The 72,089-nt window shown below is 35.6% G+C and overlaps 5 protein-coding genes across 9 annotated transcripts; 3 read left to right on the forward strand and 2 right to left on the reverse strand.

The window, feature by feature from the left end:
• The first annotated feature begins 8,165 nt into the window (after positions 1-8,165).
• LOC113297196 (autophagy-related protein 3-like) lies at positions 8,166-12,645 on the forward strand. Its single transcript, XM_026545614.1, has 10 exons — positions 8,166-8,485; positions 8,723-8,793; positions 9,109-9,225; positions 9,306-9,478; positions 9,710-9,795; positions 10,223-10,274; positions 10,692-10,757; positions 11,305-11,432; positions 11,589-11,690; positions 12,156-12,645. The coding sequence occupies exons 1-9, from the start codon at positions 8,325-8,327 to the stop codon at positions 11,683-11,685; spliced, it is 951 nt and encodes a 316-aa protein (XP_026401399.1). The 5' UTR covers positions 8,166-8,324; the 3' UTR covers positions 11,686-11,690; positions 12,156-12,645.
• A 284-nt stretch (positions 12,646-12,929) lies between these two features.
• Positions 12,930-14,179, forward strand: LOC113297197 (CASP-like protein 2A1). The gene is made up of 2 exons (XM_026545615.1): positions 12,930-13,548; positions 13,637-14,179. Exons 1-2 carry the CDS (start codon positions 13,204-13,206, stop codon positions 13,937-13,939), a joined length of 648 nt encoding a protein of 215 aa, XP_026401400.1. The 5' UTR covers positions 12,930-13,203; the 3' UTR covers positions 13,940-14,179.
• A 348-nt stretch (positions 14,180-14,527) lies between these two features.
• On the reverse strand, positions 14,528-19,630 carry LOC113297198 (elongation factor Ts, mitochondrial-like). 4 transcript variants are annotated; one of them, XR_003333380.1, is made up of 10 exons: positions 19,198-19,630; positions 18,937-19,109; positions 18,404-18,493; positions 17,768-17,942; positions 17,258-17,442; positions 16,106-16,231; positions 15,768-15,856; positions 15,547-15,598; positions 15,122-15,226; positions 14,528-14,884 (listed from the first exon to the last, which is right to left on the reverse strand). XR_003333380.1 is itself a non-coding variant. In XM_026545616.1 (9 exons), the coding sequence occupies exons 1-8, from the start codon at positions 19,508-19,510 to the stop codon at positions 15,574-15,576; spliced, it is 1,176 nt and encodes a 391-aa protein (XP_026401401.1). In that variant the 5' UTR covers positions 19,511-19,630; the 3' UTR covers positions 14,528-14,884; positions 15,547-15,573. The 4 variants fall into 4 exon arrangements, 2 of the variants coding, with proteins under 2 accessions (XP_026401401.1, XP_026401402.1); XR_003333381.1 differs by having other exon boundaries at positions 15,101-15,226; XM_026545616.1 differs by lacking the exon at positions 15,122-15,226.
• Positions 19,631-31,668: 12,038 nt separating this feature from the next.
• Positions 31,669-32,715, forward strand: LOC113297200 (PLAT domain-containing protein 3-like). Its single transcript, XM_026545618.1, has 2 exons — positions 31,669-31,821; positions 32,013-32,715. The coding sequence occupies exons 1-2, from the start codon at positions 31,744-31,746 to the stop codon at positions 32,493-32,495; spliced, it is 561 nt and encodes a 186-aa protein (XP_026401403.1). The 5' UTR covers positions 31,669-31,743; the 3' UTR covers positions 32,496-32,715.
• Positions 32,716-33,306: 591 nt separating this feature from the next.
• On the reverse strand, positions 33,307-38,886 carry LOC113297201. Of its 2 annotated transcripts, none has more exons than XM_026545621.1 (9): positions 38,692-38,886; positions 37,399-37,460; positions 36,278-36,410; positions 35,902-36,142; positions 35,597-35,725; positions 35,417-35,466; positions 34,797-34,894; positions 34,397-34,684; positions 33,307-34,058 (listed from the first exon to the last, which is right to left on the reverse strand). In XM_026545621.1, the coding sequence occupies exons 2-9, from the start codon at positions 37,444-37,446 to the stop codon at positions 33,558-33,560; spliced, it is 1,488 nt and encodes a 495-aa protein (XP_026401406.1). In that variant the 5' UTR covers positions 37,447-37,460; positions 38,692-38,886; the 3' UTR covers positions 33,307-33,557. The 2 variants fall into 2 exon arrangements, with proteins under 2 accessions (XP_026401406.1, XP_026401405.1); XM_026545620.1 differs by having other exon boundaries at positions 35,902-36,145; positions 38,692-38,883.
• Positions 38,887-72,089: the final 33,203 nt, after the last annotated feature.

The following is a 72,089-nucleotide window of genomic DNA, read 5'->3' on the forward strand; positions in this document are numbered from 1 at the left end:
TAAACTTTTTTAGGTTGTAACAGTTCTTACAGCTATAGATTGAGTTCCACTATATCATTCTACAATCCTTATATATACGTTCATAACTGATTGTGAAACTCAGTTGCTAGCAATAGCATGGTAGTCGTTTGAAAGATTCATCCTCGCAATTAATCACTATTGAATCACTTTCTTTTTATTTTTGCAGTTATATGTTTCTCTAAAGTGATTTGGTGGGATCCTGATACTGCCATGGATGTTGTAGCAAGGTAATCATTGATTGAGTATATAAAAACCCCATAGACAATTGTCTTACACTCTAAAAAGTGATCCGAAAAAAAATATATATATAAGGCTCCTCTTCATTTATCGACATTAATAATTATGTGATAGGTCTGGAATTGCAGACTAATCATGTAGTCGATGAAAACAAAAACCTATCATCATTATATAGCAAGTCAAAAAGACTATTGATGAGGTTCTCGACACTTGGATGGCAGTATGTGTTAAATGTTGTCCCTGTCTCCGTCGCCTAAACAAGCATGGAACTCAGGATCCAAGGAAAGTATCACATACTTGCTGAAAAGGAACATGTTCTTAGAGTATCTAATCATGTGGTCGAGTTAACTGGGTGCTTCTCTCAACTATTGTGCTATAAATAAGAATCCTTTGACGATATTCATACAAGTATTGTGGGTAACATCTTACACTTTAGTCAACATTTGCACACTTCACTTTTATATTTCCATTCTCTTATCTATTCATGTGATTTCAGTATGCGAGTGTTGTGGAAAACGTTGCAACAAGTACGATGACTATCTTAGCAGAGTTTTGCAATCAGGTTGAATGTCACACGTAAGTAACTGCTTATGTGTGATTATTGGAATGTATCTAGGATTTTTGCAGCTAAAGAACTTATGCAAGCTAATTATTTGGATTTCTACTTTGTATCTATCCTTAGTGGTTCTTCGGAGGCGAGAAATTGGAGTAGGTTTTATGGGTATACCTCTTGTAAACCCTCACGAGGCTATAAGTCATCCACTAGGGACACCTAGGCTTGTTATATCCGTTTTCTCAACGACATGGAGTTTTTGTATTTAGGATTAGTTTTATTTAGTTTTGTCGAGGACTAGCAAAAGCTAAGTGTGGGGGAATTTGATAAGTGCATAATTCATATGATTTTAGTGTCCATTCCATATTTTTTTTAGCTATTATTCTTGCATATTTTTGTATTATTACTCTTGTTTTCTCTTATTTGCCTCTATTAGGTGAATCATTCAGAAAGAAGCTACAAAGTACTAAAAATAGATAGGAAGAGAAGTATTCCAAGTATCCAAGTACCCAAGTCCAAGAGAAGTGGAAGAAGTGCGACGAAAAGGAGCAAAACGATCAAAATCAAGAGACGGGCCAAAGACCAAGCTCATCTCATTCAAATTAAGGATTTATGATCACCATCTTGAAAATAATTGAAAGAGGAAAAGAATTCAAAAAGAATGAGGTCATTCCGAGTTCGGATGAAGAAGTTGTGGGCAAAACAAGCTCTTGATCGAATACCGAAGATTTTGAGGTATGCGTACGGGTACGCATACTTAGTTCCGTGAATTTCTGCTGGATTTTGAGGTATGCGTACGGGTGCGCATACTTAGTTCCCTGACTTTGTAGGTATGTGTACGGGTATGCATACCATGAAGGCCAAAACTCACGGTTGAGGTCTTTATTTTATAGTTTCGGGTCGGGTTCTTGAACCGGACTAGATACTTGAAGGCCAAGCAATGTAAAACTATATACAGAGGTATTAGGTCATGAATCAAAGATCATCAAGAGGTCACGAAATTGTAAGGTTTGGGGGGGAGAAACTACACACAGAGCAAAAGCTAGGGTTTCAGAGCGGTTCTTCAATTGCAACGATATCTCTAAACTTTTCTTATATGTATATCATGGATGCTTCTACATCCATGAGTAGCTAAACACATATTGATTGAGGATGGATTCTAAGTTGTAAACTTGATTTGGTTTAATATATGAATCTATTTTGATTTCTTCATACGATTATCGTTTGTGTTTACTATTAAAAATACTTATGATTAATTGATAGATTATTTAGGTGGCCAACTATTAAAAACCTAAAGCATTCAATTGAATTACATCTTGTAAGTGTACCTCAAAATGGTTCAGACGAATAGAATCTGGTAACTAAGCGTACCTGTTATCCAGTGATTTAAGGAATTTTGGGAATAACTAAGCGTACTTGTTATTTTACGGTTGGTGATAATCTATGATTAATGACGAATACATGAATATATTTACTCATTGATAGTTTATTAAAGAAGAAGGATTCCTCGATCATCTCTCTTCCTATAAATTACAATTTAATATTTTCAATTGCTTTTATTTACTTTACTCAAATCTAAAACAAACCCCCCTTTGTGACACTTTGACAACTAAAACTCACTGCTCTTCTTGGGAACGATCCTTGCTTCCATTATATTACCAGTTAATTGTGTGGAAATAAGATTATTTATTTGATTGCACTTACGATAGCCATCATCTAATGCTGAACTACACAATTTATCCTAATCCGAGACATTACTATAAGTAGACTATAAATCAAGACTTATAGTTTTGATCATTAACATTGAAAAACAAGTTTGAGATAGAAACGTTTGCGAGTTCGACCGAGCAGTGCTCTAACATATATAAATATATATGAACAGATTGAAACAAAATCGGATTGATTCGTAATTGTACAAAGTACTTATACAAGAATCAATTCTTGAACATTAAGCCATGTTTGCAAAAATTGCATTCCTTAATTCATAAATGTTTAGTTCATGAGTATGATAATCATACTTAACCGTTTTTAGAACTTAAACCATTGTGTTCGCAAACCAGGTAGGCAAACAACAACTCTAGACCTTGGCCTTGTCCAGCCTTTCGCAAACTAGGTATGCAAACAATTGTCCCGGACCTAACTCAGATAGAACCATTCGCGTACTAGGTACGCGAACAAGGTTCCCGGACCTAATTCATAACAATACAGTTCGCATACTAGTTATGCATACTATGTTGTATCCAGACATGGTTAATTTTTATAAACTCCCATTTCAATCATTAAAACATCCTTAGAAGACGACAATAGCTGTCTCACACAAACTATTAGCTTCAAGTAATTTTCAAGTGATCGAATGATCAATACGAAACTTTCCAAGTCGACATCAAATGCTTGTCTCACACAAATCATATAAGATGTTTCAAGGTAATTTTCACATGATCATCTTTTGACTCAATATTTAGTTTCCAACAAATAAATTGTTTCCAACTAAACTCTTCAAGAATAATGATGAACATAGTTAAAGCAGAAGATTCCAACACATATTTCGAGAAATAGATAACCGAGATAAACTCAGCTCGAAATATCAAATGTGTATAATGTAAGAGTCTTTATAGCTATACGACTTAGTCTCATTAGAAGATAAAATAAAATAAACTTTTGAGTGATACATAAGTTGTAGTCTCCACATACCTTTTGTTGATGAAGTTCGTCCAAGCTCTCCTCAGTAGATCTTCGTCTTCAATCGATGAACGCCGTGAAGTCTAAAGCTCAACTACACATTCTATCCTAACCCGAGACATAGCTATAAGTAGACTAGAAATCAAGATTATAGTTTTTATCAACTAAACTTGACAAAGAAGCTTGAGATAGAAATGCTTGCGAGTTCGACCGAGCAGTGATCTAACAACGACTAAATACATGTAAAACAAACTTCGGATGCTATGTTTTCAATGAATACGACTGTAAGAAATTAAAAGAAATGGAAAAAGTCAAAGTCAATATAGTTATTAGCCTAAGTATGAAGGATGATATCTTCGTTTTTTTTAATACCCCTTTATCTATTCAATGAGTAACTAGAGATTGTCTCAACACTTCTAATATCTCTTTGCTTATGTTTCAGATTAAAACTGATGAGTTTATCTTTACTTGGGTGTAGTGTTAGCTTTTAAGTATAGGTGAAAAATAGCAAATTTCCAATGTTATTTTCATAAAAGAGACGTATTTGGGTTTTCTAAGATGTCTCGGAATATGAAAAATACACTTTAATTTTATATTGTTTTATATTTAACATGTGTGCCTATATATAACATTGAATTACATGAAACATTCAGTAAAAGTCATATTAATTGCTCAAGTTTTAATCTTTGATGAACTAATAAGATATAAAGACAAAATATGTTAAATGTTACTAGCAAAAACCAACATGGTACGATTGTTAAGAGCATGCTATCCTATATATTAGGTTTTGCATTTTCTTTAACATTGATTTGCATTAGTAAACACACTTATTTGACCAATCAGCAATAGAAAGTGTAGTATGCATCGTATATTCAATACTTATTTGACCGATCACCAAACCAAAGTCATATATTTGTGTTGCTTAGTAACCAAAGTAAAATAGAATCATGTGTACTTGTCTCTTCAACAATTTATCATAATACCAGTTAGCAACAATTATAAGGGGGTTAATGCTATTAACTTGAAGGAAACAATTTGATGCACATATCCAAAATTATTTTCACCATCTTTAACTCACTTTTGTTTACCTCACTGGCTCATCATTTTGGAAAGATTCAAAGGGATGACAACATGCTTCACTTTTAGCTTTTCTCGAGAGTTCATCTTTATCAGAGAAGGTGGACATATCTTCTAGACTATCCAAGACATCTATTTCGGATTCTAAATAATTCATCTATTTCAGCTTTCTTGGAACTAAATGTCACATTGTTTAAGTTTGTGGACTCAAAACGTTTGGGAAAAAGTTTTGTGCTAGAGCATTTTTGCACTAGCAGATTTGGGGTCGTAGGGTACAGTAGATGTGACATCATCTAACCCACATATTAACATTGCAAATTTCATTAAATTTTGTATCTCTTATGAACCTCTCAAATCGATAAATGGTTGGATGGAAAGAGACAAAGATCTGTTAATTAGATAAAACACTGCTATGTTAATTAAATATATGGTTTGATAAAAATCAAATGTAATTAGACGAGTACTTCAAAAGTTCAGCAAAACTAAGTCCCTAACTCTGAAGACGAGTACTCGTATATGAAGATGAAGATGAATATACTTTATGTGACGATGAAACAACCCCAAATCAACTGATTTTATGATTGTAGTTTCATTTATCGTCCTTCTCTACCTAATTACATTATAGTAATACCCATAACCATCCCATCCCATAACAAGAACAATGATCAATCATCAACAATCCCTCTGATGATCACAAGCCAATTTTGCAAAACAGAATTCTTCCCATCCGCCAAGTTACAAGGGTTTTAGGTTCATGGGTTATCATGAAAGATTACTTTTTTTCTTTGATTTCAATTAGATATCGGTAAAAAATCATCTTCACATATACTTATTAAGCTCTATTCTTTGATGCATATAACAACCATGAATGAAACAAATTAAAACGGAACTTGAAAAAAAACAACAACTACACATCGTTAAGTTAACTATGGTTAATCTGTTGGTTAGATGACGTCACATCTATGGTATCCAACGGTCTAAAATGCTCTAGCACTGCTAAAGCAAAATATCTTCCAAACATTTAACACATCAAAATTTTGAGATAACTTTGGATCCCAAGTCCAATAATCTAGTAGATTGGGAAAGTCGATACCTATTTTGACTTTTTATGTGATAAATTTTTTTAAAAAGAAATAAAAGAAAGTGAAAACGATAAGTGACTACTCGTTCTCGTTGAGAAGTCATTACTGGATCCAATTTTGGAGATCATGAAAAAGAAACTAAACTACGATTTTTGGACTAACTTTAGACGTGGGAGTCTATAAGACTTGGTATAATCTTAGAGCACGTTTGGATACCAGAAGTAAAGTTGCTCTTACTTTGAAGTCAATCCCAAATACAGTAGCAAAGATTTTCTTCACAAGAGTTAAAAATTTTTTGCTTTCAAAAAGTCATTTTGAAATTACGTCAAGCGCGTTTAGATAGGAGAAGAGAAAGTACTCCTGCTTCATCATAAGTAGAAGTCAAAAGCAAAACTATTTCGTTTCACAAAAAATTAATTTTTTTGCTTTTAGAAGTTGCTTTAAAAATTTTTGTACCCAAACTTATTTCTTGCTTGAGTGCGTATCCAAACGCGCTATAAACAAGAGCTTGTTTGGAAACACATCCATAAATAGCTTCCCAACTTCTAAAAGTCAAAAAGCAAGAAGTTAGTTTGGATATAAAATTTGAGAGCGACTTCGAAAAGCAAAAATGTCAACTCTTTATAAAGCAGAATATTTTTGCTACTTATTTCCGCTTCTGGAGAGCCTGGTATCTAAAAACGCTATAACTTTTGGTTTTATCTAAGCACTTGACTAAAAAGTTCTCGTCACATCTCATTAGTTATTTTACTTTTTCTGATATGATAAAACAATGGTCTCTAAAATTAGAACGCGTGATTGGGGGATACTTAAACTAATCGGGGATAGAGAAAAAGGACAAAAACTGGATTTAAATATCAAATCAGGGTCACCCCTTATCTAAGTATTTTACCTAATACCTAATCTACCCCTCACTAATCATGCTTAGTGCTTAATTATAATTAGTAAATTCATAAGATTATTTGATAAATGATCAGTGTGTATTTTTATTTGTATTTGGGTGAGGGAGGTGAGAGTAGAAGGAGGGAGAAAAATTGAGAGGGACTTTTTTTGGTAAAAATGGAGAATGATTGTACAAGCACTCCCAATACTCAGGTAAAGGTGGGAGCCAATGTGTTGAAAATTTGATTTATTTCTTTGAATCCACCATTGTTGCAGCTGAAATAGCTCGGTGCCGGCATGAGCGTAGTATGAATACAATGCCGGCAGCAGCATTCCCGACATTGTATTCATACTACGTCCATGCCGGCCAACAATATCCCCCATTTTGAAAGGCAAACCGGCATTGTATTCAACCGAAAAAACCATGCCGGTATTTGTTGAAAATCAAAACCTATTTTGTTTTGAATTTTTTTCTGGTTTTGAAAAGTTCACTGCCGGCACAGTTAGTTAATTCTCGAGCATGCCGGAATTACTAACGACATAGTATGTTGCTTAAATATCTTTGCCGGCACATGATGTAAAGTATCCAGAAAATTGATTTTTTTTTCACTTGACTACCGGCATTGATAAATTTCTATCGAGCATGTCGGCATTTAGTTACGACATTGAATGTTAGTTACTACGCATGCCGACACCATTTTTCGGCATGGTCTTCATCAATTCCGGCATGGTCTTCATTACTCCCGGCGATGTAAAAAAAATTATTTCCGACATGGTCTTCACCACTACCGGCATGGTCTTCATCACTTCCGGCATGGTCTTCATCACTACCGGCATGGTCTTCATCACTTCCGGCATGTCTTCATCACTTCCGGCATGTCTTCATCACTTCCGAATGTAAAAAAAAAATCATTTTCAAAGTGAGGAGCCGACAGAGAAGGAGAAGATAATTTGAAAAGGAGTGGGGAAAATTTAGAATTTGAAAGGGAGTGGGGAATATTTAGGTTTCAAAGCCCTAATCCTAAAAGAGATTAATAAGAGGTGAAGATGGAAATGGGGAATATGATTTTGTTTTTTGATTTTTATTTTGAGGGAAGGACATTTTAGTATTTTTGCCCCCAAAAACACCCCTTAGCAGACACTATTAGTTGGGGAAAGTAATTTATATCCCTCAATTAATATAAGTATCCTCCAATCGCGCGTTCTAAAATTACACCTAACCTAGGATTTATGCTAATGCAGGAATTCGATCCCCAACTTTCCTATGGGAGGAAACTTGAGAACTGGGAAGCATTGACACTAATACGACACACGGACACGACACGACATGGACATAAGGACTTTCAAAACTCAAAATCAACTTTCCTATCGACGTGCGACGGACACGGACACGACACCAATAGGGTGCCGTGTCCGTGTGTCGTATACGGGTGTGTAAATGCCGGACACGGACACGTGCGTCAGACACGGACACGGACACGGCACCAATACGGGTGTGTAGATGCTTCACACCTTGAAACCATAAATCATTTCGAACTTTCCAGCCATCGAAACCGCCGATAGTAGGTACTACCAAATTGCAAAACTTGGGGTGAAATATCTTGTTTCCTCTTTCTTTATTTTTATTTAGCGCTTATTTTATTTATTTTTATTGCCGATCGAGATAGGGAATCATAAAATTCTGAATTTCTTCTTTCTTCTTTCTTCAACTCTCTAATCGTATCCTCCAATACAACCCAATTTCCAGCGCTTAAAATTTCTAGGGTTTTCAATAATTAAATCTTTGCTTCGTGATGGTTTTATCACAGAAGCTCCATGAAGCCTTTAAAGGTGCAGTAGAGAGGGTTACAGGACCTCGTACTGTTTCAGCATTCAAAGAAAAGGGAGTTCTTAGCGTTAGTGAATTTATACTTGCTGGTGATAATCTTGTATCAAAGTGTCCTACTTGGTCATGGTAATAACTTACTCCTTTTTTGTTCCCCTTTGAATTCAATCTTCAAAAAGATTCAATATTTTTTTATTATCTGAATTTAATTGTTTTAAAGAAGTGGAATTTATCGAATTACTGTACCACGGAGATTAGATTAGGGTTTCAATTGAATATTTGCATAGGTTGTGTACATGGTGTTAAGTTTTTCAAAATTAGGGGTTTTCTTAGTTCTGAAATTTGCTGTTGGTTATCATGCATCAGGGAATCTGGTGAGCCAAGTAAGCGTAAACCGTACTTACCACCTGGAAAACAATACCTGATCACTAGAAACGGTAAGATATCTTCTTTCTGTGTGTGAATTTTATATCCTTCAACTATTGCACGATGCATATTGTAATTCATGAATAATTCAAACTGTTAAAATTACTCAACTGATCAAACTGCCGAAATCATACCATTGATACCTAGTGGATGCATGAACTGTTAAGATACAATAAGATACAGTTTTATTTTCAGTAAGCATGGAGTGAAGCATGGCTTTTTAATGATGTCAACTGGCTTTCACTATGCTATTTCTGATCTAGTTGTAATTTTCTTATGTCTGATGGGGTTTGCATGTGATGACATACCATGGAATTTGTTTTCAGTGCCTTGCTTAAGAAGGGCTGCGTCTATAGAGGAAGAATACGAAGCAGCAGGAGGTGAAGTTCTACTTGAAGATGAAGATAATGATGGCTGGCTGGCAACCCATGGAAATCCAAAAGGTATGCTACTCCTTAAATAACTGCATGAAACCTATGAACCAAACATGACCTCTTAAAGGGCAGTTTTTTCTCTTTAACAGAAACAAAGAGCAGTGATGAGGAAAACTTGCCCTCAATGGAGAATCTGGAAATAAGCAAGAAAAACAAGACTATTCAGTCGATCTCCTCATACTTCGGTGCTGGGGAGGAAGAAGAAGATATACCAGATATGGAAGAATATGAAGACCCTGATAACCTTATCGAGACAGATGCAGTAAGATTTTAATTTACACTCAACTCTTAATGAAACACCACGTAGTCATATTATTGGTTGTCTGCATTTGCTGTTTGCGTGCCTTCAACTCTAGATTTGTTTATTCTATTCTTTTCTTCTCTTCCCCTTCTCACCCTTATTATAATTAGTTTGAATTGATCTCTGATGTACTTTAAGTGGTATGTTAAAAGATGCTAATTATATTGGTGTGCATGTGTTATGGTAATGCAGGCAACTCTTCAATCCAATTATCTTGTAGCTCAAGAACCGGATGATGACAATATTTTAAGGACTCGAACCTATGATGTTAGTATCACGTAAGTCATTTTCTTGTTAAGTATGCTTACTGTGTTAGAGCTAAGGATTAAATGCCGACTCTATTGAGAGACGGATATTTTAGAGTTTTGTGTAGCTCGGTGACTTGGTAGTTGATGCTTTCACGTGCTAAGTCTTCTATAAGATCTGTGGAAAAAGAGGATCTACTGTATTGAGATACCTGTTGCTTCTCTTTTGTATCAGAAGTGCAGTTGTGCATTTCATCTGCTTATTATCCTTGGACCCTTAAGTGGCCAGGTTCAGTTTGTTTATTTTTTGATAGTTTAATTTATGTGTGCCTCTTGTTTAATGTGCTTGCACTTGAATACCCCGCGGTTTTCTCTGATACTGTACGTTTAGAAGTCCATGTAAGTGAGTTCCCTATTCCGTTTTTATTTTTCTTGGTCTGACTCAATCTTTTGTTTTCAGGTATGACCAATATTTTCAAACTCCTCGGGTGTGGCTCACTGGGTATGATGAGGTTAGCACGATGAAAGTTTCTCCTTGTTATTTTTGTTTCAATATTTGCATAAACAACGAGTAGAAGCATCATGTATACTTTAAGTTACCTGTTGTAAATAGTGTATCATCTAGGCCATTTCTTGTCTGTTGTGTTATCTTCCCTTCTGAGTTATAACTTATTGTTAAACTACAATCGATTCTCATTTCCGAGGTGAGTTGAAAGAATTAGGTATAATTGTACTGGTAATCTGTAATCACTTCATTGGTCTTTATGATACCCGAAGACTTATGTCTGTATACTAAATGGCAACTGGTCTTATATGAATTAGAAAGGAGGCAATTTTGTTTCCTTGGACGACCATCTTTAATCACTAGAGTAGCTTTATTAGTTACATTAACACCAATAACTGAGAAAATCTTCTGTAAATTGTTGCAGTCAAGGATGCTTTTACAGCCAGAGCTCGTACTTGAAGATGTTAGTCAAGATCATGCTCGCAAAACGGTAAGTTGTGCATAGAAAACGTATAAATTAGTTATCGTGTTCAGAATTGTTCCATATTATCACTTATGGTAAAGAATTTATTGATCAAGGATCCAGCTTATCAGTTCCTAGTCACCAATGCCGACTTACAAATTCGGGTTGTTGCTTGTCATGTCTTACCAACAATTTCTCATGTTCTTCTTCTCAGTGTTTTTTCTTAGTTTCTTATATGTATCTTTTATTTGATCGTCCTTCATTAGAGAGTTCTTAGTAATTTGACTCCGCAAATGTTTCTTTGTATTATCTGAAATTTGCTGTTGTTTTATGATCAATTAGAAAGGTTTTCATGCGTTGCATGTCTTTGGAAGTGTAGGATGAATGAAACATAGCAAGCCTGAACCCTTCTTTCCGTTAAAGCTGTACTTATAAGCATTATCGACTTTCTTTTACATATTTTTGCTTATAAAAATTGTACATATTTGTGTTCACATTTTATTTACAAGATAACTGGTTGTTTATATGTTTTCTTGAATATCTATTAGACAGCGACATGTTTTTCATTTTATAGGTAACTATTGAGGACCATCCTCATCTGTCCGGGAAGCATGCATCCGTACATCCTTGCCGCCATTCGGCTGTGATGAAAAAAATCATTGACGTGCTAATGTCTCGAGGAGTTGAGCCTGAAGTTGACAAGTAATCTTCTCTTTTTTGTTTTTTTCCTGTAAATCTTATTTGTAAAACAATTCAACTGTATTAGCTGGCCACTCAATGATTGAGCAGATGTATATGATAGTTTACTCAGTTTTTTTTTTTTTTATCATGTCCACTAATATATTTCCGCCTCTACAGGTACCTCTTTCTGTTCCTAAAATTTGTGGCTTCTGTGATTCCAACTATTGAATATGACTACACGATGGACTTTGATCTTGGGAGCAGCAGTCATTGATTGAGGTAATTTGCTGACAACAAAGATTTCTTTTTACTAGTAGCGGATTCCAGTTTGGATTTTCAGACGGCATCAATCATGTTCACCAGCACCAAGTCTAACAAGGACTTTTTCTTCTAGGTTTAGAGTTATTAGGTAATTGATTGCTCTGGATTCACTAGATGAATGAATGTCAAGTAGTGGTAGTTTGGTGGACGACCACATGAATTTGCTAAACCGATAGTTGGTGTGTGCATAACATGTCAACAAATAAGGCTAGCTATGGCGCATATACCCTCATCATGTTTTATGCGGAAAAACAAAGAATGTTATTATAGTTTTTAATGTCACTTGTTTTTTTTTCTTTTTTGCTATTTTTAACTATGCACTAAAGTTCCGTTAATCTTGAAAGTACATGAATTATCCCTTCTCCGGCAGTTCTTTTCTAGCATGGATTTGGTAAAATGTAATTTTATTTTGACTTGACGCAGATGAAGTGTGGAAATGTACAGCAATGGCTTTTGATGTGCCTTCTTAGTCTGTTCTCTTGCACTCTGTACATATGATTCTCTCACGTGTCAATTACAACACCACAATGAAGTCTTCTCCCAGCAGTGATATCTATTCGAAGCAGTACTCAATTTGATCAATCATAGGGTTGTGCAGGTATGGTGATGTCTGGATGCAAACTGAAGACTGCCTTTAACTATTCTTGTATCAGTGGAGTTAGCAAGTTTCTTTCTCCGTTTTACTTGTTTTATGTTCGATGTTTACAATATTCTGCACCAAGGAAAGTTTATTGTGAGTGTTCTCGTGATGGATCTTTGATACTACATTATGTTAATTATTCCCCTCTCAATAGTGACATCATTTTACAGTGCATATCATTTCAGAGGTTTGACATATCTTGGAATGACGTCTGCATTGTTATGAGAACTATCTTGTCAATACACTCCTCCATTTACCTTTTCATTGTTTCAATTTGGTTTTGTTTGTATATTTTGTTGGTTGTCTGGATCAATTCAAGTGCTGTAAAAAAGGCCACATTCAATCCTGGCCAAAGCTGTGAAATACTGTGTAGCAATTTGCTTTTGTAATACTGTGGCACAATCAAGAAATAGGGAGGAACCAAAATCCAGTTCACCAAGTAACTATTGTGAAACATGAAGAAATCAGTAAAAGTAGTAGAACTGGTCGATTAATATTTTTAGTTATTTAGATTGGTTTGAACTTTGAACAGCTATAAATGTCATCTTTGATCTCTGGGGGCTACGAAGTCTAGGTAATGAATTTGTATTGGCATTAAATACAAGTTCATCCCAAACACTTAGGGATGCGTGGTTGCAACAGCTGCCCTAGTTTAATGCTGCCCTATCTTTTGTCAGTGCATTCATTCATTAACTAACCCCTCCTCGCAACCTCCTCCATAAATAAATATATTTAAGAGAGCAAGAGAAGACGAATGAACTGAGAAGAACCGTTCAAATCTATTCATCCATCTTTCCTGTTTTTACCCAAAATAACAATTTGATTCCAACGATGTCTGGGCTAAACAACCATGAAGGATCTAAACCCACCACTTCCGCCAGTAACGGAGGAGCAGGCATACGGATGACCGGAGAGTCATTGCTCCGTGTTGTCCCTATGGTCCTTTCGGTTGTAGCTTTAGTAGTCATGCTGAAAAACGCCGTGGCTAATGATTATGGTTCTGTATCCTACTCTGATCTAAGCGGTTTCCAGTACCTTATCTACGCCAACGGAGCCTGCGCTGCTTATTCCCTTCTTTCAGCTCTGTATATAACTTCCGTATTCCGCTCATCAGCTGCTACCACCGCCCCTTCCATGTCCAGGCGAGGAGCATGGACAGTTTTCATCTTCGATCAGGTAATGATCCCCTCATTTTTAACATGTTAACGTACACAGAGATCAAACTCAACCTTAACATGTAAGTATATGCTTGTTGGTGTTGTAGGTTGTGACATATATGATACTAGCAGCAGGATCTGTATCAGCAGAGGTAGTTTACTTGGCTAACAAAGGTGATGTTGCTGTTACATGGAGTGAAGCCTGTGGGTCGTATGGTGGATTCTGTAAAAAGGCAACAGTGTCTACCGGAATTACCTTTTCAGTGGTCGGTTTTTATGTGATTCTTTCACTCATTTCTTCCTACAGACTTTTCAGTAAGTACGACGCTCCCAGCATTTCCTCCACCGCCGCTTCGTCGTACCCTGGAAACAAGCGGGATCAAGAAATGGCAGCTGCTTTTCCAGCTTAATAAGATTGTATGCGTACTTAACATAAAAGAATCGTTGTGATAAAGTTAGGGCATACTTTGCGGCTCTTTTTATTTCTCCTTTCACATCACATCTACCTTACCTTATTACTAGTCAAAAAATGCTATCCTCATCATGTGCTGTAGAGCTCTAGTTGCTCTACTTAATGGAATGTAAAACTCTAAGCTTTTGTTTTCCGTCTTTTATTGAATAAATGCTTTACCAGCTAATTAACCACCTTATTGATGGTAGCCAACTACTTTCTTTGGTTATCTTTCTTTTCCAACCATAAGTAATATGGTTGAATAACTTAATTGTTTCCCTTCCCATTCTTGTTTTTTCCGCAAACAAAGATAGGTCCTCAGTTCTCACTAGTGTGAAATACCTTGGGGACATGGGAATTAAAATTACAGTCTTAATTCTGTAATTTTACTGCAAATACATGCTGAAAAAGTTAACCTTAGATTTTAATCACTAAACAGCACCTATGAAGCTTAGGTTATTGTTTATATACTAACCGTTAAGGAGAGATTACAGACAATGTATTTTCGGGTTACGAAATATTTACGTAAAAAGAAGTTTGGATCTCATAACAAAACGATAACCAGAGATTAAAGATACAAAATCAAATTTCAAATGGTGCACTTGCAAAACTTCAGTTTTCTTTGAAGAACGTTAAATGAAGACAATACATGTCGGACATTATATAAACTTGTAAATGTAAGCTGCCTCAACAGGTGCACTCAACTTTGATTGACTTCTCTCCATTTAACTAAACATCCATCTTCTCCTTACATTATTTATTTCTAAGAAAACCCTTGGGCAACTACGTGAAAAGAATCTCCAAAATTTACTTTCAGCTGTTTAATTAGCTTCTCATCATATGGTTCCTTAAATTTAGCTGCCTGAACCACAACTCTGATACCTTCCGTGTAACAATACACAACCTGTAAATGATCACCAGAGAATTTGTTAGGGCCTTTCCATGAAAACAAACAAAAAAAAAAAAAAAGTAGAAGACGAGTAAGGCCTTGCTATGGCATAGTGATCACGATATGTGTTCTTGAATGCAATCCTGGGATTGGGAAGTGCAACAAACATTCAAATTTACTAAATCAAATATGAAAACCAAAGCTAGCCTCTGCACGAACATTCAAATTTACCTTACTGAAATGCAAACCCACCTCTTATGGATTATTTGGTCTTTCCACAAGTATTACCATAGCCTAAAGGGTGTGTTCTGTTTGTAACAAGTCTATTCTCTTTTCCTGCAGGTCAATACAGTTCACCTGCCGGGTAATTAGACAAAATTTTCAAGACAAAATGCTTTGAATGACGTCTAAAAAAGACCAACAAGTACTGCTAACACGAGAGGTTGTTAAGGGGCATTGTCACATCACTCATCAGTCAAGGCAAACAGGGAACGATGGTGATGGGGTTAGATAATGGTTGTTGAGAATGTATCTCAACATTTATATGAGCAAGTACAAAATCCTTTGAATTATCAAATCGTGAGCAAGAACGATATCCCAATACAACACCACTACCCGCAAAATGACATCAGATTATTCCTTTGCATCGAAATGGGAGGAGCATTCAGACTTATTACCTCCATCAAAGCCGCCTGATTCATGACTTAAGACTCCCCCGATGTTTCTAACCTGCACATAACCCCCCGTGAGGTACGAGACATGAACTACATTTCACCCCTTCAACCAAAATGAAGGAATAGATTTCTGTGAGACACATTTTTTTCGTCGATAAAACAGGGGACCCAGTAAAACAAAAATATCAGGTTTTATAAGACAGAAATGAATTTGGAATGCTCACCTCTGAATTCCTTCTCCAACCTCCATTCTGAAAAATTTACCTATCTTCACCTGTGATCCCACTTCCTTTGACAGACCATCCATCACATTCTGCAGCAGTAGCGAGGAAATAACAGTTAATTCCTCATTGAAAACTATCATAGAGTTGACGTGTGTGCATATGTGCGTCTACATATAAGTTTGATACTGAGACAATAAACAGCACATCATTTCCCAACTTATCAATTGGATCAAGATACGGCCCAACTAGGACGATCTCATAGGACTAGCCCAAAATATCGGTTGACCAGCAATGAGAGAAGCAAACAAGATCACAATGGTATGCAACAAATCATTTACCTTGATTGTCTTACTATCATCAACAACAAATTTTTGCTCCATAAAAGCTACTTCTTCCATATATTTCCGCAAACGACCTTCCACCATTTTTTCTTTGCCCATCTTCGTTCTCCCTGAAGTTTCCGCCTGATAAGAGGGGAAGAAGACAAAGCAAAGCAAATGGGTAGAGAATAAATAGGAAGTAGACAAAATACAAGTGCAAGGTGTTATGAATTTTGTTCAGGTTGCAGAGTTGCAAATGATCAACTGATTTGCACACATCCTCACATTGTTTAAGACAGAACAACATCAAACAGTACCAACAAAAGGATGTAAACTTGAATTCTCAAACAGTACCAACAAAAGGATGTAAACTTGAATTCAAATACGGTAGGCTATTATTTACAGCAAACATCACATAAAAGAGTTCCAGATTAGCGTTTGGAAGAGCATCCACGACGATAAAAGTCTGCTTTGCTAAGGAAAAATGACCAACTTCTGGTCTGCTTTTGGAATTTGCGCATAGAAAAAACGGTATCGGTGTCCATGGACCTGTCTCTCTGTATGTGAAAGAAGTTAAAACTAAGCCTCGCCATCAGACCCGTTCTAAATCTCCACTTGGCCTCCTGCACATCTAGGTGCAGTTTAAAACTCTGCCAGCCCCAGATGATACCAAAAAGAGCGCCTTGTGTACAACAGTTATTATAGAGACTGCTTAATGCCAGACAACGTCACAGATTAGAACCATGCATCCATACCCTGGCTTCATTTTGACTCAGCAATGTGGATGTTCTAAGGACCTCACTATCATCTTCTAAGACATAATGATACCTTATAGTGTCTGTAACTCCTTACACTTCAGGTGGAAAATTATGTAGATAAGTACCCAAACAAGACAAATGAGGAATACTAAGACCAGGACCAACTACTGGATGAGTCCTTGCAGAATATTTCCACCCATGATGCTAAGAGGAATACTACATATTGTTGCCAAAACCTCTACATCTCCCCCATTTTAATATAAATTAGATGGACAGCAATAACAAGTGAAGCCCCCAGTTGATGTACAGTTAGGAGTAATAAAGTCTAATATAATCCAGGTTCAAAAGGTAAACAAAAATAAATTGATTTGAGAAATATTTTTAGTTGATTAGTAATGTCAAAATAAAATACCTGAGATTTAATGATTTCAAGTTCAGCCTTCAAGGCTTCAGAAGGAACAAGCTCCTTTGATAGGAACACTGGTTTTGCAGCCACTATGTGCATTGCCAATTGTGAACCCACTCGTTCAAGAGCATCCAGTGAGACACTATCATTCTCAGCTTCCAGAGTTAGAATTCCAGATATACGGCCTAAACCTGCAACCAGGAAACAGTAAAAGGTGAGCTGGAGAAGTACACTGAAATTGTTATGTCTTCCAACCAAGTTTTCAATAAGGTCCATTTTTAGGTGAGGGATGGAGACCATTTAAAAACTGCCTCATGGTAGAAAAATGGTCGTATCAAAAAATTATAGCAAGAGAAAATGGTTATTGATTTCTTCAATATGTTCTCTTTTTTGGCTCTTTCAACCTTCATTATGGTAATGTCCGTTCCAAATATTGCTTCAAACTTTAAAAATAACTTCTTCTTATGAACACCAACTTATATACCTACATATAACAAACATTTGGAAATGCAATACCTGGTTGAGGACTTGAGTGCATATAGGTAGAGACAACGCCATGTGTAGATTTAGTAACTGCAAAACCCCTTCTGAGTTTTATATTCTCCCCCATTATTGCAGCCACTTCGGTAATTGCACTTCTTACTGTTGTCTCTCCACTTAGTTTTGGATGATCAAGATTAATCCTTAATTGCTGTGACATTTTTTAAATAAAAATCAACCCAGGGAATAAATTACTCTCGATTGATCGATCAAAAAAAAAAAAAAACTAAAAAAAATTACTCCCTATTAATGACCTACACCAAGTATGACGATTTGCACCTAATACACAATGGGAATAGTTTTTTTTTTTTTTCTGAAAGCTACAATGAGAATAAAAATAACATAAGATTCTGAATGCAGTAATTAATAAAGGTTTGCTGAAGTAAGAAGGAACATAAACAGTTAGGTTGTGAGACATTAAGAGGGCTGGAAACTGAGTAATAGCAGAAGTTGTTAGCTGCATGAAAAACTACTTCATCAAGATGATCCGGAAACTAGTGAATACACACATATTAACAAGAATAATTTTATTCAGAGAGAATTTTGACTTCATAATGAAAATATATTGCAATTTTGAAATGACCAAAGTACAGTGTGTATCAGATATCTCACCTCCAAGTATTCAGGGTCAAAAGGAACGCCACTAGAAGCTTGGTCAGCATACTTCTCAACAGACAATGCTATTCTTGCTAAGGATAAGGCCTGTACAATCAATAATCAAGGAAACATCAGCAGCAAGAGAAAACATGAAATTGATAAAAAAATATCCAGTTAGCCAATAAAATAAGAAGATGTGTTCAAGTAAAATAGATTAATGAAGTTGGCAACCTACCATAACAAATGTCTGGAACTAAGAATTATTAATGTTGGAAATAGAATTTGTACATGCAGACTTCAGTTCTAGAACTACCTACACAGACTTGTTTTTTCCATCTGAAGTTGAAGCTTACAACACTGCCACAAGCAGTTGAGCACAGATTTGTTGTGTTTTTTGTTCGTTTTTGTTGTTGTAATAGTTCTCATATTTTCTTCTTAATACTAACTCATTTTGCACCAGACCAAAACTCATGCACACCAATCAGACACTAGATAAGTAATTGCATAACTAAACTTGAAATGTTAGAAGGATATTTAAAAAAATATACCAAGTATTGAAATATTTCATTCCTTGCAACAAAATCCGTCTCGCAATTCAGTTCAATAATAGCAGCTTTATCCCCATTCTGTGCTAGCGCAAGCAAACCCTCAGCAGCAGTTCGAGACGACTTCTTTGATGCTTGAATAACTCCTCGTTTCCTAAGGTCCTTCTGAGCAGCCTCTGCATTGCAAAAACAGTAAAAATAAAATAAAACATGATCAATACATACAGAAGTATAAATAATCAATTAAAGGGTTCTCAGGTTTACCAATATCCCAATCGCAAGCGACGAGAGAAGTCTTGACATCCTTTATTGGAGCACTTGTTCTTTCCCTCAACTGCTTAATAAGTTTCAATTGTTCCGATGCTTCAACACTAAATCTTCGCAGCAATATTTTTCTCCCAAAACCACATTGATCATTTCCATGGTTCAAATAATTAAATGAGGGTTCTCTAACTTCAGAAAGTTGACGGCTCCTACCTGCCCAAGAAGAATAATTATGCCCAGACTGCGTAGGAGCAGGACGCAAACGGTTAATTAGAAATCCGATAGAGCCTTTTGCACCTCGAGCTAAAGCCATCAACAAGGTTTAATTTAACTTGACTTGAAGAAGAAGAAGAAGAAGAACTTAGGGTTCGAGTGCAGTAGTGGAAGTGAAAATGTAGAGGTTTTTCTTTGTTTAGACTATGAAAAATCGAAGATCTTGAGACCCTGGTTTAGAAAAGAAAACATTTTGTACTCAATAAAATCTGGGCTCATTTCAAAGTCCGTATTAACTATCAAGCCCATTGTACAATCGGGTTATGTATACATTCGAAACCCGACAATCTAGTTCAAAACAAGGTTTGAGAAACGGTCGTTTTCTCACAAATAACAGCCGTTTTACAAACCTTGTTAGTTGTTATGTAGCATGTCCGTAAGGTTGCCGATATCCGTGTCTAATTATCACCGATAAATAGGAAATAACAACGTTATTTTAGATCCGTTATAACTATTTTCACGCATGTAAGTGTACCTACAAAATCTTTGCTCCAAACCCCAATTGCCTATGAAGAATGTAGGAACGATACTAAACAATCTCCTTAATTGGCATACTACTCATTTGGCTATGGGAGGAAGTACCTTGATGCGAATCCAATTAGTGTAAACGAATTTTCACTCAAGCGTACTAAAATTCATAAGTGACAAAGCTCTACTCGGATAGTTGCAATTAAGAAGATTGATATAGAGATAGATGGTTTGCGATGTCGACTAAGGTGAACGGTGCTTCACATAATATATGTTTGATCGTCAACGCCAAGATAAATCCTAATGAATTGAGATATTTTTCTGAATCCTAACTCCCGTATCAACACAACTGGTATATACAAGGGTCCCAGCAGTCGATAATCCTAATTCTAGATCAACTCAGTTGGTATATACAAGGGTTCTAGCGATCGATTTATTTATTTAACAATAATATATATATATATATATATATATATATATATATATATATATATATATATTAATCTGATTGGTCTGACTGGTCTGGCCTAGTCTTCTCAATCACTCGACTTCATCCCAGCGGAAATCAAGGCAATACTAGTGCCCCACCAACTCACTTAGAGAAACAAAATGTTTGCAAAAATAAAAAGAGAACGTGATATGACGATTCCGAGATACCGTGCAACTATCATGTTATTTCCAACACCTGAGCTTTGTCCTTTTATGAATAGACTCTTTAGTTTGGGTCCCTCAACTCCTACAACCAAAATGTTTCCACCCACTTATATTGGTTAGCGTTACCCTAAATTTCCACAAGTTTCTAGGCTTTGGAGTTTCATAATGCAACTAAAAAGTTTCTCCCATAACCCCAAACCTAAATCTAACATTGTCCTCAATGTTCTAAAGATGAAATTAAATGCATGAACAAGGAGAAACTGTTACCACTTGAAGGAAACGAAAAAGGTAAGATATTACTGTGTCGCATGAGCACGAGTTACCTCCCAAGAAGTGCTAAGTTTAAAGTCTCCAGCCATACATTAAATACCACAAAATAGATTGTCACCTTCCTGAATCATATGTCAATAGTTGAAATAGCTACGGATCCTTATAACCAAACAGAGTTGACACAAATATAAGACAAGCATACTAAATCAGAAAAATGAACAGACGGAGCACAACCTTATCCAGGGTTCCTTCAAGGAAACTAGATTTATCTGGGTCGTCCCTTTGGGCTCCATATGAGTGTCTAGAAAAACAGGTTCAGCCGAATGACAGGTCTCTAAAAACTGGATTTCCTCATGGACAGTATCTGGAGGATCGGGTGACAGAGTTTTAAGAAACTCAATTAATACCTTAGAGACACAAATCTCGAGTCCCAAGTTAAGGGTTTCAATTAGGGATACTTGACGATTACCAAAATCATCATTACCCCCAAACTTAGGGTGAATAATATCTTCAAATGGATATAGGATGGATTCTAGGGTTCATAAGGTCAGCACAATGGCCTAGCTTCTTTTGGGGTCTAATCATCTAAATGAACATCATCATATAATGGATTATCAAAGAAAATATCTAGCAAAAGCTCATCAACTAAGGTGTTCGTCATGGTTACTTCCTTATCACGAACTAAAATGATAATCATGTTCAACTCTTCTAAATCATCCATCTCAGATGATTGTCTAATAACATTAAAGACATTTATCTCGGCAGTCATATTACCAAAAGATATATATGTTCATAAGTACGACTCTATAGTTGACGACAACATTAGACGTGGCTAAAAATGAGCGACCTAAAATCACTGGTATTTAAGCACTTTGGTTCTAAACAGGTTGAATATCTACAACAACAAAATTCACTGGATAAATGAATCTATCAACCTCAATAAGAACGTCCTCTACGATATCACGAGGGACTGTGACAGACCTATCGGCTAATTGCAGTGTCATTTTGGTCGGTTTCAACTTACTAAGACCTAGATGGGCGTACACATGATACGGGAGTAAGTTAACACTAGCTCATAAGTCAAGCAATGCCTTCTCAACTACGTGATTACCAATTACAAAAGATATGATGGGGCATCCAGGGTCTTTATACTTAGGGAGCATTTGGTTCAGAAGGATTGAACTTATTTGACCATCTAAAAAGGCTTTCTTATGGACATTAAGCTTCCACTTTCGTGTACATAGATCTTTAATGAACTTTTCATAAGCAGGCATTTGCCTAATTGTTTATAGTATCATAATGTTAATGTTCGCCTGCTTAAAAATTTTTATTATCTCGTTGAAAGTTGATTCCTTTGTTGGAGCTAACAACTGTGGATATGGGGTTCTAGGCACAAAGGTAGTCCTATCAGGAACTGTTTGGGAGTCCTTTGTTTATGGGCTCCTCTTGGGAAGTAAAAGGAACTACAATACGTCCACTATCATGCATAAATACCTTATTGGCTACCGTTTTACCACTCCTAAGGGTCTTTATCAAATTTACATGAATTGATGATTTCTCACCGGCTAAAGATATTTGAAGAACTCTTTTACGATTGGGTTGTGTCTGACTAGGAAATTTACTTTTTTCTCTCAAGGACTCATTTATCTGAATAAACTAGGCGAGAGATTCTTCTAAACTTATGATCTTATTATTTGAAGGGGTTATGTGCAGTTCTTTGAATAAACTAGGCGAGAGACTCTTCTAAACTTATTAATCGGAAATAGCCTGAGAGTTAGCATGGACCATGTTTTTATTTTCTTTTAAACCTTGTGCAACCGATCCCTGAAGATGTGCAGTTCTTTGAATAAACTAGGCGAGAGACTCTTCTAAACTTATGATCTTATTATTTGAAAGGATTCTGAAATTGTGCTGGTCCTGAAGGATTTTTAGGATAGCCAAAACCTGGGGGAAACTGGGAGTTACTAGACTGACCTTGATTCTTGCCCTTAGACAAAGAAAGGTTTGGATGGTTTCTTCAACCAGGGTTATAGGTTTCTGAATATGGGTCAAACTTTTGATGTTTATCAAACCTAGTGTTATTATAAAGAGCATGGCTTGCTCTTCAGCCGCATGTCCTTCCCATAAAGGCTATATTCTACCACTACTTTGAATCAATTTTAAAGCTTCTAACCTTTTTTCTATAACTGTTATTTTGGCATATGATTCATAAGATCCTTCTACCCTATTGATAGTTCCTCTACTTAGAAGAATTGTTTTCTGAGGTTCCCTACTATTTTCCCATTGCTAGGTATTTTCGGTGATTTCGTTCAAAAGTGTGGTCGTCTGATTAACAGTTTATTCTCAAACTCACTTGTGCATAAAGTCTCAACCATGGTCGTTGTTGAATAATCTAAACCCTCATAAAGAATCTGAACTAGCTTACCTTTCCTAAACCATGATGAGAATATTGTGATAGAAAATCATTGAACCTTTCCAAATACCTATATAAATATTCTCTCTCTTGTTGAGAAAATATGCAAATCTGCGTCCTAGTAGATGATGTTTTACGCCTGGGGATTTTTTTTTTTTTTTGTAAAAACACAGATGTAAGTGGTTCATATGTTTCAATTGACTCGAAAGTCAAACTATATAACCAAGATCTGGCTTTGTCTTTCAGGGAAAAAGAAAATAACCTAAGTTTGAAAGCATTATCATCTAGGTCTTTAATCTTAATAGTGCTACAGATTTCCTCAAATTCCCTAAGGTGAAAATAAAGGTTTCCAAATTTTATTCCCTAAAAAGACTGGGAACATCTATATAGTCACAGGTTTCAGGTCATAGTTTCCTTCAGTGTCAGCTAACTTGATACATGAGGGTCGAGATGTCCTAGTAGGATTCAGCAAAGCTTTTAAAGTTGCCATTTCTGGCACTATTAAAGGACTAGAAGTACTTTCCTCATTAAGTGTCAAGTTTTCAAAGATGAAATTTTCGAAAAAAAAGCTATCAAAAGAAGAGTCTTCGAGTTCCCCGTTCTCACAAGAAAAACTACTAAGGTTTTCATTAATTAAATAATATAAAATGTCTTTCTTCCAAGCGCGCTCTCTAATGACTTCAGGCATACACTAGAAAAACTAAAAAAGAAAAATCCTAAACGGAAGGGAAGTTCTGAGCAAGCACAAAAAAGGTTGACGCCACCAAAACAAGCCTATTGAATCTAGCAAACAAAAAACATGATGGCTCCACTTATATTGTTTCTAAACCATCTTCTAATATTCCGAAGGAAACTAGTTATAATTTTAGCGAACCTCTTGGGGCGATCTGAATTAAAGAAAGACAAAGAGAAGTAGGAGAAACTCAAGGGAGCTTGAATACCCATACCTCTATGTCAATGTTTCCTCGGGTTACAAGGCGGCTCGTTCAACTTACATTAATCATCCCATACCTCGAGTTAAGCTAACAAAGCAACCAATAGTTAAAATCCCTTTGAAAAATTTCCTATAAGCTCGTTATCCTATCAGTCTCTCTCGTTCTAATCAGTATTTTAAGGCTTAGGTTCGCGTTGGGAACGTTTTCCTAAGGCGGGCAAGAAGAAAATGGTGATTAAATTCGAGTCCTTATCTTATTTTGGCCAGTCCTTGCCCTTTACTAGAAATTAAAATTGTTTTCAAACCTCAACATATAGGCATTACAAAGGCGTCCAGTAAACCCGTTGACAGGGGATTAGCAGGTGGTTAAAATCTTACCTCCCGTTCCAGACGGAGGATGAACCGCTGAAGTCGACTCGGGCCAACGACTCATATTTCTGTGTACGAACCCGAGGGGCCTAGACAGTATCGTAATTGTCGTCCTTCTTTGTGCAGTTTAATATTTAATTACCCTTCTGTAGGGTAATAAATAAATAAAATAATGTCCATATTCCAATGTCCAAAAAGAAAAAAAAAAGAAAATTACAAAAACAGAAGATTTCATAACATAGTTTCTCAAAAGAAAATCTGAAAATAAAAAAGATAAAAATAAAATCTAATTAAAACTAAAAATACTTTGTATTTTCTCCGTTCTTTTAGCTTTCACTTTGTCTCCAAGTCTTCGGTCATCAAAAAAATTTGGTTCAATTTATATTCGATCCAAAATCCAAACCTGTGGCAAAACGTTATACCCCAAGAAACGTAAAATAGAATAAAACAAAAAATAATAATAAAAACCTAAAAATAAAAACCTAAAAATAAATCTACGACTCTAAATCTAAAGACAAGTCCGCGTCGACAGCGCCAAAAATTGATCGGATTTTTACAGTGATAAGAAAAAGGGTTTCGTTCACTCGGACTTGTGTAGATTCGATTTTAAAGCTAAATTCTAATTTATCTAGAAAATTAAAAAAATATATAATAACAAAGTTGAGAGATATTGGGACTCAGGATTCCACCAATTTTCATATTCATATGGTTCTAATTTTCAATTTTAAACAATCTTTACTTATTCAATAAGAATTTTGACTCTATTTCGTTGCCTAAGGTAGATTTTTAAAATAATATCTTAAGCATGACATCTTAAAATAACTAACTCTAAGCATAAACCATCAAATGAAATAACAATTAATTAAGAAAAATCGTAAATCAATTTAATTTAACCTAAAAAGTCATATAAAGAATTAATTAAATTTACCATAAGGATCAAATTTGCCTTTCTTTGTCGTCGCAGTGATGGGATTTAGCTCCACATGGTGAAAATACGCTCAAAATGATCTTTCATTGCTCAAAAAGTGTTTACAAAGAAGAAAATATAACAAAAACAATAAATCAGTGAGACTAAAACGTCATAAGCATTGCAGATCAACTGTTTCAGAGTTATAAGACTGCAGCAAGAATGACGTTTTGTGGTGCAACCAAATATGCAACAATTTCTGCAACTGTCTTATCCAGTCCAATGTTCTTCGTCTGCTTCTCTTCCTGGAGGCAAGCTCTACAACTTCTTGTTTTTCGTTCTGTGCTCATTCCCAAATCTCCGTCTCCTTTATGACTTCCCTGAAGTATTTATATACATAACAAAACTAAGATATTTCGACAATAACTCCAAAATAATCTCCACTACTACTCTGCCAAAGTTACGGAATATTTCTTCAACTCTTTACGCGTCACTGCAGCTGTCAAATATTCTGCAAATTGATAAGATCAAACATATGGGTAATATATTCCCTGTTTTATCTACATAACTTCCATGTATAACCCCATAAATTAAAACATAAACCCGAGAATTATATCTTCCCTGATTTATCGAGAACCCATTGAAAATCCCTATTTTCTCGAATCTAAAACAATTATCTTCCCTGTTTAATCGAAACAAGCCATTCCCCATCCAAACGGTATAAAGTTTACGAGAAAATCTCACACAAATCCAAGCCAAAAAATACGCACTTGAAAATGCACTTTCGCGCCAAAAATATCTTTGAACTGATGAAGAAGATAGGATGCCTGTATCCAAATATTGGGTGCCTTTATCCAAAATGAGAGTGCATTTAGTAATTCCTCCAGGTGCCTTTAACACTTTTTCTAGCCAATTTTTCCTAAATTATTTATTTCCCAAAAACACATACATAAACGTAAACTACCATAATAAGTACATCGAGCACTATCAATACAGAAAGTTGAGAACAATTCAGACACAAAAATGTTTCTATCACCAGGTACGACTATCTTTACCTTGATAGTTCTCTTCGTCTCAAACTTTGTGATTCCTCAAGATATTTGAAAACTGTTCTTAAGTGATAAGTTGAAGATTGTTCTTGAGAGGTGGTAAAAGATTCAGGCTTCTCATCTAAGTAAGTGCAAGTGTTTCAGATTGTGAGGTTTGTTATCTTTGTCTATTGCAAATATATTTCCAAGCCTTGATCTTTGTCTAAATGAAAATCAAATAGGCTTATTTTTTAGAGGCAGATTGGTATCGAAGGTTTTCACTGAGGTTGAAGCAACTCTTAGGCTGTAAAGGCCGTCAGCGAAGCGAATCAATTGTGTAGAACCTGACGAGTTTCAAGAGACGTAAGGAGCACGACTATAACGGAACTAGCGGTCAACCCGTGCCGTAACGGAACGAGAATGGACAATGTAAAGAAGTTAATCATTTGCTCCAGATGTGAGGATATGGTCCTAGGGGAGATTGTGTTCTTCCTTCAAATAGACAAATTAAGTTTTCTTCGACATAATATAAAACTAACTTGTGATTTGGTGATTTACTGTAATTTAACCATAATACCTAAGGCATACAAATAATGGAACAACAAATAACAACTCTATGCCTAAACCCAACCTGCAATATGATGATTTGTATCCTATAGAAAACTTCCGGATACACCACATTTGTTGTCTCATGTCTGTTGTTGTTCCTCGGAAGCAAGTGATTCACTTGGGCAGTTCAACATAATGTTGTTTGTGACTGAACACGGGACTCCTCGAATCAATCCCGATATACCAGATTGACCATGAGATTTGTTTACGATCATTGCATAATCCATCCTAATTATCAGTGACGTTGTAATAAGATGTGCCAATAAATATATTCATTCAGCATTCGGTGTCGCGGTAGGCTGGTATGCTTACACCGTCGTGCAATTATCCAATTTGGGTAACATTCCGTATTGTTTGCGTTAAACGTATTTGGTGCTACCAACAACGGGATTTAGTCCATAAACAATGGGATCTTTCGATTGTAGGGTGTGGACTACCAGCACTACGCCTATGAAATAGAGATTAGAAATTAACCGGCGTTTTACGGCGGATATGAACATGATGATTCATATATAGTGTAACTTATGGTACCTGGAACTTCGCTTTGTGTTAGGCAAGGGCTTCACGACTGTATCTTCTCTGTTGACCGACTCGTCCTTTCTGCAAATGATTAGAGAGGTTAGGTCAATTCATATTTTTATCAACACCGACATCAGAAATTTAACAAAGTGAATCTTCATAAAACGAATTTATGGTCCAACTCTAGGTGAAAATTTCCTTGTTAGATGACCCAAAAAGAAAGCAATTCAAAATAGAGATTTTAATTACTTCCACTGTTTATCCATGGTAATAACATTGTAATTGAATCTGTGATTTCTTAATGAAGAAAGGCAGTGTAGTTGGTTTGTATCCAATTGGTTACTGACGTAGCATTGTTGTATTGATATTGTTTTTGGGCAGTCTCTCCTCGAAGTAAAGCTTTTCTCAATTATTAAAGATTTTTGTCTATCCCTCTTTAGCCGACCAAACACACGTGCACGGCTTCAAAGCACATACCCCGTTTTAAATTGTGAGTCGCTCGACTAATGTGGTAAAAGAAATCTGGACCGCTCTTTGAATTCCAAAGTGAAATCTCAACCACTCTTTGTATAGTAAAACTTAGGCACGACCTATTTTATATTATAGATCACTTGGAGGGTGGATTCGGTCTCAACTATGTTCCAGTCTGATAATAGCCTAGTGTCTGTGGCGGCTTAATACAATTTGGTGTTCAAATCTGGACGAGGTCCCTGGATTTTTCTGCAGTTGCGGTTCTTCGTTAACAAACCTTCTGGTGTCTTGTGTTTTTCCTTTTCCGCATTATATTACTTATCTTTATAATTGGTTTTACACAAGTAGTACGTATTCAATCTTATTAGATACGTCCATACAATCATAATCAATTACGAGACTTGTTTCTTGTAGAATTCGTATCTTGAAAAAGATAACAAGTTTATTACTTGGCAAAATTCCCATTGGATTATTTGGATACGACTAAATTGATCTTGGACATTGATTTTTGGGATCGTCCAAGTACTTCTCTTAACAATCAGGTTCACGGACTCCTTTGTATATACATATTGATTGAGATGAGATAGAGATATAAACTTTATATACAAATTGTCAACAATGATTAAGTTGGTATGCTTGCAATTGTATTAGGTTTTTTCCATACAGGTTGTCGAACGAAAAAGTTGGTGTTGTATTTGGTTCCCTTTCCTTTTCACAACTGTACAATGATTTCGTATCGAAGATAATGTTAGGTGAGAATACAATGAGCAGCCTTTAAGTCCTTTGACTGCACCACTACCTTGGTTATTAAATCTTAAATGACTTCATATTACAGTAGTTAGATTTACAAGTTTTGAAAAATTATTTTGTACTAATACTGTTGTTAACATGCTTGTTGGATATAATGAAACTATATAGGATATTTCAAGTGTTCTGTATGTGCAGCTTAGTTCGACCTTTAACAACATCAACAAATGAAAGAATGAACATATATTGAGTTAACCATGCCCAGACTGCGTAGGAGCAGTATGCAAATGGTTAATTCGAAATCCGATCGAGCCTTTTGCACCTCGAGCTAATGCCATCAACAAGATTCGAATCAAACTTAACCCGAAGAAGAAGAAATCAAGGTCTAAGTATAGTGGTGAAAGTGAAAGTGTAGAGATTTGCTTCTTTTTTTAGACTAGTATGAAGATCTTGAAAATTGAAACCCTCGTTTAGAAAAGAAAACACTTTCACCCTCAATTGAATGTGAGCTTATTTCGAAGTCTTTATTAACTATCAAACCCATTATACAATCGGGTTATGTATGGATTCGAAACCGGATAATCAATACCCATCTAGGCCCTATTTAGCAGTTCGAGGTTTGAGAAAGTTTGGGACGACAAACGTATGAGTATTATTCATTTTGGTGGAATGTAAATCCAGTCCACTATTCGGTGATAATTCAGAACGACATACGTTTTATGTGTGATTCATTTTAGAGATACAAGTTCGTCACATAAAACTTGACATATAATTTCACCTTAAGTACTATGATTTTATGATTTAAATGAACTATTTATACGATGATATAATCAGCAAATAACAGGTACGTAGGTGGTATAAGGCTTATATTGGGGTATGTAAGATTTTGAAAGTAAAAAATATAACAGAAAATGGTCATTTGGTGATGACATGGCAACATATTATATGAGTTGTATAGCCGTAATTCGTAAATACGCGTATAATTCGTGACATGAAGATATTGAAACCTTGGTTTAGAAAAGAAAACACTTTTGCACTCAATTTAATCTGGGCTCATTTCAAAGTCCGATTAATATTACTAGGAATTACTGATTAATCCATTTCTAGGAGACCCGTTTAGTGCCTAGTCCACCCATAAAAGTAATTTAATCGCTAGTCCAAATTCATGATTTTGGACTAAAAATATTATTCGGTGGTCCAATGTCATAATCCTACCGCACGTGTATATTTTCGAAACGACCAAATTAGCCCGCACTCAAAGTACTTTGTCTTTTCATATCATTTTTTTCTCAGTCGATCTCTGCGCCGACGAAAATTTGTTGAAGTAGATCTTTTGTGATTCATTCCCGAAATCAAACTTGTTTCTTCCATTTTTAAGCGAAGTTATTCTTGATCTTGGTTATAGGGTTTCTCCTTAATTTCTTCTTCTTATGCTTATTTTTTAGGTTTTTTCTTTATGGAATTGATCAATTTTAAATGCATGTATGTTGATGATACATTTCTTACTTATTTTCCCTGTTAGATCTGATTCTATCGATTTTGTGAAAACCCTAGATTATGTCTTTTATCAAATTTCGTAGCTTCATATCCATCCAATCCAGGTATGTTCCGTAATAGGCGATGATGGTAAAGAAGCGAAATAAGTGAAGAAGAATATCAAGAAGATTCACGAAAAAATCCACGAAGAAGAAGAACGAGAAGATTGTACACTTTTACCTTCAGTACATATCGATATGTATTGCTGGATCAGTATGTACCATGAGTATGTACCATGAGATTGTACACTTTTAATTTCATAGCTTCGTATCCATCCAATCCAGGTATGTTCCATAATACGCGGTGGTAAAGAAGTGAAACAAGTGAAGAAGAATATCAAGAAGATTCACGAAAAAAATCCAAGAAGAAGAAGAAGAACGAGGAGATTATACACTTTTTACCTTCAGTGCATATCGATATGTATTTGCTGGACCAATATGTACCATGGGATTATACATTTTTTCCTTCGGTACATATTTTTCTTCAGTACATATCGATATGTATTGCTGGATCAATATGTACCATGAGATTATACACTTTTACCTTCAGTACATATTTTCCTTCAGTACATATCGATATGTATTGTTGGATCAATATGTACCATGAGATTATACACTTTTACCTTCAGTACATATTTTCCTCCAGTACATATCAATATCTATTGTGGGATTACACTTTTACATTCAGTACGTATTTTCCTCAAGTGCATATCAATATGTATTGAAGGTAAAGGTGTATATATGATCATACATAACTATATGTACTGCCTTTGGTGAAGCAGAGATCTTCGTCTTTCTTTCTTCTTTCTTTCTTCTTTCTCTGGATCTTGGTGATTAGCAGAGATCTTCTTTTAAAATCGAATTAGGGTTTGCTGATGAAGATTGATTGGAGATTTTGGTTTTTGCTTAAGAAAATTGATTGATTTTTAGAGATGATTAAGCATGATTTTTAGGTTGATTTTGCTGTTGGTGTTGTTGATTGAGAGGAACGAGGAAGGAGTTTCGTCTGCAGATGAATACAATGAGAAGAAAAAATAAAGAAGAAGAACGAGATATGCATCCACATGTGAGTGGTGAGGATAGACAAGTAATTTTGACTATTCAAAAGCTTTTTGGACCTCCGATTAATTACTTTTTGCCGCTGGACTACCGGTTAAACGTAGTCGGGTATTCTGGATGAAATAGCAAATTCCTCTTAATATTAAGCCCATTATAAATTCGGATTATTTATGAATCCGAAACCCGAATCAATACCCATCTGGGCCATCTTTCCATTAATAAAGCTCCCCAATCAATTGTCAACTTTCCAACACTCAGAAAACGAAAGACAGAGAGAGATAGAGAAAACGATGAAGCGCTCCATTTATTCAGTCATCCTTCTGGTATCCTTGTTCTTTGTATCAGACACTAATGGAGCTTCCAACTCTGTAAGTAGTACTCCTCTAATTACAATCATCCATTTTCCTCTCATCATTTCCATAGTCAACATCAAATCTGTATCATTATTTTTTTTTTCTTTCTGAGATGATCGGATTTGTTTATTCATCTTAAAAATTTTTGACATTTCAATTGCTTTGATTTGATTATTGAGTTAACAATATGATTTGGTTATTTACAGGATGATGAATGTGTATACACAGTGTATGTTAAAACAGGGTCAATCATAAAAGCTGGAACAGATTCAAAGATCAGTGTTATAATAGGAGATGCCAAAGGCAGATCTGTGAATATTCCAAATCTCGAAGCATGGGGAGGTACAATGGGACCAAATTATGATTACTTCGAATGGGGTAATCTTGATATTTTTACTGGAAGAGGCCCATGTATTGATAGACCAGTATGTAGCATGAATGTAACATCTGATGGTTCAGGTTTACATCATGGATGGTATTGTGATTATATTGAAGTTACTTCAACTGGTCCTCACAAGAGATGTAGTCAGAGTATCTTTCATGTTGAGCAATGGCTTGCTAATGATGCTCCTCCTTACAGACTCTCTGCTTATCTCAATGGGTGTGCCAAGAAACCACAGGGGTTTCTTAGAAATGGACCCTTTGTTGTTAGAAACAACAAAAATGTCATTCAAGAAGTTGTCGTCTGAAGAAGGTTATGCATGTTTGAATGCAGCGTGTGGAATGAGATGCTTGAGTTCTTTGATGTGTTGTCGAATTTGATTTGGTTGTGATTCTCAATAAATAAAAATTTGTGCAATCGTTCACTTCATTTCCTTTTATTCTGTTTACAATTTACAGCAGCCTTGTAAGTTTTTCAGAATTAAATTGAGGTATGGGAAATGATATAGCTAGGTACACTTGCTTCAACAAGTTAGCGAGCTATACCATACCGGTTTAGTTTGTTTATCTTGCGCATTTTAGAAGTAAAATCTGTCATCTAGTCAATGGTGAAGCAAGCTAAAGATAGGGCCGTATCAGTAGCAGGGATGTGCAAGTCTGATCCAAGACCAAGAAAGTTGAGAGTCTTGAGACTAGAAAGTTAAATCTAACATCTGATCAGGTTGATATTTAAATTTCAAAATGATTTTTTTCCATTAAATTAATATTCTAAATTATATTATACAATTTGCAAAAATGAGATTTTCTTTTTTTAAGTGGCATCGTGTCTCGCACTACGTGATGCACCAGCAGCAAGCTTATCCTTCTACTGATCTGAGATTCTTGCCAACCAATATGTTCACATAATTGCTCATAGTCTTATCTGTAACAAAACATTATTGCTCATTATGTTGGGGCCGAGCTGAGGAAACAAACAGCCATTCTTTTACTATTACTACTTGGCTTAAACTTAAACTCAGTTATTGGTATCATCACCCGATGACGACTTAGTTTACTGCAAATCAAGATGGTAAAAGAAACAAAATAAACTATAATGAAGAAAAGAGGGCTCTGTCTATGTAGTATAAAGAATTTTTATTCTATTTTTTTTCCTAATAGAACGATAGATTTTTTTTTTCTGAGCATATACAAATAAGTTACCACAGCGTAGGTACAAGAATTCTACAACACTGGAATAGTGTTAATATAAAAGTCTACAAATCCGTAGATCTGATCTTGATGCTGAGGATATTGTAGAACAAAAGCTAATAACAGTATGATAGGTAAAACATGAAAGAGAGATGAAACAAAAAATGATTTAAATCTTGAGTTCAGTCGTCCTTCAAGGAAGGTAGGAGTCTCTTCTTTTGCCCAACTTCAACCAACAAAGTAAGGAGTGCCTCGCATACTTGGGAGGCATCGGCTTCACCTGGATCATTGTTCATTGACGAATAAACCATCCAAGCATGATCCAATTTCCGCTTTGGACGAACCACAACCGAGCCAGGAACCTCTGCATCACGACAAGTTACAAGTCCATCGCTCTTTTCCCCATACCTAACTTGAAGAACCTGGGCACATGCAGCCATTGCAGCAGCAAGTGGCATAACAACCGGGAGTTTTGTGGATTGGCTGCTGCTGCTACCTCCCATTGAAAGAGTTGGGACCAGAGGAAGCTCCGCATGCGCAACGTGAGACATTGCTAGTATCCCAGGGGCAATTCCAGCCTCTGTGTGGAAAGAAACGACCGGGAGTTCCCTTGGTAAGTGGTTCTTCATTAGGAAGTCCTTCCGCTTTTCATATGTCAAGTCTTCTAAAGCTTGCATGTCACCCTACATCACATTAAAGGGCAAAACAGGGTGGATCAGTTCCTAACTATAATAAGTTTGCAGGCAGAAATCTTTTTTTTTCCAGCTCCTTTTCTATTCCTTGATTTTCTTTAAACAAAATCCTACCTATAGAATGTGCACTAGCATCTGTAAAAAGATTTCAACCCTTGGTGGCCTCTGGTGGGAGAAAATTGGGAACAACCAAACAAGGAGCGATACAATAGCAAGGTTCCCTTAGAACGAGAAGATTATATGTTTTCCTTAGAACGTGAAGAATATATGTTTTCCCAGAGAGAGAGAAAGAAATGGAACGGTTCAACTTTTTAAAATGAAGTGGATACCTTAATGACTTTACAGATCAGGATCTCCATAATTTTTACGAATTGCACATAATCACCAAGTTGCCCTTCTCGCAGTATATCAGAAGCTATTGGGCTACCTCCATATGGGCTTTGCGCTAATGCTAAGCCTGCAACCTTATCTTTAAGATCAGGCCAGTATATAGACAATGCTGCCGCTGCATCAACTCCACCTTTGCTGTGCCCGAGAAGCATAACACGCTTCCCAGACCCCCAATATATTTCTTCAATATAATCTTTTATCTCGCGTGCATTTTTCTCAACTGAAGCCTGATAATTTCACGTTGGAGTAAGTAGAAACACAAACAGCATGAAGCAAAATAATTAATAAATAGATATATTGACATATAATAAACAGATTGAATAACGGGGGAACTAGTACCTCACTGTGTATCTTAGCAATATGGCAAGCCAGACCCAACTTTGAGAAAAACGTTTTGGTATTCACAAAATAAAGTGGCCCATGGTTGCTGAAAAGACCTGCCATACGGAAAATATGAAGGAAAAAAAATTTATACAAGTACAACTAAAAGAAGTAAACGACGGCGGACCAGGGTGCGAACAAATGACATCCTTTTCATGCCTATATGCACATAAGAAATATCAAGTGTGTTCAAACATCCACCATTTTGGCCCACCACCCCCTAGTGAATTATGATGTATATGACAATTAACGGATGGAAACTTCTATATGGATGGTTAGCTTAAAAAACGATCCATCCAATATCTTAAACCGTTAACTCATCCCTATTCTTCTAGAGCCAGTTTCCTAATATGCATCCAACCGGGCTCTAAAGACCTAGACAAAAGCACTTCGCACACCTACTGAGAACTCACATGCATAGGAGCAGTGTCATATGACCGTTAAACAGACCGCTGCCTATCACACAGGAAGTCTCAGGTGGGAGAGAAGAGTCTATTTGGTGTGCGACAAATAAGGGAATAAACGTAGTAGCTTCATTCTACTATCCTGCCTGACTTGATGGCAGTCATAATGTATACCTGGAACCAATAAATAAACCATCGAGTTTGGCAATGTGTGTACGCCATGTCTGATAGACAGAGAAACAACTACAAGTCAAGAGGTTAGAAGAATGAAGAGCATAACCACTTAACGCAGATCAAATGCCATAAACTGTACCTTCCACTATCCAGAAGAATGATATCAATGTGCACACATACCTTATGTTGCCAAGCAATTCATCAAATCTCTTTGTTCCGTCTTCAACCGGTGGTAATCCTGATGCGCGCTGAAGCCAACCAATATCATCTGCTGATCCACGAACCGTCTTCCGTGCCCGGGAAATAAGACTGAAAGAAACATAAGTTTAAACATTATTCAAATGCCGAGACAAGGCAACTAGGTATTTTCAATACTTGCCATCATAATGTACAGGTCAATAACATGTTAGGCTACCAACAAAATTGATCATTCAACAAAAATTTCACTCAGGCATTATGGAAACCGCAAGTCAGAGTCTACATACCCTTGGAACATGGATAATCCGTTAAAACCAGTCTGAGTTGATACCGTATTTTGTGTAGTTTCCTCGGATGTATGTGTAGGTGACCCTCTTATTGGCACATCATGTACAGATGGAGCAGCAGTAGTCGTTAAAGAATTTGTTGAACATCTCCCATACGAAGATTCACCATCGGTAGACGATGATCTGCTGGTACCAAATGAAAGTGTTGCTAGTTCCTGGGCATTCACTCTACTCATTGGTTCTTCTGCAATGAAAGCATGCAGTATAAACAAAACAAAATAAATGCAGCGAAAACACGATAAAAATCTTGCATGATGAAAAGGTTTTCCAAACCGATAATAGTCTGAGCAACGAAATGTAAAGAAAAGAAACTAACGAGCAGATTCAGTGAAGCATCTAGTCAAATATGAAGTTGTTTGGGAGAGATATGAAGCAGCTTCGTTGAGGGCTGGGACAGAAGTAAATAACTGAGGGATAAGCCCTTCATTTCTGAAACCATCATTTGGTGCCTGCCACAATAACAAATCATGGAAAAACCTGGAACTGGTTAGATAGATAAGAGATATAGACATAACATCTGAAAATAATCATGATACCATTATTTTTCCTTCTATAATAGAAGTGTAAGGCGTGTTCCATTAATAAGTACAACAGATGCAAGTTTGCCAAGTCGAAAAGCACAATGGAAGAGTATATTTTCTTTTCTTCAAGGTACTAGTAGAAGAGTTAAAACAACAAACTTCTGTTGAGAGACGACTTCAAAAAATCAAATTTACATGAACTTTCCCAACAATATTTTGTATGTGACGGGTTAAAGGTTTAACTCCTAGGTCAGCAGTAGTGCACTACCTGCATTTTGATGTTTTCTAATTTACTTTGCAGCTTTCGGCACTGTCCTTTTCCAGTAATGTTCAGCTTATGGGTGCTGATTCTCATTTACAAATAGCTAAATCGATCTACCAATGCTTTCCGCAACTTTCAAAAATAAGTGGAATGGCCCAAAAGGGCGTCGTACTCAAGGAAGATTAATCTAGGTACAACTGTACAAGAGACATCTCAAGTTACTTCAACTACTGTGCTCATCAAAAACACCTAAAATATGATTTATATTTGAATGTCAAGCTAACTGATGAAAAGAACATTATACTCTTGTTTCATGCCTGCAACAGAATGGTTTGCAATGGACTGATTAAATATAGGATCCATAATATGGCGAATGAGACACAATATTGTTAAAATTATTCAATAGAAATACTTGACACCAACTAAGGTAATCAAGCTGATGATTTATGTCTCATACTGTCATACATACTAACCTATAAAGCTCGAAAGGATTCCTAACATTATGACATCAGGTCTTATGGTTCTATCCAACCTACAAAGCTGCCAATTCTTACCACAAAAATGACCATTTGTGCAGCATTATACTTTAAGATGAAAGTATCAAAATGTTAATAAATTTCAAGGAAACAATCCCTATACTTTAATGGTCCTTACCACCAAAGATGTACGTGATTCTCCAGAGTTCGGGTCCCCAGTTTCCATCGCCCAACTGAATTCTAAAAAACATGAAAAAGGAGGCAGTAGTTAGATGATGAATCGGCTCAAAATTCTGAAGTACAAACACATTTTTAAATATGTAACAAGCAGGAAATGCCAAACAAGTGCAACTTAATTGTTGTCCTAATAATAGAAGTACATAACCCAAGCATAGGAATAACAATAACTCATTTAGACATATAGCCTGATTTTAAATATGTAACAAGCAGGAAATACCAAACAAGTGCAACTTAATTGTCGTCCTAATAATAGAAGCATATAATTCTGAAGTACAAACACATTTTTAAATATGTAACAAGCAGGAAATACCAAACAAGTGCAACTTAATTGTCGTCCTAATAATAGAAGTATATAACCCAAGCATAGGAATAACAATAACTCATTTAGACATTAGCCTGATTTTCAGTTAACTTCTATACCAAACATCGCACCCAACAAATTTCAACTATAAATTTTACTTCTGGTTCGTCCAACCAGGCCACTTGATTTCCTTTACTCTACCATCACCCAAAATCCACAAGCTCTGCAGAACAAACAGCTGCCAGTGCACTCTTTTCACTTCTATACATGGGAACACTTCGAAACTGGCTCTTCGTACTAGTCAATTGATTGCTTGATATTCATTACCATTAAATTTGATTATGCAACATTAAAGATATATTGGTCCAAGACCCACATTCTTTCTTATATAAATTTCATAGAGACAGTAAAGTAAATTGTTTTCCGAGTAGGTCCTCTATATCAGCTTCAAAACAGTGTAGTCGCTCTTACAAATGCCAAGGCAACACTATCTAGTATTTTAGCTTTATTTTCTAAGCTCAGAAATAATCATCTGCATTTTTTTAAGCACTGCCCAATTAACAGAAGTCACAAGTCATCAATAATCAAGGTATTACAAGAAATCACTACATCAAGTATAATCCAAAAATCCATACAGAAATTCAAAACCCTCAATCATCGTGTTTTACAAGATTTGTTATTTTAGAGGTAACAGTGTCAATTCAAATATATTACGAAGTACACTAATAAATATCTTCTTGATATTAGATTCATACAGTTATCACCGAAAGGAATTGCCCCTTTCTTAAATCATCAATATTAATAAAAAGGACAAAATATCGTAAATTTCCACCAATTCGTTCACATGATTTGAAATAATCGCTAGTAACAAAAATTCAAAATTACGCAAATTTAAACGATATCAGTTCCAGATAAGTCGAGAAAACTTACTTTAATTCCAATTGCCCTTGGTTACAAAAGAGTATTAGAAAACCCTAATTAAGACACTCTCTGTTTCTTTTTTCAAGGTGAAATCAAGCTTGAACAATGAAATTAGAATAAAACCAATTAGGTCTTTTGGAGGGGATTTATTTTTTTCAGTTTGGGGAAAATATAAATACTTCGCTTTTCTACTTAACGGCCAAGGGATAACGACTAAATATGACCGGGAAACTGGTTAGGCCTTTTGCTTTTCTCTACTGAAGTCGAGTCCGTGAAACCAACAGACAATTTCTCACCACGATGTTCTCGATTTTGTTGACCCACATTTACACCGATTCATTTCGCCGCGTGGTCGACATGCAATGATATATTTCCGCTATCTTGCTCAGCTACAGTTTTTTTTTTTTTTTTTTTGGAAAAGAGGCTAAACCTCAATACATATGTTGATAGAGCGGATTTAGGAGATCGGAGACCTTACAACAATTCTTCAAGATCACAAAGTAGTCATACAATTTATAGTATCTCCACCGATGCTTACCTAATAATTCTATTCCTTCAGGACTAAGAACAAATTCAGAAGACTTTCTCTCTCGCAAAGAAGGGGAACCAACAACTCGGACTCAACTAGTTTTGAAAACAAATCTAGTATGTACCAATGCACAAAGCAAAGACTGGATCAAATCCAACCCACTGTTCTTCAGGACATGTAAATAACATGAACTGGAGTTTTTTAAATTTAGATTGCCCAATGGGTAACAAAGACCCAATTAGCAGTACAAGTGGTAGTCTGAATGGGTCTTTAAGTGTCTGGATCGGAACAAATCGGGCTGACTCTGTAGCAGGTAGAAGAACTCCAAGGTGATCTTGGTCTTTTTTTCTTTCCTGTCTTTGTTTTCATCGTAGAACAAACAACAAGCCTAGAAATAAGATTACAAATTACAGGGACTAAAAACGGAAATGTAAAAATTATCATAATCCTAGATCTAACATCCATAAACATGGATCTAAACTTTGCTAGTTCGTTCAAACAAACTAAGAACTTTAGATCACAAGCAGATAAAACAAGATTACAATCTAAAATCCGACTAACACCCCAAAGAGAAAATAACCCCAAGTTATACTGGTTAGGAGTAGGAGATGCCGAAAGTACCACCGATGTATTTATTGTTCCATTTTGCTCGTAGATTTGCCCAGAAGGAGGAGACAACATATTCTGATTTCTTTGTTGTGATAGAAAAAACATATTCTAATTGATGCTCCCTCCAGCAAGCACAAGTCCGAGCAGAAAAACATGAAAACAACTTAAAATCAGTAGTGAAACTAAAACCGTAAAGGTTACTAAATCTAAATTAATTAATTACAATAACGAGATCAATAGAACCTAGAGTGATTGATGATGATCGATCTGAGCAGAAAAAAGTTCAAGCGCCTGGTGTTTTCGTTGAGTGAAAATTTTTCTAGATGAAAGAGAAAAAAATACATTGCTACGGTACTTAGTAAGATAGGTGAAAGATACTACGCGTTTATTTGGTTACTAGATGACGGTGCAAGTGCAACGGCTGTGTCCGACGGAAGACTGGATTTTTTGCAATAATTTTTCGGTTTTTTTCAAATTTATCGGTCATTTAAAGTTATCATACTCAATTATGAGTAAATTACGATTAGTATTTAGTGTAATCGAAAGATTTTGATTGCAATTCGAAGAAATTTAAGGTAGACTTGAATGAATTTGAAAATCAAGAAAATAAATAGTTGTTAAGTTGTTTGTGATATTTTCAGGATTTTATGCAACTATATCAAACTCTTTTTTTCATTCTTAAGACCAAGTTTTATGGGCTAGATTTGGCTGTTAGATTAACCAAAAAGCGTTGCACCAATGTATTAAAGACCTCAGTATACATATTTGGAACTACTCTTACGTAAGGAGGTGTGTTAGAGCACTGCTCGGTCGAACTCGCAGGCGTTGCTATCTCAAGCTTTGTCAAGTTTAGTTACCAAAAGTGTAAGTCTTGATTTCTAGTCTACTTATAGTTAAGTCTCGGACTAGAATAGAAAGTGTAGTTGAGCTCTAGACTCCACGACGTTCATCATACAAAGACGAAGAACTACTCAAGGAACTGGTGGAACTTCATCGACTAAAAGGTATGTGGAGACTTGAACTTATCTATCACTCAAAAGTCTATCTACTTTATCTCCTATCTTGAGACAAAAGTCGTATTGCTATATAGACTTTGATTATACACATTTGCTATTTCGAGCCGAGTTTATCTAGCTTATCTATTTCTGAAAATATGTGTTGGTAAGCTTTCGGTTTGGCTAAGTTCATCTTTATTAGTGGCGAAAGTCATATTAGTTTCAATCACTTGAAAATCGCTTTGACGAAAAATAATTTGTGAACAACAACTATATAACGTTCTCTAAGAATGTTTCAACGATTGAAATGAGAGTTTAGAATATGTAACCATCTTTGGATATAAGCATATAGTGCGTTCACACATTAGTGTATAAGTCCAAAACCGGGAACCAAATGTATGCATACTTGTGTGTATCCTAAATGGTTGATGGAGACTGGGTAAGTATGCGTACCCGAACGCATACTGGCGGAAGTTCATGACCGTGAATTTCTGCTGAGGTTGGAAATCAAAAACAACTCAATCCGGTTACCAAAGTATGCGTACCCGTACGCATACTGGCGGAAAGTTCACGTCCCCGAATTTCTGCTGAGTTTGAAAACCAAAACAAACTCAAATCTGGTTACTTAAGTACGCATACCCGTACTCATACTTAAGTGTGTTACTTTATAAAATTGGTTTGTTCATGAACCAAAATATTTATATATTAAAGAATTCAATTTGCAAATCGTGGCTATAATGTTCATGAATCGATTCAAGTGAATCAAAACCAATTTTGCTTCGATTGTGTTTTGTATACTTCTATAAGATCTACGCAATTGAACAACTCTCTAGCTAGTTCTTTTGAGTCATTTGAACTAGTTATAGTGAAGATGAATATGGTTGGTATGAAAGTGCTCATATGGATAACCATTTGGTTAACTAATGTTGAACCAACTAGGTGTACACGTTTAGGTACGGTTACACAAACCTAAATGAACGTGCATTTCATTTGTGTATAACAAGCTAAGTTCGATCTAACGGTTGAAAGATATTAGATTAAATCTAATCAGGTTTTCATCTAACGGTGAATATTGAATGTTTTGTTACCAAGGTAGCATTGATTGCAAACCCTGATTTGAAGACTATATAAAGGAGAACTCTAACAACTGGGAAACCTAATTCCCACACCTCTTGTGTGATACTAGTTGTATAAGCTAGAGTCAATTCTCCTTTAACCTTAGGTTTATTCTCGAGACCCTGTAGGTTAACGACTTGAATACTTCATTGGGATTGTGAAGCCAGACCCAACTATCTTCTTTGTAGTTGTGTGATCTGATCTTGCTGTTTCTATCGTATTGAGTACAATTGTAAGATTGGCTCGAGATTAATTTCTCCGATAGGCAAGATAGAAAAGTAGTCACAAACATCTTCATCTCATCGTTTGTGATTCCACAATATCTAGTTCCGCCATCATATGATTTAGATTATTGTGAGGTGATTGATAATTCTAGGATGTTCTTCGGGAATATAAGTCCGGGTTATCGATTGGTTCCTGTTCACCTTGATTTATCAAAAGACGGAACAACACTCGTAGGTATTTCTGTGGGAGACAGATTTATCTATTACTGAAGACTTTTCTGTGTGATACAGATTTGTTTATTAAAGTCTTCGACTTTGGGTCGTAGCAACTCTTAGTTGTGGGTGAGATCAGCTAAGGGAATCAAGTGCGTAGTATCCTGCTGGGATCAGAGACGTAAGGAGCGCAAGTGTACCTTGGATCAGTGTGAGATTGATTGGGGTTCAACTGCAGTCCAGACCGAAAGTTAGTTTGTAGTAGGCTAGTGTCTATAGCGGCTTAATACAGTATGTGTTCAATCTGGACTAGGTCCCGAGGTTTTTCTGCATTTGCGGTTTCCTCGTTAACAAAACTTCTGGTGTCTGTGTTATTTCTTTTCCGCATTATATTTTGTTATATAATTGAAATATCACAGGTTGTGTGTTGAATCAATCAATTGGGAAATCCGACCTTTGGTTGTTGATTGGAATTGATTGATCCTTGAATATTGGTCTTTGGTACCGTTCAAGTTAATTTATCTTGTATTTAATTAGACTCAAAAAAATTTATTTGCTTGAGTAAGTATTGAATCGAGAAATTGAGATATAACTCTTTGATATACTTTTATTAATATTGAGTCTGACTATCTAGTTGATTCTCTTAAAAGTATATTGGAGTTAGTCCATACAGATTGCTAAGCGAATTATTGGGTGAGGTTGTTAGACCCCCACTTTTTCAATTGGTATCAGAGCAGGCAAACACGTTTAAGACCTTATAAGTATGTGTTTGTAGCGATATGACTCTATGGATGGCAGTAATATCTCTGATAAACGCGTCACCAGAAATAAAAGTTATGTTTCAACAATGTCTATTAAAGAGAAAGATTTGTCAATCTCAAATATAGATGAACCTAGTGTTCTGACGAAACAGACTGACACTGACATGTGTTATCCTGATTACCCTTCAAAAGAGTCTGTCTCCAATGAAAGGGAAACAACTTAAGAGACTGAACTGATTATAAAACTTGTTAGAATCCAAACTGATAGATTTAATCGGTTGAAAAACAATGTCATGTTCTTCTCGGTATAATAAGAGACTGTGATTCCAAAAAAGCTGAAGATCAGTCTTCACATACCCTACTTGAGGCAAGTCTCAAAAAGGATGCTTTGGAAATTGAACATCTCCTGAATAAACTCTCGATTCAAGCATGTTCCAAAAAGTCCTCTATATCATCAACTTCCATTGCAACTGAGAAAGTTCCAATTCCATAAGTAAAATCGGAATTCCCTTCTATTGGAAAAGATGTGCCTATAGCCTCTTCTAATAAAGGATGTTTCACATCACATGGAAGGAAGAAATCTCCAAACGATGATGTTAAGACGGTACCTTCTAATCACTCTTATGATCAGAATGTATGTCTCTTTTGTGATTCAAAAGGGCATGTTAAGCAAAAGACAAACTCTAGGTTGAATAACAATTCCATTGTTCGACTTGAACACACCTTAGACTTAATCCTCAAAGGTGTAAATGACATTCATATGTCTAAACCAATTGGTTTCAGTACTCACCCTGTATATTCTACCAGGAAAGTCAGTTCTAAGAGTTCCTCAAATGATCAGAAGCATAACAAGCGTCTCAACAAAAATCGTCTACGAAGAGATCATGAATTTTCTTCTGTCAAAAAGGGAGATAACTTTGCTTTTGACGTGAACAAAATGTCAGGAGAAGGGATCAAAAATGATGATATGAGAAATAACCTAAAAGTGTTAATTGAAGGTTATAAAGAAATCATCAACAGGCTGTCAACCGCCTCTAGTTAGAATTCTTCTGGTAAGAACTCCAACTATGTCTTATATTTTGATGACAGTAAGTTTTATGATAATTTTTCACGTCAAAAGAGATTCTTTCATAGACTTAAAAGGAAAAAGAAACTCAACCATGAACTTCGTTCATTTAATGAGCTGAGAGTTGATTCTTGTGCTAATTAATCACAAGGGTTGAGAACTTACTCATAAAAATCATGTTGGGTAAGTTGTGTTAATAATCAGGTATAATTCTGTCAAAATTGTCTTCTGTTTAGTTGAGCTATTTTCTTATCGTTTATAGATAAACTATTGTCTGTAAACAACTTTGCTTAAGTATTGGTTGTGTCTGATGTTGTTCATCTTTTGTTTTTGTTGCAACTTTGTTGCCTTCTACTTGTGTGCTCTAAATTTTTTCTCTATGGAGATATAAAATTTATTGAGCCAAAATTCTTGTGATAATTTTCACATAGTAGAAATTCTGTCTTGTCGTAAAAAAAAAAACAACGACCGGTTGCGTACCTATGTTGTTGGGTCAAGTTGTGTTCGTATGAGTATCAGTGTTACTGTCATGAATCAATTCTTAGAAACCCTAAGAGTTACCTTCCCTAAGAAACCATTTAAATACCAAAACCCTTGAGTCACGTACGCATACTCTGGGATATTGTGTGGTTTGTCAAGGATGTCTTCTTCTAACCCTAGCGGTTTTGCAAAAGGTTTTCTTGACAAAGGTATTGGTTTCGAGTCCAAGGGAAGGAAGAAAAGAACCCTAGTAGAAGATGATCATCCTAATGCCTCATGTTACTATTCTTATACACATCACGATGTTGAGAACGAGGATATGGTTTCTGCTGAAGCGGTTCATGATTTTCTTAAATATTTTGAGGTAGCAAAACTGAAGCTCGTTGATACTTTGAAGAGTCTTAATGTGTTAAGAACTGAGTTGAAAAAGGTTACTTCTGACCTTGATCTCATTAAGACACATGTTAAAGAGCTTCTCAATGAGGATATCTTCTCTGAAGATGCACTGGATGCTGTTAATCACAAGATCAAAGTCCTTAAGGCTCGTGAGGATTCCGAAACGTCTATGTGGTTTTAATTCGTGTTCGGTTTTGGTGGTTTAAGAGTTTTTCCTTGTTCTTTAGAGCTGTGTTTATATTATGCCTTGGAAATCTTCTTATGAGAATTTTATTCTTGTGTTTTTAGGAAGAATAACTAGAGGTTGGAATATCCATTATTGTGATTACACATAGCTATGTCCAACGTTTTTCATCTTCAATGTTTTTAGATTTATTTGCTTAAATTCTAAAGTTTGTGGAAGATGATTTTTGCAGTATTAATCTTTATGGTTTTATATATTGCAAATTGTTGTGGGATATGTGTGTTTGCGTCCGCGAACTATGATCGTCCCGTACGTGGTCTAAAGTTAAGTCTTTCGTATGTCGATATGCAAGTATTGATAAAAGTTTGAATGAACTTTTTGACTTACAAAAGTTAAAGCCTTTATGTCATTTTTTGATGGAATAAAGGATAAAACTTTTATTTACAAGGATTATGTCTATTGTATGTCATTGTGCAAATAGTAATGGAAAATAGAATGAATCCTTGTCTATTCCGCAGTATCGATCTTCCCTGATCCATTATTTTTTATGTATATACTGTGTGGCTCTGTAAGTTTCTTATGTTGAGCATTTCCATTAAATTAATTATGGGTTCTCTTGTGGCTAATTTAATTGAGTTTTTGGATACAAATTCATATTCTTATGTGATTTGTGTTGTCCAAAGGAATCCTTCTTTTCTTCTTGAAAGTAAGGTCACTCTTGTTGTTCTTTCGAGAATGACATTTTATGGGGGGGAGTTCTTAATTTAACTTGTGCTTAATTGCCAAATATTTGTGGGGGAGTGCGAATGTGGAATATTGTAGGGGTTATCTTGTATCTTTATAAACTCCTTGATGAATGCATTTAGTTTCGGCTATATGATTGCATCTAAAAAGTTGATATGTGTTTTCTTTTGCTCATGAAATGTCTGTACGGAAATTTCAATAGGATCTCACTAGTTTTCGTACCTTTGCCAATTTTATTGACAAAAAGGGGGAGAATTAATGTGTAGTTCACACTACAAATACATATGGTTTTCGGATCATTATGTAAGGGGGAGTAGTTTCCTTGTGAGATGAAGTATTGACTAAGGGGAGTGATACATAGTATTGTTGTCGAAGTTGTGATACAATTGAATTTTGATGATGTGTAATAATACTATGACACTGTGTAACAATGATCGAGAGCCTTTGTTTTCTCATTGTTATGGCTGCGGATTTTCAACAATGATGATGTTGAACTTACAACCTTTGGAATCATTGGAGTACTTGGAAATGACGAAGATTTCGAGTAATGTTGAAGAACCAAGGAGATCATGTATGTGAAAGAGAAGCTGCAAAGTTTATTTATTTTGTATTCCATATGTATTGATAGTTTTGTCACTATAATTGACAAAGGGGGAGATTGTTAGAGCACTGCTCGGTCGAACTCGCAAGCGTTGCTATCTCAAGCTTGTTTGTCAAGTTTAGTTGCCAAAACTATAAGTTTTGATTTCTAGTCTACATATGGCTAAGTCTTGGACTAGGATATATAGTGTAGTTGAGCTCTAGACTCCACGACGTTCATCATACAAAGACGAAGAACTACTCAAGGAACTGGTGAAACTTCATCGACTAAAAGGTATGTGGAGACTTGAACTTATCTATCGCTCAAAAGTCTATCTACTCTATCTCCTATCTTGAGACAAAAGTCGCATTGCTATATATACTTCGATTATACATATTTGTTATTTCGAGACGAGTTTATCTCGCTTATCTATTTATCGAAATATGTGTTGGTAAGCTTTCGCTTTGGCCAAATTCATCTTTACTAGTGATGAAAGTCATATTAGTTTCAATCACTTGAAAATCGCTTTGACGAAAGATAGTTTGTGAACAACAACTATATAACGTTCTCTAAGAATGTTTCAATGATTGAAATGAGAGTTTAGAATATGTGACCATCTTTGGATATAAGCATATAGTGTGTTCAATCATTAGTGTATAAGTCCAAAACCGGGAACCAAGTGTATGCATACTTGTGCTGGTACTAAATGGTTGATGGAGACTGGGTAAGTATGCGTACCCGTACGCATACTGGCGGAAGTTCACGACCATGAATTTCTGCTGAGGTTGGAAATCAAAACCAACTCAATCCGGTTACCAAAGTATGCGTAACCGTATGCATACTGGCGGGAAGTTCACGTCCGTGAATTTCTGCCGAGTTTGAAAACCAAAACAAACTCAAATCCGGTTACTTAATTACGCATACCCGTACGCATATTTAAGTGTGTTACTTTCTAAAATTGGTTTGTTTGAACTAAAACATTTATATCTTAAGGAATGCAATTTGCAAACCGTGGCTATAATGTTCATGAATCGATTTGAGTGAATCAAAACCAATTTTGCTTCGATTGTGTCTTTTATACTTATATAAGATCTAAGCAATTGAACAACTCTCTAATTAGTTCTTTTGAGTCATTTGAACTGAAAAAGTGGGGGTCTAACAACACCACCCAATATTTAGCTTAGCAATACGTATGGACAACTCGAATATACTTTTAAGAGAATCAACAAGGCTCAATCAATTAAAAGTATATCAACGAGTTTATATCTCTCTCTTGATTTGATTTACTCAAGCAGGAACTGCGAGTTCTAATCAAATACAAGGAATAACTCGGATGGTACCAAAGACCAATATCTGAGGATCAATCAATGACAATCAACAACCAAAGGTTGGATTACTCTAATTGATGATCTAATGCACAACCTGTATTATTTAAATTATAAAGATAAAACAATATAATGCGGAAATTGAAATAACACACACACCAGAAATTTTGTTAACGAGGAAACCGCAAAAGAAGAAAAACCCCGGGACCTAGCCCAGATTGAACACACATTGTATAAAGCCGCTACAGACACTAGCCTACTCCAAGCTAACTTCGGACTGGACTGTAGTTGAACCCAAATCAGTCTCCCACTGATCCAAAGTACAGTTGTACTCCTCACGCCTCTGATCCCAGCAGGATACTGCGCATTTTATTCCCTTAGCTGATCTCACCCACAACTAAGAGTTGCTACGACCCAAAGTCGAAGACTTGATGATAAACAATGTCTCACACAGACAAGTCTATCGAAGGATTAATCTGTCTCCCACAGATAAACGCTAAAAGGTTTTGTTCCGTCTTTTGATAATAATCAAGGTGAACAGGAACCAATTGATAATCCGGTCTTATATTCCCGAAGAACAGCCAAGAGTTATCAATCACCTCACAACCATCTTAATCGTATGGTAGCGAAACAAGATGTTGAGGAATCACAAACAATGAGACGAAGATGTTTGTGATTACTTTTTATATCTTGCCTATCGGAGATATCAATCTCAAGCCAATAAATATGATTGTACTCGTACGATAGAAGATGCAAGATTAGATCACACAACTACGATAAAGTAGTATCGGTCTAGCTTCACAATCTCAATGAAGTCTTTAAGTCGTAAACCTGGTTTTAGAAGAAGAAAACCAAAGGTTAAAGGAGAAACGACTCTAGCACGCAAACTAGTATCACACGTAAGGTGTGGGGATTAGTTTCGCATTGATGCTAGATGTCCCGTTATATAGTCTTTCAAATCAGGGTCTGCCATTAAGTTACCTTGGTAACAAAGCAATCAATATCCACCGTTAGATGAAAACCTGATTTAGGTTCAAGCTAATATTTTTCAACCGTTAGATCGAAAACTTAGCTTGTTACACACAATTGAAATGCACGCTTCTAGGTTTGTTAACCGTACCCAAATGTATGCACTTGTTGGTTCAACAATAGTTAACCAAAAGGTTAGCCATATGAGAATTTCATATCAACCATGTTCTTCTTCACCATAACTAGTTCACATGAATCAAATGAACTAGTTAGAGAGTTGTTCAATTGCAAGGAAATCTTATGTAACTACACAAGACACAATTAAAGCAAAGATGATTTGATTTACTTGAATCGGTGCATGAAATTTTATAGCCACGGTTTGCAAACTGCATTCCTTAGTCTTTTTAAGTTTAAGTTCAGAAATCATCTTCAGATATATAACCTTCTTAAGTTCGCAAACTTGGTTCGCAGACTTAAGTTACCGGGCAGAATTTACAAACTCCAGCAGAAATTCTCGGGATGAGAACTTCGCCGGTTCGCGGACTGGGTTCGCGCACTAGTTTGTCAACTCCAGCAGAAATTCTCGGGTTTGAGAACTTCGGCAATTCGCGGACTTGGCTCATGCCATTCTTCCGGTTCTCTTGATCAACAAAGTTCGCAAACTTTGGTTCAAGAAATAGGACTTATACATAAATATATTTCCACAACAATGCTTATGTCCACCATTGGTTATATAATCACTGAAACATTCTTAGAGGACGTTATATAGTTGTTACACCATTTCTCGTCAAAGCAATTTTCAAAGTGATTGAAACATATCATGACATTCGTCACTAGGTAAAGATAAACTTGGACGAAGCGAAAAGTTTACCAACACATATTTCGAGATATAGATAGGCGAGGTACACTCGGCTCGAAATACCAACTGTGTATAATTAAAGTCTATATATAGCATACGACTTTTTGTCTCAAGAAGTAGGAGATAGAATAAATAGACTTTTGAGTGATAGATAAGTTCAAGTCTTCACATACCTTTTTGTCGAGAAGTTCCACCGGTTCCTTGAGTAGTTCTTCTTCTTTTATGATGAATCTCCATGAAGTCCTTGAGCTCAACTACACTTTCCATCCTAGTATGAGACTTAGCTATAGTAGACTAGAAATCAAGACTTATAGTTTTGATCACTAACATTGACAAACATGCTTGAGATAGCAACGCATGCGAGTTCGACCGAGCAATGCTCTAACAATCTCCCCCTTTGTCAATTTTAGTGAAAAAACTATCAATACATATGAAGTACAAAAAAGATAATGAAACTTTAGTAGCTCCTATTTCACATGTCTAATCTTCAACGTTCCTCGAAATCTTCGTCATTTCCAAGTACTCCAATGATCCCAAACGTTGTAAGTTTAGCATCACCGTTTTTGAAGATCCGTAGCTATAAAAACAAGAAAACAATAGTTCCCAATCATTGTTATACAGTGTCATAGTATCATTACACATCGTCAAAGTCCAATTGTATCACAACTTCAACAACAATACTATGGTGATATGTATCACTCCCCCTTAGTCAATACTCCATCTCACATGGAAACCACTCCCCCTTACACAATGATCCGAAAACCATATGTATTTGTAGTGTGAACTACATATTAACTCTCCCCCTTTTTGTCAATAAAATTGGCAAAGGTACAATAACGGGATCATAATGAAATTTCCGTAAGAGACATTTCATGACTAAAAGAAAAAATACATACCAACTAATTTAGATGTAATCATAAAGCAGAAGCTAAATGCATTCATTAAGGAGTTTAAAGATACAAGATAACCCCTCTAAAATTCCACAGCCGCACACCCCTCATGATATCACCATTAAGCACAAGTTCAAAAGAACTCTTCCCCATTTGATGTCATTCTCGAAAGAACAACAACGAGCGACCTTAATTTCACAAGAAAAGAAGGATTTTTATTGGACACCAGAACCATAAGAATGATTTTTATATAAAAAAACTCAATCAAATTAATCACAAGTAAACCAATGATTAATTTAATCGGAATACGCAACCAAATTAAACACAAAAAGTGATCAATTTACTTGATTGTGCTCAACATAAGTAAACTTACGAATCTAGGACTAAGTTTAACCATAAGGAATGATTAGCTTAACCGTTCATATACTCAACACAAGAAAAAACTCATGGAGTAATAACTAAATAACCAAACAAGATGATTAATTTATCTCACAGTGCTCGACATATAGTACCTTACGGAGCAACAACAAAGCCAATAAAAAATAATCAACTTGGTTGTTTAGTGCTCAACATAAGACACATTACGGAGCCTCACAGTATTACATAAAATATGGATCAGTAAGGATCAATATTGTGGAATACACAAGGATTCATTCTATCTTCCATCACTATTCGCATAACGACATTCAATAGACATAATCCTTGCAAACAAAAGATTTTAACCTATCTTCCATCAAAGATTGACAATATAGGCTTAACTTTTGTATTTGTCAAAAGTCCATTCATTCTTTAACCAATACATGAATATCGATCACAAACGAATTTACTTTTGACAAGGTATGGGACAAACATAGTTCACCGACATAAACACCAATATCCCATAACAAGTTGCAATATAACAAATCATGAAGATTAAATACTGCAAAAACATCATCCTCCAAATATTTTTAGAATTTTAAACCAAAAACCTAAAAAAGAACAAGACAATGAAAAATAATAGCTATGTGTAGTCACAATCATTGCTATTCAAGCACTAGTTATTCTTCCAACTAAACCAAAAAGAAGACATACTAGGCAAACAGAAATAACACAAGAAACTTGATTTAAAACACCTTAAACCCTGTCAGCAATGAGAGATTGAACATGGACGAGCTCATCAGTTGCCTTCTTTAGTTTGCTTTTCAGAAAATCAAAATTCCTTGTTGCAATTCCGAGTTGTTCACGTACTACTTCAAGGTCTCGAAGCAGATTTCCTACCAGTTGTGATAACATCTGAACTGGTAGTTTGTTTTCATGATCAACAACATGAAATCATGTTATAGAAACAAGATTCAACTCAAGAAAATTTCCCTTTTCAACTTCATCAACCTTGTTGTTTCCATCCATTGTGCCCACACAAAAAGAATCAAGTAGAATCTTTTGACTTTATGGAACACTGTATTTAAATGGTGTTCCAAGAAACCCTAGGCACAATGACGTCTATATGGGCCTGGTACGTGTACATGGTCAGCACGTATGTGAGACCCGGGAAAAGGAGAGGAACACGAAATCTAGGGAAGAAGACAAAACTTAACAAGGAACTCAATACAACCCTGACAGCTTTCTCAAGATAAGCAAATCTTGAGAACAAAGAGCATCCGTCTTTTACTTAAAAGAGGGATGCAACTTTAAGCAGTCATAGTGTATTAAGATGAGCATCTTGCTCATCAATATTCACTTCTTCTTTTCCTTTTTCAAAGGTATTTAGAGATACATTACTCGTCATAGCTGAAGAAGTTTTATCAAGAGAAGAGTTAGGAATACCTGAATCAACTGCTTTCCATGTCTTCTTGATTCTTCGTTTGAGTCTGTTTACGCCGACTTTCAGATCTGAGACTCGATTGTTGATATGCAAGAAGTCTGAATCAGAAGTCTTGGATTTACAGCTTCCTTCAGGGAGAGATGAGGAACATAACCTTTCCTTTTTTCTCCTATGCCTTTTTTTCTTCGCAGGGTCAGTCATCATGTCGCCACTCTTTCTTCTTCCATTGTAGGCATTTTTTTTGAACACACAATTGAGAAAAGACTTATCACAGTACATTTCTTGAGTGTTGAAGGTGCATTTTCTAACAATATGCGAAATCGGTTTAATGACTTCCTTAGACATCCAAGTAAGAATGTTATGAAGCTTTTCATTCCTCAACCGAAAACGACATCTTAGCTCAGAATGTCCTTTATTCCCGCAGTAATAGCAGTTAAAGGAATTACTTTTAAGCATCCTTTTGTGAGCAGATTTAGAAGAAGTAGAATCCTGTTTTTTAGGACCGTTGCAGGCTGCCAAAGGTTTTTCACATGGAGAATTATTAGTAGCTTTAACAAATTTGATCTTACTAGCTTTTGGAGCGTTTATTCCTTTATATCCCAGACCACATGTATCACGGTGTTCTTTACATGCTCCAAGCATAGAAGATAATTTTGTTGAGATAGAATTGAATCTACTCAGACTCTCTTCCAGTGATTTTACTTTATTAAGAGCAGCTGCAAGCTCAGTCTTCAAGGATTTTTCTTTGGCGAGAAGACTGTGCTCTTTGTCACTAAAACGTTTTTGTTGAGATTCATGTCTTGCTTCAGTTTCTGCAAGTCTTTCTTTTAACACGAAGAGATTTCGAAAAAGAGTGTTACACTCAGATTTTTTTGTGCGTATATCTTCTTCATGATCTTTAACGGTAGATTGTAAACTTTTATATCCACTATCATAACCTTTAAAGAGTTTTCTCATCTTTCTGTTTTCTTGACAAAGAGGACCCATATATTTTCCCAAGCAAGATGTTGACTTCTTTTCCTTCAAATCACGGTCAAACAACTTGATATATTGAGAGATTTCCTCATAAATACTTTTTCCCTCTTCTGAATCACTATCATCTGAAAGAACATCCAACTGTTCATCAAGAGATTTTTTCCAGTCGAAGGTGGATTCAGTTACTGGACATGTTTTAGATCTTTTCTCAAAAATCCTTTGAGATTCACGTGAGTGGATCTGAACAGATGTTGCGTTATCAGAGATGCTCTTGTCCATAGAGTCAGATCACTACAAACACAGACTTGTAAGGTCTTGAACGTGTTTGCCTGCTTTGATACCAATTGAAAAAGCGGGGGTCTAACAACACCACCCAATATTTCGCTTAGAAATCTGTATGGATAAACTCGAACATACTTTTAAGAGAATCAACAAGACTCAATCAATTAAAAGTATATCAACGAGTTTATATCTCTCTCTTGATTTGATTTACTCAAGCATGAACTGCGATTTCTAATCAAATACAAGAAATAACTCGGATGGTACCAAAGACTAATATCCGAGGATCAATCAATGGCAATCAACAATCAAAGGTTGGATTATTCTAATTGATGATCTAATGCACAACCTGTATTATTTCAATTATAAAAATAAAACATTATAATGCGAAAATTGAAATAACACAAATACCATAAATTTTGTTAACGAGGAAACCGCAAATGCAGAAAAACCCCGGGACCTAGTCCAGACTGAACACACACTGTATTAAGCCGCTACAGACACTAGCCTACTCCAAGCTAACTTCGGACTGGACTGTAGTTGAACCCCAATCAGTCTCCCACTGATCCAAGGTACAGTTGTACTCCCTACTCCTCTGATCCCAGCAGGATACTACGCACTTAATTCCCTTAGTTGATCTCACCAACAACTAAGAGTTGCTACAACCCAAAGTCTAAGACTTGATGATAAACAAATCTGTCTCACACAGACAAGTCTATCGAATGATTAATCTGTCTCCCAAAGATAAACCCTAAAAGGTTTTGTTCCGTCTTGATAATAATCAAGGTGAACAGGAACCAATTGATAATACGATCTTATATTCCCGAAGAACAACCTTGAGTTATCAATCACCTCACAACAATCTTAATCGTATGGTAGCGAAACAAGATGTTGCAGAATCACAAACAATGAGACGAAGATGTTTGTGATTACTTTTTATATCTTGCCTATCGGAAATATCAATCTCAAGCCAATCAATATGATTGTACTCGTACGATATAAGATGCAAGATCAGATCACGCAACGACGATAAAGTATATCGGTCTTGCTTCACAACCCCAATGAAGTCTTTAAGTCGTTAACCTGGTTTTAGAAGAAGAAAACCAAAGGTAAAAGGAGAAACGACTCTAACACGCAAAGTAGTATCACACGTAAGATGTGGGGATTAGTTTTGCATTCATTCTAGATGTCCCCTTACATAGTCTTTCAAATCAGGGTTTACCATTAAGTTACCTTGGTAACAAAGCAATCAATATCCACCGTTAGATGAAAACCTGATTTAGATTCAAGCTAATATTTTTCAACCGTTAGATCGAAAACTTAGCTTGTTACACACAATTGAAATGCACGCTTCTAGGTTTGTTAACCGTACCCAAACGTATGCACTGGTTGGTTCAACAATGGTTTACCAAAAGGTTAGCCATATGAGCATTTCATATCAACCATGTTCTTCTTCACCATAACTAGTTCACGTGACTCAAATGAACTAGTTAGAGAGTTGTTCAATTGCAAGGAAATCTTATGTAACTACACAAGACACAATTGAAGCAAAGATGATTTGATTCACTTGAATCGATTCATGAACTTTTATATCCACGGTTTGCAAACTGCATTCCTTAGTCTTTTTAAGATTAAGTTCAGAAATCATCTTCAGATATATAACCTTCTTAAGTTCGCAGACTTGGTTCGCGGAATTAAGTTACCGGGCAGAGTTTACAAACTCCAGCAGGAATTCTTGGGATGAGAACTTCGCCGGTTCGTGGTCTGGGTTCGCAGACTGAGTTCGTGGACTTAGCTTCACGCACTAGTTTTTCAACTCCAGCAGAAATTCTCGGGTTGGAGAACTTCCGCAGTTCGCGGAATTGGATCATGTCATTCTTCTGGTTCTCTTGATCAACAAAGTTTGCAAAATTTGGTTCAAGAAATAGGACTTACACATAAATATGTTTCCATAACAATGCTTATGTCCACCATTGGTTACGTAATATAAACTCTCATTCCAATCACTGGAACATTCTTAGAGGACGTTATATAGTTGTTACACCATTTCTCGTCAAAGCAATTTTCAAAGTGATTGAAACATATCATGACTTTCGTCACTAGGTAAAGATAAACTTGGTCGAAGCGAAATGTTTACCAACACATATTTCGAGATATAGATAGGCGAGGTATACTCGGATCGAAATACCAATTGTGTATAATCAAAGTCTATATATAACATACGATTTTTTGTCTCAAGAAGTAGGAGATAGAATAGATAGACTTTTGAGTGATAGATAAGTTCAAGTCTTCACATACCTTTTTGTCGAGAAGTTCCACCGGTTTCTTGAGTAGTTCTTATTCTTGTATGATGAATTGCCATGAAGTCCTTGAGCTCAACTACACTTTCCATCCTAGTCCGAGACTTAGGTATAGTAAACTAGAAATCAAGACTTATAGTTTTGATCACTAACATTGACAAACATGCTTGGGATAGCAACGCATGCGAGTTCGACCGAGCAATGCTCTAACATGAACTAGTTATGGTAAAGATGAATATGGTTGATATGAAAGTGCTCATATGGCTAACCATTTGGTTAACTACTGTTTAACCAACTAGGTGTACACGTTTAGGTACGGTTACACAAACCTAAATGAACGTGTATTTAATTTGTGTATAACAAGCTAAGTTCGATCTAACGGTTGAAAGATATTAGCTTGAATCTAATCAGGTTTTCATCTAACGGTGAATATTGAATGCTTTGTTACCAAGGTTGCATTGATTGCAAACCCTGATTTGAAGACTATATAAAGGAGAACTCTAGCAACTGGGAAACCTAATTCCCAAAGCTCTTGTGTGATACTAGTTTTATAAGCTAGATTCGATTCTACTTTAACCTTAGGTTTCTTCTCAAGACCCTGTAGGTTAACGACTTGAAGACTTCATTGGGATTGTGAAGCCAGACCCAACTATCTTCTCTGTAGTTGCGTGATCTGATCTTGCTGTTTCTATCGTATTGAGTACAATTGTAAGGTTGGTTCGAGATTAATTTCTCCGACATTCAAGATAGAAAAGTAGTCACAAACATCTTCGTCTCATCGTTTGTGATTCCACAATATCTAGTTTCGTCATCATACGATTTAGATTATTGTGAGGTGATTGATAATTCTAGGTTGTTCTTCCGGAGTATAAGTCCGGGTTATCGATTGGTTCCTCTTCACCTAGATTTATCAAAAGACGGAACAAAACTCGTAGGTATTTCTGTGGGAGACAGATTTATCTATTACTGTAGACTTTTTTGTGTGATGCAAATTTGTTTATTAAAGTCTTCGACTTTGGGTCGTAGCAACTCTTAGTTGTGGGTGAGATCAGCTAAGGGAATCAAGTGCGTAGTATCCTGCTGGGATCAAATACGTAAGGAGCCCAACTGTACCTTGGATCAGCGTGAGATTGATTTGGGTTCAACTACAATCCAGACTGAGGTTAGTTTGTAGTGTCTGTAGCGGCTTAATACAGTATGTGTTCAATCTGGACTAGGTCCCGGGGTTTTTCTGCATTTGCGGTTTCCTCGTTAACAAAACTTCTTGTATATGTGTTATTTCTTTTCCGCATTATATTCTGTTATATAATTGAAATATCACAGGTTATGCGTTGAATCAATCAATTGGAAAATCCATCATTTGGTTGTTAATTGAAATTGATTGATCCTTGAACATTGGTCTTTGGTACCGTTCAAGATAATTTCTCTTGTATTCAATTAGACTCACAAATTTCTATTTGCATGAGTAAGTATTGAATCGATAAATCGAGATATAACTCCTTGATATACTTTTATTAAGATTGAGTCTGACTGTCTAGTCGATTCTCTTAAAAGTAAAAATTGGAGTTAGTCCATACAGATTGCTAAGAGAATTATTGGGTGAGGTTGTTAGACCCCCACTTTTACAAGGTGTAGTTATAAAATTATATCTACATAAGTTCATAACCCCATAAGTCCTATGGCAGTTCTAATATAGCATCTAAATGCGTTGAACCATTTTTCGTGGCCTCGCTGAATGGAACAACGCAACCATATCAGCTGTCGAATAAAAAAATAAATCAATCTGCGGTGAATCAAACAACGAAAGTTGATTTTCTCTACGTTTAACCATTCAACGAAACTATCTCGCTACTAGTTGGAATACAGATATATCTGAAAGAGAAGTGGTGCTAATGACTTTTTGGCCAATCTAGCATCCAAATCTAGCCCATATGAATTAATCTAAGTATTTAATTTTATTATTTTTGTTTCAATTTAAGGAAATGTGGTTTAGGTTTGGACTAGAGATAATTAAAAAAAAAAGAAAAAGAAAAAGGATATTTTGAGTTTAACCCTAGTTGGAAAAGAAAACTTAGAATTACCCTTAACCCTATTTAGAGATTTTCATCCATTTTTGCACATGTATGAACCACATTCGCATACATTTTCTAAATATATATGTCTATTACACCCTTTTTAATCTAATGATACGTGAGTTTTGGTTTACACGTGTAATGACCTAATATATTTTGAAAGCTAAACCGTTGGATTAAAAATATATTTACACATGTCGTGACATTAGTAATTCAAGAAGGTTGATGTTCGAGTGGATAATCAGATCCGCCATTGTCGTCTCAAAATTTTGGCGTTTCTTTTACAATTTTGGATCATTAAAAACCTGATTTGAAGTCATGGACCATGGCCGATCGCTTCTTCACATTTAAAATGCCAAATTTAATGGAAGATTTTCTTCTGAAGTTTCATTCTCCATCTTATTCATCACTTTTAAGTATGTAAACCTTTTTTCATAGTTCACGAGCACTCGGAGGTCAAAACACATATAAGAGCATCTCCAATAGCGGATGTTAAAAGGGAAAAAAACGGTTTAGTCCAAAAACGCGTCAAAAAATATTGATTAGTCCATCCTGAGTTAACTAGGTACAATTTAGTCCAAAAGATATTTAAAATATAAAAAATACACATTTAACCTTTCTGGTTTACAATTTATTTCACATATTCACAGTTTAATCCAAAATGACACATGATGATGTCAGCAATTTTAAATAATATAAAAATAATTAAAAAATGGTTTATCTTTCAAACCGCTTGTCCAAAATTCACAAACTTTATATATTCGGAGAGCTCTTTCCGATATCTACAAAAAGAGTACCCATATGACTATATAATTTTAATCTACACTGTTGTGCGCAACTATGTACACCGCTGCAAAAATCAAGAAAATTGAACATCCAAACCCACGTAACAGCAATATATTCATGAGGGGTTCCAAAAAAAAGTGCCAAAACGTCATTAAAGCTATCCATCTTCTGCATGACTCGATCTGACAAAGAAAACAATCGAAAATAAGTGAGGGGTTCCGAACAAATGGGATACAAATGGAAAAGAAAATAAGTAAACCAACAAAGGAAAATCCATAATGATGAATGATAAACATCATATGCATAGTTTTACTAATCAGTATGAATCTGGTAAAAAAGCTCGTCGCAAACCTAAGTTATTTTAAATCTCCAATGTATTTATTACATAGGAGTAGCAAATTTTAAATAGTGGTTTATGTGGTCATGACAAGAAATACAAAATGAGAATTTATGCTTTAAAAGTTGAGGAGGAATGTATTTCGTATGAAACTGAACTCATATGAAGAAAACTCAGAATACTTTCGTCACCTAACAAACTCAGAATACCTTGGACAGATGATCCAGATGGAATTGCATCCTGCAGAGTTAAAAAATTGTTAGTTATGGAAAAACCACCAACATCTCTGGATCTACTCTCAGCATCATTGGATTTCCAAGCAGCAGGAGTAGCTTGTACACCCTAGTTTTAGGCAAGCATAAGCTTATGGAGTGAATTTTTTACACATGCACCGGTTTGTACACCATAGTTATTTACGCAACATTAGCTTATGGAGTCATTATTTTTCACACGTACACCCTAGTTATTGATGCATGCATAAGCTTATGGAGCCAATTCTCATACATGTGTACCAGTTTGTACACCCAATTTATTTACCCTAGGATAAGCTAATAGTCATTTTTTTCCACACACACACCAGTTTGTACACCCTAGTTTTATGCAAGCATAAGCTTATGGAGTCAATGTTTTATATGTGTACCAGTTTGTACACCCTAGTCATTTACACCAGCATAAGTTTATGGACTCTTCTATATCACAGGTTGCACACATATCAAACTAACTCTATGGGGAAACGCAAAACTGAGAGCAACATATAACTTATCATAAAGACGTCACTGAGCATATGGTAGCCGCAACCTCAAAACTATATTGATTGTATGTAACAGTGTGTAACTTTAGTTTATTTCCTCAAATTTTATATTCTAAACATGTTGGACCGTACTGTGTTTTGTGTGTAATAATTCTAAAGAAACGCATGCACATATGACAGCTTCTAGTTTGTGCATATCCCATATGATAAAATCTCAAAATCTACATCACTAGCAGCAGTTTCAGATCTAATATGCATACCAATAATAAAAAGAGCGGCTTTCGAAACACCAGTAGTGGCTCAAGAAAAAATCCAACATTTAGATTGAAGAATTGAATTTTGCAAACCTGCGTCCGCTATTTTCCTTTTCACCCATGTGTTTTTTACTTTGTATAAGTACAACAATGAAGACTGCAATTTAACGAACACCAGCTACTACACATTTCTAAGCAAGTTATTACCTCCCAATTAAACTGTAACAAAGACAGCAAGTAAGTGAATGCAGAAACTATCCAAAGTACAAAAACTTGTTTAACAGTGGTCCATGAAGTAAGAACAGTCTTCCCACCTGCACTCACTTGATCACTTGCTTCTGTAGTTAACTTAAAGACATCCGCCAACAAAGCTTGGAGATTGAGGAGCACAACACTGGAAATTTCAACGACATTTTTAAGTTAAATAACAAAATAAGATAGAATTTAAGGCCGAGCTACATGATAATAAAATAATTGACCTATTTAAAAAAAAATCAAAATATTTGGCCAATTGGCCACCTCTTGGATGAGATAAAATTAATAAAAACACCAATTAAGCTCCATCAAAAATGCACAAAATAAATGATTCTTAGACAACTCACTAACCACAAATTTTAATCATAACTGTCCAATTAAAGGATTCAAAGCAAACTTTGACGTACGACAATATAAGCGAACATGTATCTACCCACAAAAATCAATCATCTATATTCACAAAACATGCATATATATATATTATCGAGATAGCATAGTGGTGTACAACTATGTACACCTATAAAAAATCTAAAAAATCCAACATTCCATACCCAAAAATATTAATCTAAAAAAGAAGCAAGAAAATAAAAAATGTATAAAAAAGTGTACAACTATGTACACATTAAACTATCTGCATATTAATAATCAACATGAATGTGTACACTTATGTACACATTTAAATTACTGTTGTTCCGCTTGCTACACTATTTGAAATACGGTGATAAACTACTCAAATAACTAAGAAATTGCAGACAGTTTCAATAAAAAATCTAAAAAATCCAACATCCATACCCAAAAATATTAATCTAAAAAAGAAGCAAGAAAATAAAAAATGTTAATGTGTACAACTATGTACACATTAATAATAAACAAGTGTACAATTATGTAAACATTAAACTATCTGCACATTAATAATCAACATGCATGTGCATAATTATGTACACATTTAATCTCAACATATGTACAATTATGTACACATTTGAATTATTGTCGTGCTGCTTGTTATATTATTTGAACTTCTGACATTAAGATTAAGAATCTAGGGACTAATAATGATGGCATATGAAGGTATTTTTCTGTAAAGGTGCCATATTAAGCTAATTATTAATATTATATAGAAGGTCCTTCATGTATGTATTTTGGCCTTCTCAGTGAGTACTAGTTTTATAAACCAAAAGCAACCAATTACCTATGTACAACAAGAGACAAAGGTGTTCAAGAGTGAGGACTCCCTGCTTCATTGGGAAACCTTGTTTGTCACATCTTCCCATAATCTTGAAGACGTAACCATTGAATCCTGTAACACGTATAATCAAATGTTAATTCCAAAACTATTAAACATGCCAGATACACACAAGACATATTCAAATACTCAAAAACCAACCTTAGTTTCAAATACACACAAGATCCTATCATTTTTTTTTCTTTACTTGCCATTTTAGAACCCCTCACCTAAGCAAGATAAACAGTAGTGTGGTGATTTTTTTTTCAATTGGTAGTGTGGTGGAGATTTTATAGGGAGGCTCAGAAGTTAAGATGCCACCTAACCCGTTCTTGCACCTTGGATTTTCAAGTGCAGCACTAGCTATGCATAACCATACAAGAAAATTAGAGACAGGATGTTGGTTAAACTTCAACATAGAAGTCACTAACAAGCTATTTAGGAAAAGATTAGGAAATTGATGTAATCATAAGGGAATTAGAAGTCATCTAGTTCTAAGAAAAGGAAAGACATGTAATAAAGTAATAGGACTAGGAAAATGAATTCATAGTTCTATATATATATGATCACCAAAGTTGTGGTTGATCATATGAGCAAGATTAGAGCTTGTGTTTAGTTTTGATAGATTTTCTAAACATCAATAAAGAGAGTTGTCTTTATATAAGCTAAGTTTCATCTTGCAGTCGCCATTAATTGGTATCAGAGCTTGTTTCTGAGCCATGGAAAACGAAACCACCATTGTGGGTGCAAAACAGTTCACACCACCATCAATACAAGTTCCATTCCTCAACGCCACAAACTACACAGTATGGGCCATGAGAATGAAGGTACTGATGAAAATCTACAAAGTTTGGGAAACAATTGATCCTGGTACATTGAACCCAGACAAAAAAAATGTTGCCATTGGATTACTCTTTCAAGCAATACCAGAATGTCTTGTTCTACAAGTTGGTGAACAGGAAACTTCAAATAAAATTTGGGATGCAATAAAGACACGTAATATCGGAGCTGATCGAGTTAAAGATGCCCGTCTGCAAACCTTAATGTCTGAATTTGAAAGAGTGAAGATGAAAGACACTGATACTATTGATAGATTTGCAGGAAAGCTATTAGAGATAGCCTCAAAAGCTGCGTCACTTGGACAATCCATTGATGAAGATAAACTGGTAAAGAAGTTTCTCAATAGTTTACCAAGATCCAAGTACATTCATATCATAGCTTCTCTCGAACAAGTCTTAGATTTAAAGAAGACTAGCTATGAAGATATAATTGGAAGATTGAATGCATATGAAGAGAGAATCCTTGATGAAGAAAACAATGGAGAAACTCAAGGAAAACTCTTGTACACAAACTCTTACCAACAAAACTCTGCGACAAGAGGAAGAGGTCGTGGAAGAGGTGGTAGAGGAAACAGAGGCCGAGGAAGGGGAGGAAGGTTTAACTCACAAGATAGAACAACAAGTCAGAATGATCAAAACCAAGGGAAAGAAAAGAAGGATAGATCAAACATTATTTGTTACAAATGTGATAAAGCATGACACTTCTCCTCTGTATGCCCTGAAAGAATACAAAAGATGGAAGAAACAAACAAGAATGAAACAAGGGAAGCAGATACAGCTCTTTTCATGCACGAAGTTGTATTCTTAAATGAAGGGAAACTAATACCAAAGAACTACGAATCGATGGATGGAGAAGAAGGAATCTAGTATTTAGATAATGGAGCCAGCAATCACATGACTGGTAAGAGACACTACTTTTCTGAACTCAATGAGAAAATAAAAGGACAAGTGAAGTTTGGGGATGGATCTTCTGTAGAAATTGAAGGGAAAGGATTAATTCTATTTCATAGCAAGACCGGAGAACAGAAGCTTGTCACAAACATCTACTTCATCCCAAACTTACAAAGCAACATTTTAAGTTTAGGACAAGCTACAGAAGTTGGATGTGATGTTAGAATGCGACAAGATTATCTAACAGTTCATGACCCAAGTGGAAGACTTTTAGTTAGAGTCTCACGCTCACATAATAGACTCTACAAGATAAGTCTCATGATTGGAAGGCCATTGTGTCTGAATATGAGACTGGAAGATCATACATGGAAGTGGCACGCAAGGTTAGGACACATAAGTTTCAGAACCTTAAAAACTATGTCTCAGAACAAGATGGTTCGAGGGCTACCACAACAAAACGGAGTGGTGGAGAGGATAAAAAGGACTCTAATGGAGATGACAAGAAGTTCTTTAAAGGCTATGCAGGTACCTAATTATCTATGGGGAGAAGCTGTACGACACTCCACATACCTGATAAACAGGATACCTACAAAAGCTCTGAAAGACATGACTCCATATGAAATTTTGCGAAAGAGAAAACCAAACATAGATCATTTAAGAGTGTTTGGTTGCAAAGCATACGCAAAAGTTGATTCTGCAACTCTTAAGAAACTGGATGATCGATCTCAGACTCTTGTACATCTAGGAATTGAGCCTGGATCCAAAGCTTACAGATTATTCAATCCAACAACGAAAAGAGTAATAGTGAGTCGAGATGTGGTATTCGATGAAAAAGCAAACTGGAACTGGAAAGAAACTAATAATGGACCAAGTAGGGATCCAGGAATGTTTCACATGAGATGGGGTCAAGTAATTGATGAAGGAGAAGGACCTATAATCATCAATACCAATGGAAACAATGATGTTAATCAAGAAGAAGAAGAGAATAATGAAAACACTGAGAATAATGAAGAAGTAGAAGAAGAAGAAGAGGAGATCGATGAAATAACTCAACCCATTCCACTGCGAAAATCAACAAGACAGATATAAAAGCCACAGTATCTGGAGGATTATGTTCTTCAAGCTGCAGAAGAATGTGAGATTATGCTACTTTCTGTTAATGATGAACCAAGGAATTTTCAGGAAGCAAAGGTCTCGACTAAATGGACACAAGCATGTAGAGAAGAAATTATTTCAATCAACAGAAACAAGACTTGGTTTCTAGTTGATAATCCAGGTGGGGTAAAAGTGATTGGTCTTAAGTGGATCTTCAAAATAAAACGGAATGCTGATGGTACTGTCAACAAATATAAGGCAAGACTTGTAGCTAAGGGATACGTTCAAGAATCAGGCATAGACTTTGATGAAGTTTCCGCACCAGTTGCTAGACTAGAGACAATTTGTCTCTTAATAGCAGAAGCAGCATCAAACTCATGGGAAATTCACCACTTAGACGTTAAGACAACATTCTTACATGGTGAATTGCGAGAAGATGTGTATGTTGAACAACCTGAAGGTTTTGAAGTAAAAGGACAAGAGCATAAGGTTTATAAGTTATCAAAAGCTCTATATGGTCTAAGACAAGCTCCTCGAGCCTGGAATACAAAGTTAGATCAAATCTTAAGAGAAATCAGATTTGTTAAGTGCTCTAAAGAAACATCAGTATACAAAAGAGAAGAAAAGGGAACGCTTCTTGTGATTGCAGTCTATGTAGATGATCTATTTTTGACTGGCAACTCCCTTAAGGTGATCAATGAGTTCAAGAGAGAAATGTCATCAAAGTTTGAGATGTCAGACCTCAGAAAACTCACTTATTACCTTGGCATAGAAGTCCATCAAGGAGTAGATGGGATTCATATTAAACAAGAAGCTTATGCAAGGAGAATTCTGAAAGAAGCAGGACTTGAAACTTGTAATCCAACTAAGATACCAATGGAGTTTGGACTTAAAGTTTCAAAGGCAAAAGAAGAAGCTGAGATTGATCCAACGAGTTATAGAAGAAATGTTGGATGCCTTAGATACTTGTTACACACAAGACCAGACTTGGCTTTCTCTGTGGGAGTAGCAAGCCGTTATATACAGAGTCCACACAAGTCTCATGGTGATGTAATAAAGCAGATATTGAGATATCTAAGAGGAACAATTAGCTGTGGATTGAAGTATGGTCGAGGAGGATCAAAAGGAATTGTTGGGTATAGTGACAGCAGTCATAATATTGACCAAGATGATGGAAAAGGTACAACTGGTCATATATTTTATTTAGGTGAAGCACCTATTACATGGTGTTCACAGAAGCAAGACACTGTATCCCTCTCATCCTGTGAAGCTGAGTTCATGGTCGCAACAGAAGCAGCTAAACAATCAATATGGCTTCAAGAACTGTTGGGTGAAATCAAAGGAAGAGAACCTGAAAAAGTTCTCATCAAGATTGATAATAAGTCTGCAATTGCACTCACTAAAAATCTAGTGTTTCATGGGAAGACGAAACACATTCACAAAAGGTATCATTTCATACGAGAATGTATCGAGAAGGAGATCATCAACGTTGAACACATACCAGGAACTGAGCAGAAAGCAGATATATTGACAAAGGCATTAGCTCGGATCAAGTTTGAAGAAATGAGACAATTGATTGGAGTACAAGATATGTCACGGGTAAGGTTGAAGCTTAACAGGGAGAATGTTGGTTAAACTTCAACATAGAAGTCACTAACAAGCTGGTTAGGACAAGATTAGGAAATTTATGTAATCCTAAGGGAATTAGAAGTCATCTAGTTCTAAGAAAAGGAAAGACATGTAATAAGGTAATATGACTAGGAAAAGGAATTCATAGTTTTATATATATATGATCACCAAAGTTGTGGTTGATCATATGAGCAAGATTAGAGCTTGTGTTTAGTTTTGAGAGATTTTCTAAACATCAATAAAGAGAGTTGTGTTTATATAAGCTAAGTTTCATCTTGCAGTTGCCATTACAGGAGTCCCTACAGGAATGCCGTGGATTGGAGCTACCACTGGAACAACGTCGACCCCAAATGGTTATAGTAAAAATACTGCAATTCTGAAGAAGTATGTGATAGGACAACAACCTTTGCACTCAAAAGCTACTGCAAAATATATTCCTACTTCCAGAGATGTAATTTATATAAAAGAACAACCAGCAAGCGCCTAATCTACCTTGCATTTATTTATATATACAAACAATCATTCAGCATTCACTTGCAGAGTTTGATGAGAGAAGAAAGCAATCACTGCAATGAGGTGAGTTGAAGTTGATCAGCACGAAAACTAGTTGCGGTTGCAGCAGAAATAACATTGTATGCATACACTGCAAGTAAGACCGGAACCCAGAAAAAAAAATTAGACATAAATTCCTAAGCTACTAGCAACACATCCACAATTAAACAGAACCAACCTAATTACAAAAAACTTAGCCTGCTAATACAAATTCAACCAAAACCATAACAAATTTCGATCCAATGCACATAAATCAATACCAAAAATCCCATTAGAGTGATATCTGTTATCAAAATTAAATTATTATTATTATTATCTTTTTTATTTTAGCCTGCTAATACAAAAAATTTAGCCTGCTAATACAAATTCAACCAAAACCATAACAAATTTCGATCCAATGCACATAAATCAAAACCAAAAATCCCATTAGAGTGAGATCTGATATCAAAATTAGATTATTATTACTACTACTACATATTTGAATCGAAAGAGTTCAATATCTCATAGATAAGAAACGACTCTATGAGCAGATTTGACAGGAAATATAAGCTGAAAAATGACATCTTCTCCAAACGCATTAGATCCATGCTCCGTAATCTGTCTACGACCTCCATTTTCAATTAACCAAAACAAAAATTATTTCTCTAAATTTTCAGATCTGATAAAAAAGAATAAGAGCTTCTCTTTTTTTTCTATGGGGAGGGAGGGAGATTAACTCAAATTAAATGATAAGAACATGTTCTTATCTTTCAAATCGCTTCCAAATGATGAAATCTTCGAATTGATTTGCTAAAATCTATCGATTTTGAGTTAATCTTCGAGAAAAGGAACGAATGACGACGATTTAGGTTTATCAAAGACGAATCCAGTGATGTTCGATTATCAAAATTAGGTTTGAAGATTCAATTTCATTGAAACGATGAGATTCGATTTTATGATTTTTCTTTCTTCGCCAGGGAGAGCTTTTTCCATGAAATGAAAATGGAAAAAATGGAAATTGAACTACGAAGATCATTTAGCTGTGGGGTATTTTCTCCCATGAGAAAATTCGTTTTGGACTGAATCGTTCCAAAAAGGATTAACCCGTACGAAATTTGGTAAATTTGGATTCCCTGGTACTAGGCCTGAGATGGCAGGACTAAAGCGTCCAAATCCCACTAACTTTGGGACTAAACGTCATTTTCTACATGTTAAAATCCTACGTAGATTTTTTTAAGACCCTTATTTATGAGGATTTGCACATATAGTAAATATAGGACCCCATGACTAATAAATCATCTCCAATAGTATAGAGGTTTGACCCTTAGGAAACCTTATGTGATGAAATCTTAACTGTTTAACTGTATTTTAATTAATTATTAAAAATAAAAAATATGACTTGAAGGTCATTCCGGAGGTCAAGATAAGACTTTCTTCAAAACCTTCAAAATTGATATTTCATCCCTCCTGTTTAGTAGGACCTACTGTTGGAGATTGATTTAGTTAAAATGAAGGTGTAAAATCCAATTTGTCACTAAAAAATAAATCTTCCACCTTCTATTGGAGATGCTCTAAAAGGAAGAAGTTTAACAGAATATAAATCTAAACAAATTATGAATTTTGGTCCACAAAACCATCACCCAACATAACTTCTAGTTTACTTAGTCATATCATCGTCATCCATTTTTGAAAAATTGATCATCACTTAAGATTCAAGCTTATTCGGTGATTCATAAACGATTTAAAACTATTTGAACACAAATGTTTTTTCTTGTTTTTTTTTGCCATCACATGAACGTGCTGGTGCAGTTGCAACCAAACATTCCGGTGACGAAAGATTACTGGATATGTGCGATGATCTTAATGTTGGTTAATTAAGATCGTTGTATAAATTTACCTGATAAATCAGTAACACCATCTACGTCTTACAAGCCGAAAAAAAATTAAAAAAAATTACAAGCTGAGTACAAATAAAATCGTACTCCCCATATACAAACAAACTCAATATCCGACATATAAGAAAACTCCACCGCCTAACTTAATAAAAAATAAGGTGGGCAATGAGTTCTAGTTTGAAGAGAAAGAGAAGATTTTTTCATGGGATTACTGCCTTTTTAGTTTTCTGATAAACTCGATATTCAGGTGCATCACATACAAAATGAAACTTTGAACAAATAAGATCCTAAAACGTTTTGTTTTGTTTTGTTTTGTTTTTTTGTAAATTAGTAGTAGAGGTGAAACCTGTCATACTTTTTCTAAATTGGGATAATGTCAAAATGTGGTGTGAGGGTAGATTAGTACTTTTATTGGAAATTTGTAAGCATGTATATCACACACAAAACTTAATGGTACAAATGGATGGAAAAACAAAAGTAGGGGTAAAGTCAATATTATTGGATGAATTACGGGTAACTCTGAGTTGTCTTTTCCAACTAGAGTAAACTCAAAAGGCCCCTATAAAAATGAATTTGAAATAATCGCTAAAAAGGGAATACATTTTAGCTTAAATTATCAACACATAGAAGGACCCCCTTCGATCCTCCAATTAGGTCTGTTATGGATTGAGATTTTTCGGTATAACAAGAGGATTAAGACAAAGGTATTGCCCCACACACTTTACTAATGATATTTTAATTTTTTGCAAAGACAATTGGAAGAGCTGAAGAACTTGCTTAACTCGTTCGGTACGTACTAGTGTGCATTCGGGAAAATAGTTAGTAGGAAAAAGACCAAGTTCTATTATGGTGGTGGTTTGGTTTCAAGGAAAATATTTATTTCAAATTTTCTTGGAATAGAAACCTTCATTTTTTCTAATAAATACATAGGTGTGAAGCCTGGTTCAACGAGGAAAGTGTATGTAACCCTGTCGCGAAGAGATTGATGGATAAGCTAGCGTACTGGAAGGGTAAGGTTCTACATTTTCAATCTAGGTTGGTGCCCGTAAGGTCCTTATTGCAAGCTTCAATATTCATAAAATAAAATTTTACAAATAGCCTTCCAAGGTCGTTGTGATGCGAGAGGGAAGATCCTAACTCATATGATCAATTAGAAGATGCCAAACAACGTAAATTTTACTATTACATCTGGAAAAAATTGTTGTTTGTTTTGGTGCCTCCTTTGTGGTTACTTTAATCAGTCTTTTTAAAAAAATATATATTTGTGGCTTGTTCTGCAAAGATATCCATAGGTTCATTAGTCTACTTAACACAACATCGAGTTTGATGTCAGATAGTTGTATTGCATCTGATTCGTTCATTGTATGTCCGATTATGACGTCCACTAGCACCCAGATTTGCTTGCTTCTGTGTTGTCATACCCTCTTCTCGTGTTTCTCCTTCTTTTCCTTTGATCCCATTGGTATCTCAGTATTCTTCTTCTTTTCTTTGTCCAATGTGTTATTTGTCCGTCTCTGGTTGATCGTATGGATTTGTTTCCATCCTCGTAGGAAACTACTTCACTTTTTGAGGCAGAGATATTTTACACGGACCATGATAGCTTCGCTTGAGATTTTTATAGTTCGGTCATAGCTATTAATGAGCAGGTCTGAACGTTGTAGTTATTATTTTCTGAGGGACTCAGATGTCTTGGGCGTTGGCGTATCTATTTGTTAACTAGTACGCAAACTATAGTTCAAGATAACCGTAGAAACGAATAACTAATACACACTGAAATTATAAGACTGAATTGCTCCGGTATGCATACCACATGTGCTGGTTTTTGCTTTCTCAATGTTACTTAGATAATATCCGAACATATAACTTTACCAACGTACCTACACATTTTCGGAGTACTTGTACTATTTTTAGATACGATACATAAGTATCTTAGAAAGAACGTTTTTCTTCCTTGAGATATTAACAACAAGATAATTTGTCATTTTTTGTTGGAAACCTTAAATAACTTATATATAAGAAATTTATTTGCGATCTTTGGGTGAGTTTTCATGTATGTGTTCCTCGAATCGAAGACTCCCAAAACAATTTATATTGACTTGATATTATGTAATTAAAACGCATATAATAGGAGTTTAAACAACTTAAGTGAAGCGAAAATGGGTGAGATAACGTAAATATGCGGAGTATAAACTTAATAAACAACGAAGATAAATAACAGTTTAGCAAAGTTACATAAAAACTAACTTTTCCTTATTTGCATAAGGTTGAGTCGAGAATTCCCCTTAGTCGACGCCAAATGTAGTTTCTTGAAAGCTAACCACTACACCCAAGTAAAGTTACTACTAAGCGAAGAATATAAGTAAAAAGACACTAGGAACATAACTTGCACTTCATTGGTAGAATATTCAAGTCGGGGTCCTTGAGAGAGTCAAGACCGATGCCTTTAACATTGAGGCTAAGATTAAAAATATGTAGGCTTGAGAGGACATTCCTATATGGTTCGGTACTCCTTAAATGATACATTATCTAAATTACATACATTCTAGAATGTTCCTAGACTTGGAATTGGGGTTGACGCCTTTACATACGAATAACCTTTTAGGCTAGGAGGACATATGAAATATGGTATCCACATTTCTTTCACCAAGTCTTGTCAGGAAGGATATTGATTTTCAAGGTTTTAGCAAAACAACGCATCCATGTCCAGCATCGTTATGAAACGATGTTCGTTGTACTCATTTTCTTTGTTCCGGTTTTGTCACACGTGGTTTTCTTGACGGGGTTATTAACGAGGAAACATGAGCATCGACGTCGACATATTTATTATAAGCTTCATGCTTGCAGGTTTTGTCCAAGTGGTTTTCTGGTATAGTTTTGATCAAGGAATTTTTTTTGTAATCTTTTCATTTGACCAGTTTTTACTTTACTAGTGCTTCTGACAAGATTTTGACGAGGCAATATATTTGGAATGGTGGTCATTCGAGGGTAAGTCTTATATAAAGTCGATAATTAAGGTGTGACAGACCACCATCTGGTCTGAATAGGCGAATTCGGTCAAAATATACGCCACCATTACGTGATAAACATTAGTTTAGTTGATAATCATTATGTCTATGATAGAAATGGAATGCCTAATGAAAGTATGTGACCCCTCTTATATAGACAATACCTCATTCCAATCAACCACCTTTAACTAACAAATAACTTCTCAAAATTAATCACGATATTCAATGATTTTGTTACGGATTTTCCCATAAACCTTTCATCTAATCTCTCCTTAACTAACATTAATTTTTCATTATTTTTTTTGGGTAAACTCTTTGGCGAATGTATTAAACTGCTCATCATAACCAATCACAGTATAAACTCCGAAGTACTCATGTATCAGACCTTGTTTATTGTATCGACAGTGTTACTTTTGCCGTGTTTTCTAACATGATCATTTGGTTTTTCAAAATAATTATAAGTCTTCAGGAAGACAACATAACTACCATATTCGTATATTCTATAAAATCCAAATTAACTCATGAAAGTGTGTCTACCAGTTGGAAGGGA

Source organism: Papaver somniferum, chromosome 7 (assembly GCF_003573695.1).
Source record: "Papaver somniferum cultivar HN1 chromosome 7, ASM357369v1, whole genome shotgun sequence".
NCBI lineage: Eukaryota > Viridiplantae > Streptophyta > Magnoliopsida > Ranunculales > Papaveraceae > Papaver > Papaver somniferum.

Bases quoted from the DNA above. Each gene is read 5' to 3' on its own strand.
- LOC113297196 (XM_026545614.1), top strand. From the start codon at position 8,325: ATGGTTTTATCACAGAAGCTCCATGAAGCCTTTAAAGGTGCAGTAGAG. The intron at 8,486-8,722 runs GTAATAACTTAC...ATCATGCATCAG, and splicing joins AAGTGTCCTACTTGGTCATG to GGAATCTGGTGAGCCAAGTA. The intron at 10,275-10,691 runs GTTAGCACGATG...AAATTGTTGCAG, and splicing joins GGCTCACTGGGTATGATGAG to TCAAGGATGCTTTTACAGCC.
- LOC113297197 (XM_026545615.1), top strand. From the start codon at position 13,204: ATGTCTGGGCTAAACAACCATGAAGGATCTAAACCCACCACTTCCGCC. The intron at 13,549-13,636 runs GTAATGATCCCC...TTGGTGTTGTAG, and splicing joins CAGTTTTCATCTTCGATCAG to GTTGTGACATATATGATACT.
- LOC113297198 (XM_026545616.1), bottom strand. From the start codon at position 19,510: ATGGCTTTAGCTCGAGGTGCAAAAGGCTCTATCGGATTTCTAATTAAC. The intron at 17,943-18,403 runs GTGAGATATCTG...AAAATGTCACAG, and splicing joins TTGACCCTGAATACTTGGAG to CAATTAAGGATTAATCTTGA. The intron at 15,599-15,767 runs GTGAGCATTCCA...GGTTATGTGCAG, and splicing joins GTTGGAGAAGGAATTCAGAG to GTTAGAAACATCGGGGGAGT.
- LOC113297200 (XM_026545618.1), top strand. From the start codon at position 31,744: ATGAAGCGCTCCATTTATTCAGTCATCCTTCTGGTATCCTTGTTCTTT. The intron at 31,822-32,012 runs GTAAGTAGTACT...GGTTATTTACAG, and splicing joins CTAATGGAGCTTCCAACTCT to GATGATGAATGTGTATACAC.
- LOC113297201 (XM_026545620.1), bottom strand. From the start codon at position 37,446: ATGGAAACTGGGGACCCGAACTCTGGAGAATCACGTACATCTTTGGTG. The intron at 35,467-35,596 runs GTATGTGTGCAC...TCTGTCTATCAG, and splicing joins GAATTGCTTGGCAACATAAG to ACATGGCGTACACACATTGC. The intron at 34,685-34,796 runs GTACTAGTTCCC...TGAAATTATCAG, and splicing joins TTGCTAAGATACACAGTGAG to GCTTCAGTTGAGAAAAATGC.